Here is a 57,276-nt window from a genome sequence, read left to right on the forward strand (position 1 = left end):
GAACAAGACCCTGTATTTGTCTTTTCAAATTTCAAACAATGATTGGCAATTCAACTGTCAATCTGCACCAACTGGTGCATTCTCTATGACAATGCATCTGCCACTCTATACAATTATTTCTGATATTGGTATTCTTGTGATTGCCCTGAGTGCAAGACAAAAAGCTTTGACAAAATGTCTTTTTTTTCCAGCAATAGTCAAGTCTGTTCCACCAAACTACTTTTGTAGAATCTTTCAAGGGCAATGATTTGCAGTAAGACATTAAAAGCTAGAATCATCAAGGCTCCTTTGCAAGGCTTTACAAACTGTTATCATACAAGACCAACTTGTGTAGTTCTAACCTAGTAGATATATTGATAGTCTGACAGTTCTTTTACCTTTATTGTACCTGTGAGGACAGTTTTTTTTTAAACAAGAGATCCACTCTGCTGAAGTGATGTAAGTTAGTGTTAGCTAAAAGTGAAGGACATGGAGGAGGCATAATGTAATGGTCTTTTACCTGTAGGATGCAAAATGAGAGCAAGCTAAGAGAACCAAGGGCTAATCACTCCATGACACAACTCAGCAACTCTAACACAAGGTCTCCTTCACCCTTCACAATGTGCTGTGCGAGGATCATTCCTTTAAACCATAAGTGAGGATTCAGGATCCAGAACAGCTCCAAGCTTGTAAGTAATAGTGAATTATTGTTTAATACAAATGATTGGAATAAATTCAAAAATGAACAAGTGGAATTTATTCAGATTATTTTAATTTCTGATCCAGAAAAAACATTAAAGCAGAAATAAATAGGACTGTTTGCTAGGTATAACTCTGGCTGTTATTACAGCAAGTCTTGACTTTGGCTACTTCCTACCACCCAGGGAAATAGTTTAACCAGGTTTGATAAAATAGGAAGCTTTAAACACAAAACATCTAGGAAATACTGGTCAGGGTACTTCCTTTTTAACAAGTGTAATCAAGTGCAGAACATGGTCTACAATTGAATCATTCTTGTGCTGCTGGATAATTATATTGCAGCTAATTTTTCAATGTCAGTTATATGGATACAGGGAAAATAGAAATTACAAAATAGAGATTCCATGTAAAGTTTGTGGCTACATCAACCGTATTGTCATATTTCATGACCAATGCTGTTAATCTGAATTAAATTAGTAAAAAGTGTTTATTTTTTAATGAACTAAATACACTGAATTCTGGAGCTTGATCTAATGTAAATTGTGTCAACATAGTGAGAATGTGGAGATATTTTCAAGATTGGAACCCATCCTCCGTTTCAATCCACATTCAATCATTGACTTTTGTTAACTTCTGCCTCCTGGTCACTCTCCTTTTTCCACCTGGCTTTCTTCTCCATGTTAATGGCCGTCAATGATTCATTTCTTCTTGCAGCCTGCAGCCATACATGGAAAATAAAGATAGTCTGCTATCACTTTTAGGTACCAAATCTGTTCAGACACTGAAACATTCCAAATGTTTTATTGGATTCTAAAAGCGTTACACAGTAACTTCACTGCTGTGAGCTGCCATGTCCCGAAACACAGTGTGAATCTTCAGGCAGAAGATCTAAAGTGGAAGTGTGCATTAGCGATGTAGTGAGCATCTTTGAAAAGAGAACATTTGACTTTTCATTCCTCCAAGTTTATTAGTTGAATATTTTTTTCTGATCAAAATGTTCTATGTAATCTTTTTTTTTTAAATTCAGCCAACAACATTCTACTTGTCAGGCAAGATACATCTGTTCTAAGACATCATCCTAATCAATATTAAAAAGGTACAAACAACACACATCCACAGGCTGATATGTCAAGAAAACAAGTTGTGAGCATGTATTTTTGATAGCACTATTAAGGGCATCATCCATCGCCCTCCCAAAGAACAGAGTGGCAAAAGGCTAATAACTGACTTAATAGGTTTGTCAGGCTTTTGTGTATTTAGCATGCATCAATGTAATGTTCTATATTATAAGTATCATAAATGTATTGATTGACTTGGCTTAGGAAATAGCTAACGTTTTCAGCAAAATAGCTGGAGTCCATGGTTTTTGCCCCATCTAGTACACACTCTGCCCCTGGTTTACATCACTCGTAGACTGGTTTCCTTCTGCACTGTAACCATTCAGTCTGCTGTGTCTGTGACGCCTCTCTATACAACTGCATTTTGATTATCTCAGCTAGATGATCAAGCAGTGAGGAATGTGCTAGGCCATGAGATTATAAATTACAACTCAGCTGCTACTGGTGGCCTACACTGCCTCATATATGCCCACTTTTTGAGCTAATCGATTAATCTATCCACTTAATACAGCAGTAATATCAGAACATGCAATGGAGGGATCTTCACAATGATGGTGACCGCTGCACTAAATTTGCAAACAAACACTAACAGGCATGTGTTATGTGGTCCCACTGAATGGCAATGATTGCTTCACATTACCAAATTACTTGGTTGCTAATTTGCTTTGGGTCCTTTTGCAAGGGAATGAATAACTGCTGAGACCACTTATTCTGTCTAAGCATTGACAATATGGAAGCTATTTCCATTTTTGATCATAGAGTCATAGAGGTTTACAGCATGGAAACAGGCCCTTTGGCCCAACTTATCCATGCCTCCCTTTTTTTTTTTAAACCCCTAAGCTAATCCCAATTGCCCGCATTTGGCCCATAATCCCTCTATACCCATTTTACCCATGTAACTATCTAAATGCTTTTAAGACAAAATTGTATCCGCCTCTACTACTACCTCTGGCAGCTTGTTCCAGACACTCACCACCCTCTGAAAAAATTGCCCCTCTGGACACTTTTTTGTATCTCTCCCCTCTCACCATAAACCTATGCCCTCTGTTTTAGACTCCCCTACCTTTAGGAAAATATATTGACTAGCTGATCTGTGCCCCTCGTTATTTTATAGACCTCTATAAAATCACCCCTCAGCCTCCTACACTCCAGAGAAAAAAGTTCCAGTCTACCCAGCCTCTCCTTATAACTCAAACCAAGTTCCGGTAGCATCCTAGTAAATCTTTTCTGCAGTCTTTCTAGTTTAATAATATCCTTCCTATAATAGGGTGACCAGAACTACACACAGTATTCCAAGTGTGGCTACCAATGAAACCAAGCATGCCGAATGCCTTCTTCACCACTCTGTCCACCTGTGACTCCACTTTCAAGGAGCTATGAACCTGTACTCTGAGATCTCTTTGTTCTGTAACTCAGTGTGGCAATTGATAAAATGGACAATTAGGTGGTCCAAATTAAATAGGGAAATTACTTTAGATAAATGCTCTAGTTGAGTTCAAATGACTGCTTTGTCAGAATGGCGTATTGGAAACTGTGAATTGCTAACTCTTGCAGCTAACTACAAACCTTAAATTGACAGTGCAATTTTCCATGTAGTAACCTTACCCACCACCTTGAAGCTTTTTGCGGATATGTTTTGTGTGACAGAAATGTTGTGAATAGGGAAGGTACCATGCACAGACATTTATGCTCTTCCTGCATGGCAGGTGGTGTGAAATGCAAAACCAGTATTTGGATTATGACATGGGAAACATCTTTGAGTATAAAATTAGAATTTGTGCCTTGGCCCAGAATATACTACTACAGTTTGGTTTGCTAATTTTAATTTGCATGCTATGACCATGTTTGATTACTCTTCATTGAATAAACCTCCAACAATCACTTGTTCAGCCCAGTATTACAATTTATGACTATCTAACCCACCATTTTGTGACCCCAAACTAGCACAATTATTGGTCACATGGCTTTCAGAAGGGCTGGACCTTCAGGTAAAGAAAGTTGAAAATAATTAAGAAAGCTGAGCTTGGGTTATAATATTCAATCAATTTCTGAAGCAGCTAGTAAGATTTCCCCCTTACCTTCTTCCCTGAAATGACTGTTGCAATACAGGCTACAACTGTCATGATTACCATAATATAACTGGCTTTCACCCTCATTTTGTTCCTTGCAGCATCAATCATCTCAAACCTGAAACAAATAAAATAACAATTTATCTACATTAGAAGTGTCAGTTAATCTTTATCCATTATGGAACCTTCCAAACAGTGAGGACAGAAGCAATTTCTTTACACACAGCTGCTTTGCTACAGAATAGCTGAAGATCATTGCATCTTTTAAGAGAAGCAAATAAAATGTTAACATTGGCACACAGACGGCTACCAGTTTTGTACAGCTGCAAGAAGCTGAATAGCCCAGTTCCATTCTGTAAACCCATGATTTCACTGGAATTCCAGAAGTTGAAAATTCCATGTCAATTTTCAAAGTATCAGCTAACTTAACAGCTGCTAATGTATCCAGTCATAAACAAAAGTCTAGAAATTGCTGGAATTGTGTATCGCACTGCAAATTTTGGATTTTTAAAAAAACCACATCTCTAGTTTTGCAACGTGCTGGAAATGCAAATTGCTAAGTCTGGTGACATCAGTAGCATATCTAAGAACCCAAATGTGAAAACATTTTACATTGCGCACAACTATGTATCACTAAGCATGTACTATAGGATTAAACAACCCAAAAAGAACTTTACACTAAAGTTTTAAGCTAGTATGAAGTTCTAAAACAGAACTCAGAGAATAATGGTGTGGCAATTTACTTTTTTTAATGTATTTTTTAAAATTCCATTAACTATTCCCTGAGAGGGTAGGAGGAAGTTGAGTAACCGTGATGAATTGCTTTCAGGATCCAGTCCTTCATTCCCTTTGTCCTGCCAACTGACCAAAGATCAAAATCACTCCATGTCTAGCTACTGCACTAAAATAAATTATTTTTAAAAGGCAAGACAAGAAGTGTGGAATAAAAGGCTACTCCAAGTAATGATGATCATGAAACTACCAGATTGTCAGAGGTCAGCATCAGGTCAAAGGTGGGCAAGGAAACCTTCCACTGATTACCACCTACTACCTTTCCTCAACAATGAATCAGTACTCTTCCATGCTGAATATAACTTGGAAGAAACACCAAGGGCACTGAATATACTTGGTGTGGAATTCAATGCCCATCACCAAAAGTGGCTCAGTACCAGTATTACTGAATGAACTGGCTGAATCCTGAAGGACAAATCTGTCAGACTGGGCCCCTGGTAGGTATTAAGGGAAACGAGGAGGAAAAACCCTCATGCTCTCATCTACTTGTCACAGATACATCTGCCCATGACATCCCGCTGAAGCCAAAGCAGAGGCTGATATGAATGCTAAATGATAGAAACAGCAAGCTCCAGACAGAGCTATGTGATTCCCACAATCAGTGGATCAGGTCAAAGCTCTGCAGTCCTGCCACATCCAGTCATGAATAGTGATGGACAATTAAATAATTAACAGGAGGGAGCTTGACAAACATCCCAATCTTCAGATGATGGGGGAGCCCAGTAAATCAGTGCAAAGGTCAAGGTTGAAGCACTTACAACCATCTTCAGTCAGAAGTGCCAAGTGGATGATCCACCTCAGCTCCTGTTGAGGTTCCCAGCCGATTTGATTCACTCAGATATAAAGAAATGGCTAAATGCACTGGATACAGCAAAGTCTATGAACCCTGATAATATTCTGGATGTAGTACTGAAAGATTATGCTTCAGAACCAGCAAGCCAAATAGTTGCAGTACAGCTATAACATTGTTATCTGCTCCAACGTTGTCTGGGCATGTCCTGTGGACAAAGGGCAAGAGAAATCCAGCCCAGTCAATTACCAACCTATCAGTCTACTCTCAAGCATCAGCAATGTGATAGAAAGATGCCTGACAATGCTTTCAAGTGGCACTTGTTCTGCAACAACTTGCTCACTGATTCACATTTTGGGTTGTGCCAGGATAACTCAGCTCTAGTTCTTATTCCAGCCTTGATCTAAACAGGGACAAAAGAGCTCAATTCCAGAGGTGAGATAAGAATGACTGAAATCAAGGCATTGTTTGACTAAGCATGACATCAAGGAACCCTAGCAAAACTGAAGTCAATGGGAATCTTTCCATTAGTTGGCATCATTTCCAGCATTGGTTGGAGACCAATCATCTCAGCCCCAAAAATATTACTGAAGTAGATCCCCAGAGAAGTCCAGTCACCATCAGCCACTTCATCAATAGCCTTCCCTTTATCATGAGATCAAGTAGGGATTTCTCCAGATGATTGCACCATGTTTTCTACCACTCACAACTCTTGAAGCAGTGCGACTACATTTAAGATCTAGACAATATTGAGGCTTAGGTTGTTAAGTTGCATGTAACATTCGTGCCACACAACCGACAAGAGAGAATTTAACCATCACCGTTTGATGTTCAACAACATTACCATCACTGAATCCAACCTAGGAAAATTACCAGAGACCAGAAACTTAACTGAATCAGAAATATAAATTCTGTGGTTACAAGAGCAGGTCAGAGGCTGGGAAATCTGGGTTGAATAACGCACCTCCTGACTCACCAAATGCACTTCATCATCTGCTAGGCACAAGTCAGGAGTGTGATAAAATATTCTCCGCTAAATGAATTACAGCTCCAAAACTACTCAAATTAAGCTTGATATGATACAGGGCAAAGCCGCCCACTTGATCAGCACCCCATGTACCACCATAAACAACCACTCCCTTCAGTACTGGCAAACTGTGTACCAGCTATAAGCTGCACAACAACAATTCAGCGAGTGTCCTTTCACAGCACCTTCCAAACCTACTACCTCTATCATCTAGAACAGCAAATGCAAGGGAACATCAGCAATTGCAAGTTCACCTCCAACCCACACACCTTCCGGACTTGGAATTATATCACCACTCCTTCACTGTCACTGAGTCAAAATTCTGAGTCCCTCCTTAACAGCACCATGGTTCTACTTACACCACATGGACTGTAGATACAAGAGGTGGCTCACCTCCACCTTCTCACTGGTAAATGGGATTGGCCAATAAAGCTGGCCCTGTCAGCAGCTCTCGCATCGCATGGACAAATAGAAAAGTTACTTTGGCCAAGTTGAAAAGTAACTCTTTGCAGGGGTGCGGGTCACTTTGCAAACATCCACTGCTCCTTTGGTTAAGTGCCCAAGTTCAAGTAACTACTTTGTGGCTACTTTCTTCCTCCAACTCCTAGTGGCAGATTTATTAGAGTACACCAGTTGACAAACCAGTTGATTGCTTTTAGTTGCAAATAGCAATTCCACCTCTGTACTCAATCACTGCCCGAACTATGAGATTATGCAGAAATCTCAGTTTTATTTTCACTTTATTGTGTCACTCTATATTCATGTCATTTTATTTTCAGCTGTTTGTACTGGCTATTGCTGTTTGCAATGAAGTTAATGAAGGAATAAAAATAAAAATTGCTTATTAAGGAAGGTAGCACCAACATTCCAATTTAAAAAGCCACCAACCAGTAAAATCCCATACCCGTTTCACCACTTACGAAACCACAGCGGGTATATCCTCTTCTCGTTTGAAACGACCAGACCACACTAACATCTTTTTATCAAAACCTGAAGGCTTGGAGCCTGGTAATTTGAAAGCTGGGCGTCCTGAAAGAAATACAAAAACACAACTTATTTTCATAGTTATCCAATAACTAGCTCATGTTACACAACATTGTAAAATGTCAAAATTGCAAGTTAGTCTCGGCCCAGTGGGGACACGAACTCTGAACCAGATGAATTTAAAAGCTCCCATAACACTATTCAAAGAGCTGGAGTCTCTGGCCAATATTTATTTTTCAACCAACATCACTAAAACATTTTATTTAGTCATTATCTTAATGCTGTTTATGGGACCTTACTATGTGCAAATTGGCTGCCATGTTTCCTACATTACAACAGTAATAACAGATCAAAAGTATTTCATTGGTTGTAAAGTGAGTTGGGATATCCTGAGATCATGGAAGACATATTATAAATGTAAATCTTTCCTTCTTTCAATAGAGATGTTACAATTACAAGGTCGACATGGAGAATTCCTTTGGTTAGTGTCATGGTCTCTCCCATAAGCTTACCTACATCACTCATGATCAGGAATTTACTTTCATAACTAAACATAGTATCATTGCCTGGGGATGGGGTTTAAGAATCAGACCCTCACAATCTTTGTGTGTAACCTCATTTGTATGCATACTATCACCTGAAAGGGAGTCAGGTCAAAATTGTTGGGTAAAAATCCTGGAACTCCCTTCCTAACTGCAGTTTGTACACCTACACCACATGGACTGCAGTGGTTCAAGAAGGTGGCACACCACCACCTTCTCGAGGACAATTAGGGATGGTCAACAAATGCTGGCCGTACCAACAATACTCATATTTCATTAAATAAAATGCTTTGGTGAGATAAGGCCACGTACAAATTAGTTTTTAGTGCAATTATGATCTGTTAAATAAAAGTTTCAAGCAATTTAATCTCATTTTCACTTAAGATTCTTTATAATATGATAAAAAATATGCCAGTTTGTCCATTATTGTTTAAGTAACGCCAGTTTACTATCCTTATCAGAAGAACTCAACGTGGGCCTATTTTAAATTGTCCTACACTTTCCTGTCTCACTCAGAAAACTTTACCAACTGACCTTGAACACGTGTTTCACTCTTGTGTTGTATCTAAGTGCAGAAAGTTAGAGCTATTCTTGCCAAGGGAGAGGGGTGGAAGATGGAATGCCGGGAGGGATGAGGGGTGGAGACAGTGCGCGGAGAGAATGCGAAGGAGAAGGATTTTTTCCCCAAAATTATTTTAATGGGCTGAAAGCATTGCTGGCAAGATCAATATTTGTTGACCATCCCTAATTGCCCAGCTGCAATCCATCTGGCTTGGAGAGGAACTTGTAGGTTCTGCTGTTCCCATGCCTCTTCTGCCCTTGTCTTTCTACTAGTATAGGTCATGGGTTTAGAAAATGATGTCGGAAGGAGCTTTGGTGAGTTGCTGCATTGTACATGCTGTATGTCAGTGTGTCGGAAAGTTTATGTTTAACAATTAGTTTGTAGTTTTATATATATATTGAAGATGTAATTGAATCAACTGACCTATTATTCTACTTAATTGTAATTAATATTACTCATTCCATGTAACTATCCTCTTTCTGTAAAAGAGCACCTACATCTACACTTGACAAGAAAAATATGCTAGGTCTGTGCAAAGCAACACTTGTATAATTTCGCTGCAAGCAATTGGTGTGAAGCCCGACAAGATTGAACTTATTTATTTATTAGTCACAAGTAGGCTTACATTCACACGGAAATTATGTTACTGTGAAAATCCCCTAGTCGCCACACTCCGTTGCCTGTTCGGGTACACTGAGGGAGAATTTAGCATGGCCAATGCACCTAACCTGCACATCTTTGGGAGGAAACCGGAGCACCCGGAGGAAACCCACATAGACACAGGGAGAATGTGCAAACTCCACACAGACAGTGACCCAAGCCAGGAATCAAACCCAGGTCCCTGGTGCTGTGAGGCAGCAGTGCTAACCACTGTGCTACCCAGCCGTCCCCGAGAACGGACCCAAGTGTAGAATCATTATACTCCCTAGCAATTAACATTTATTAGTTTGTGCTCATTATCTAAGGCTTAAAGGGGAGTTAAACTCTTCTCAACTTTTTGGCTAAGGTCAAGCTTCAGATCAAGCCCAGGATCAGGTGTAATACCTTTTCTTGTCAGTTTAAATCTTGTAGATCTCTCTTGTGAAGACCATGAATTGGACTCGATTTGAATTGGTTTTTGAAGCAAGCAAGGAGATAGATTTGAGTTTGCCCAGTTTGCCTGCTCTGCGCATTGACTTGGCAATTTTAAGAACGGAGTAAAAATATTTCAAAAGCAGGCTATTGTGAGAAGAGAACTGCTATGAGGTTTCAAGCTTTCAGCCCATGTCCTAAATTTAGTCTTTTAACTTGTAATGCCTTAAAAAGCAGGCATATTATAAATTATAATATGCCTATATATTGCTTTGGCTCTGTAAATTTAATAATTCAATTCTTGTAGCTATGTAGTTCTTGTGCACTTATTACTTATGAACTTCCTGCTAAGCTTTATAAGTGTATCTTGCTAGCAGCTTTAACACACAGATTGTCTTTATGCACTGATTTTATACATGCTTTTTATAGGTTTTATGCAAGAAGAAACTTAGCATTTTCTATTTGTTTAAGGCTATGTGCCACTTCATACTCTTCCTGTTTTTAATTAACTTGTATCAACCACCAACAATCACTACAGAAATATACACCAGTGAAGCAGTATTCGCAGCCAAAACACACTGATAAGTGTCTGTCTTAATAATAATTCTATAGGATGTGCTATATTGATGCTCATACATCAATAAGGCATTTGGGAATGTGAGGCCAAATAATACTTGACACCACACACTATCCCAGTCAAGCAGATCATGAAACTATCATCTTAGTAGAAAGCTATGAAATTTAATGAAGGAACAGAAAAAAAAACTGTCCCAGGAAGCTGACACTTTTAGGAACCAGTCAGGAGATAACAAGAAGTGACATCTGTAGATGACTATCATTAAAAACCAGAGACTGATCTTACACCACCCAAACTAATCAGAATTCAGGAACACCACTGATCATGAGGATGGGTAATGTATCAGAAAGGATAAATAAGCACCAACATATGGGCATGTCAAGTAGGATGATGAAAAATCAAAGATCTTGCGGAGAAAAGACACTTCTGAAAAGCCGAAGCAGAAAGCAAGACCTGAATGAAGCCAGTAAAGTCATCACCTAAAATTCTTATACAATCAACATCCTGGGGGTTTTTGTTACTTAACAAATGTCTTCTGAATGTCACAAGACTATCTCTTATTGCCAGAATGGTCAACTCAAAGCGACAAATTAATAGTGTGACTGAAGACTAGTTTAAACATTCAAAAACTCAAAAGGTGGTAGAGGGACCAAATGCTTCACATGGTGGAAGGGGTGCTGATCATGCAGGCTGCTTTGTCCTGAATGTCAAGCTTCTTTGAGAGTAACTGGAGCTTTAATCATCCAGGCAAGTGGAGAGTAGTCCTTCATGTTCCGGACTTGTGCCAGTAAACAGGCTTTTGGGAGTCGGGAGGGGAGTTCCTCATTGCAAAATTCCCAGCCTTGACTCGCTCATGCAATCACAGTATTTATATGGCTGGCCCAGTTCAGTTTCTGATCAATGGTAACCCCCAGGATGTTGATTGTATAAGAATCAGTGATGGTAATGCCATTGAATGTCAAGGGGAGGTGATCAGATTCTATCTTGTTGGAGATGGTCATTGTCTGACATTTGCAAGGGGTAAATGTTACTTGGCACTCATCAACCCAAGTCTGAGTGTCGTTCAGGTCTTTCAGCATTGCAACCTGGACTACTTCAGTAGCTGAGGAGTCACAAGTGGCACTGGACAGCCATCAGTGAACATCCCCTTTTCTGAACTCATAAAAGGGATGAAGAAGCTGAAGATGGTTGAGCTTGGGAAACATTGAAGTTACTGTGAAAATCCCCTAGTTGCCGCACTTGGGCACCTTTCGGGTACACGGAGGGTGAATTTAGCATGGTCAATGCACCTAACCAGCACGTCTTTCAGACTTTGGATGGCAACTGGAGCACCCGGAGGAAACCCACGCAGACAGGAGGAGAACATGCAGACTCTGCACAGACAGTGACCAAAGCTGGGAATCGAGGCAGCAGTGCTAACCACTGTGCTGCCTTGAAGAACTCCGTAAGAGTTTTAACAACACCAGGTTAAAGTCCAACAGGTTTATTTGGTAGCAAATGCCATAAGCTTTCGGAGCACTGCTCCTTCGTCAGATGGAGTGGAAATGTGCTCTCAAACAGTGCACAGAGACACAAAATCAAGTTACAGAATACTGATTAGAATGCATTCTACCAAATAAACCTGTTGGACTTTAACCTGGTGTTGCTAAAACTCTTACTGTGTTCACCCCAGTCCAACACCAGCATCTCCACATCTGAAGAACTCCTACAGTGATGTCCTGCGATTGAGATGATTGACCTCCAACAAGCACCTTCCTTTGTGCTAAGTATGACTCCAACTAGTGGAGAATGCGCCCCCCACCCAATTCCCATAGACTCCAGTTTTGGCAGGGCTCCTCCATGCACCACTGGGTCAAATAGTGGCTCGAAGTCCAGTAAGAAGTCTCACAACACCAGGTTCATCTCCACATCATGACTACCATCGAAGTCCAGGGCAGTCACTCTCCCCTCAGCACTGTTGCTCCTTCTCTCCGTGTTTGAACCAAGGTTGTACTGAGGTCAGAGGAGCGGAGTGACGCTAGGTGAAAGGTGAGGGTGTTGAAGGGACTGGAGGATAGGGAGGGAGGGATTGCTGATGATGAGGACTCAGCCCACTGCCTCCTAAGGGGAACCCGAGCCTTACCTGCGGGCCCGGCCGGTGTGACGGGGCCGCTGTCCTCGGCAGGTTTGCCCTCCTTGGCTTTGCTGCCAAAGCGCTGGCTCCATGCGAGCAGCCGCTGCCGATTCGCCCTGAGCGCCAGCCTGAGGCCTGCAGCCGCGCCGGTGTAACTCCACATCGCTGAGGCCGAGGCCCGAGCCTCAGTGCAGCCCCGCTGTCAGGGGGGGGGGGAGGGGCCGGAGCTCCCTCTCCGATTAGAATCGATACTTAGGAGTCGCAGAGGCGCCGGTCCGGAATGGTGTTTGTTGGTTTTTTTTGGAGGGGGAGGAATAAAGGAGAGGTTTTAACCCCAGCGGCTGGCGCTCTCTGGAGAGTTCCTCGATGATAAAACGTCCGCTTCTTTCTCTCTCTCTCACACGTATGTCCGGCGGTGCAGGCGTTTCGCGGGGAGACAGCCCCGGCGGGTCCTGAGAGGCGGCGGCAAGATGGCGGCGCCCAGCGAGGAGCTCAACTGTCAGGACTTCTCCGAGTTCCAGGTGCGCGTGCGTGCGGGGTAATGTAGGGGAAAGGGGCTAGCAGCGGGGTCGCCGGGCCGAACCGCCGCCCAAGGGCCGCTCGCGCTGCCGGCTTCCCCTCTCAGCGAGCGGGCGCGCGCGGCTCGAGGAGGCTGCGCCCTTCATGAGCCCCTCTCTCTCCCTCCCCGGGTTAGGGGCGAGCGGAGGGACTGAGCGGCCGCGGCCCGCCGACCGGATTCAGCAGCGGCTTCGATTGGAAAGGGCCGCCGCCTGCTCGAGATTCCAGCGGGCACCCAAGGCCTTTGGACTTTACTCCCCCCGCGACGAGCTGAGTGAATGGCCGAGACTGCGCAGTTTTGGATTGTCTCATTTTTAACAAAAAACTTTTTAAACATAATATACATTTTAGAAACATTACATCGAGGTCACCTCTTGTCTGGACCTGGCAGCACTCGGATTTATTACACTTACTCCCTTTGCACCAGGCTACAAGTGGGAAGGCAGGAATATCCGATATTTCCTAACAAATTCCTAACAATCCATTTCAAATGATTGCTCAGTACTGAGTTTAAAAGTTTCCCAAATGCCCAGCAGACCTTCAGAATACCTGATACAGGATATTAAATGTGATCAGCCATTATCAAAATGATTGGAGGAGCAGGCTCCAAGGGCCAAATGGCCTACTCCTGCTTTCTATATTTCCAAACCCCAAGCAACGTGAAGCTACCTGTTAACAGTGGTCTTATGTCTCCCACCTTCTGCATACTTGAGAGTCGGTTTGCCCCTTAAAGTTTCAATTATACAACCATTTAAGTAACAGTGCATCTCAGAAACATTGATCTAAAGTATGACCTGTGAATTGCCTGTCCCACTGGCAGGACAGACCGCCTTATGGGGGGTGGGATAGTGGCATACACACCGGAGAGATTGGTTCCGGGAATCCTCAAAATTGACTCTGAACCCCATGAAGTATCATCACATCAGGTCAAATACGGGCAAGGAAATTTCCTGCTGATTACCATCTACCTCCCTCCCTCAGCTGCTCCATGTTGATCACCACTTGGAAAAAGTCTGAGAGTAGAAAAAACATGAAATGTATTCTAGGTGGGTGCTTCAATATCCATCACCAAGAGTGGCTCAGTAGAACCATGTTACTGAGCCTGCTGACTCCTGAAAGACCAATCCTGCAACAGGTGGAAAGGGAACTGTAAAGAGGAGAAGCCTGCTGGATATCATTCTCACTAATTTATCTGTCACAGATCCATCTATCCATGACAGTAGTGGCAAGAGTGACCATCGCATAGTTTCATGGAGACCAAGTTCCCTGTTCACATTGGAAATATCCTCCACCCATGTGGTGCTATCACTGTTAATTTAGAAAGTGGAAGCAGCATGCTATAGACCGTTAAGTAATCTTAGAAACAACAGATCAGATCAAAACGCTGCAGTCCTTGATTTGTGAATGGCAGTGGACAATTAAACAACTAACCAGAGGAGCAGGCTCCACAAATGTCCCCATCCTCAATAATAGTGGAGCCCAGCATATCACTGTAAATAACATGCCTGAAGCGTTTGCAAATATCCTCAGCTGGAAGTGCCGAGTGGATGATCCATCTTGGCCAGCTGTTGAGGTTTCCATCATCACTAATGGTAGCCTTCCATCAAATCAATTCACTCCGCATGATATCAAGAAACTGGATATAGCAAGGCTATGGGCCATGACAACATCTCAGCTGTAGTACTGAAGACTTGTGCTCCAGAACCAGCCACGCTCTTAGCCTAATTGCCGGCAATTAGGAACATTGCCCAGGTATGTCCTGTCCACAAATAGCAGGATAAATACAAACTAATCCAACCAATTACTGCCCCATCACTGTACTTTAAATCATCAGCAACATTATGTTAGCAGTACTATCAAGCAGCAATAATCTGTTCACTGGGTTCTCCACTCCAGACAACCATAGCCTTGGTCTAAATGTAGATAAAGGACTAAATTCCAGCGAGGAGGTTAGATTGATTGCCCTTGACATCAGACCGCATTTGACCTAGTTTGGCATCAAGGAGCTCGAACAAAATTAAAGTTAAGGGGAAAATTCTCCATTGGTTGGATCGTACCTAGAGTAAAGGAAGATGGTTGTGGTTTTTGAAGGCCAATTATCTCAACCTCAGGAGATAGCTGCAGGAGTTCCTCAGGGCAGTGTCTTCGAGCCAACCAGCTTCAGCTGCTTCATCAATGACCTTCCCTCCGATATAAGATTTGAAGTGGGAGTTTTCACTGATAATTGCACAGTGTTCATATCTGTTTATAATTCCTTAAATAACACCTAGGATGTGGGTATATGCTGGGATCCACAATTATTGAGGAAGGGAACATTTGTTCAGCCTCCTCCTCTGGTTAGTTGTTTGGGAGAGATTGGACAGGCTGGGACTTTTTTCTTTGAAGCGTAGGAGACTGAGCGGTGATCTTATAGATCATGAGAGACATGGATAGGGTGAATGCACTGTCTTTGTCCAGGTTTGGGCAATCGAGAACTAGAGGACATAGGTTTAAGTTAAGAGGGGAAAGAATTAATGGGAACCTGAGGAGCAATCTTTTTTACACAGAGGATGGTATGTATGTGGAATGAACTGATGGAGGAAGTGGTTGAGACGGGGACATTGACAACCTTTAAAAAGCATTTGGACAGATACATGGATAGGAAAGGTTTAGAGATATATGGGCTAAATGCAGGCAAATGGGGTTAGCTTAGATGGGCATTTTGGTCAGCATGGACCAGTTTGGGCCGAAGTGTTGTCTCCGTGCCATATATTCTATGATTCTATTAATATGAAGCAATCTGTGTCTGCATGCAGCAAGACCTGGACAACATGGACTGAAAAGTGACCAGCAGCATTTGTACCATGGAAGTGCCAGGAAAAGACCATTCTGGTGGCTCCATGGGGGGGTCACAATTGATCAGAAATTTAACTGGACCATGCATATAAATATGTGCTGCAATAAAAAGTCATAGGTTGATTATTTTGTGGCAAGTGACTCATCTCTTGACTCCCCAAAGCTGTTCCAAATGACTACAAAGAACAAGTCAGGAGTTTAATTGAATGCTCTTCACTGGGTGAGTGCAGCTCCAGCAACACTTAAGGCTGAACATCATTTGGGGTGAAGTAATGCGCTTGATCAGCACCCCAACCAGTAATTTAAATGTTCCATTCCCTCCCACGTGTACCACGTACGACGTGCACTGCAGCAACTCCCAAACCTGTGACCTCTACCAGCGGATGGCAGGTGCATAAAAAGACCATCACCTCCAAGTTTTCTTCTACAGGCTATCTGGACCTAAAAACACATCACTGATCCTTGGCTATAAATGTAGGCCATACCAGCAACACCCACATCCTAATGTTACAAGGGGAAGCAATGGTGTAATAGTATTGCCACTGGACTAGTAATTCAGAGACTCAGGGCAAGTTCTGGGGACCTGGGTTCAAATCTCACCACAGCAGATGGGGCAATTTGAATTCAATAACAATCTGGAATTAAAAGTCTAATTGTCAATTACTGTAAAAACCCATCTGCTTCAGTGATGTTTTTAGGAAAGGAAATCTGCCATCCTTACCTGGGCATGCGACTCCAGGTTCACAGTAATGTGGTTGACTCTCAAAGTTAAAAGTATATCCCAGAAGTGAATAAAAAAATGAATTCATAAACAAACAAGCCTGCTAAGATCATGGCTGATTCGATTGTGGCCTCAACTCTATTTTTCTGTATACCCCCATATCCTTTGGACTCCCTTGTTAATCAATAATCTGCCTTAAAAATAATCAATAAAACTGCCTGCACTGCTCTGTGGGGAAGATAATTCGGCCTGTTCCGAAAGCTAGTAGCTTTTGCTACCAAATTAACCTGGTGTTGTGAGACTTCTTACTGGGAAGATAATTCCACAGACTAACGATCCACTGAGGGAAAACAAATTCTCCTTATCTTCATCTTAAATGGGAAACTCCTCATTTTAATATGTCCCCAAGTTTCAGTCTCTCTCAGCATCCACCCTGTCAAGTCTCCTCAAGATCTGATGCATTTCAATAAGGTAATTTCTAAACTCCAATGTTACCTGTTCCAACCTTCCCTCGTAAGATAACTCATTCATCTCAGGAATCAGTAGGGTGAATCTTTTCTGAACTGCTAATGCAATTAGATTCATTCTTATGTAAGGAGACCAAAACTGTACACGGTATTATTTCACATGGCATCAAAATCCTGCAGCTCCCTCTTTAACAGCACCGTGGTGGACCTACATCAAGTGGACTGTAGCGGCTCAAGAAGGTAGTTTACCATCACCTTCTCCAGGGCAGTTAGGGAACTCTTGTCCAACCAAATAAACAAAATCAAATTAACTTAGGACCAGGGCAGTTAGGGATGTGCAATAAATGCTGGCCTAGCCAGTGACGCCCACACCCCCTGAATTAAATTTTAACGGTGTGGTCTCATAAATACCCTGTACAAATGTAGCAACCTCCCCCCTTCATTTAAGTGCATCAACTCAATTTAACCAGTATTAATGCCAAACACATTTCTTTGTGCCTATCAACAGGATGTCCTGCGGGTAATGCGGCAGATTGATGATAGGATAGTCCATGAATTAAATACCATTATCCCAACAGCATCCTTCGCTGGGAAGATTGATGCAAGTCAGACATGCAAACAGCTTTATGATTCTGTAAGTGATGGCCTGCTTCTCCAATATTTGTTTGTTGTTTTATTTTTTACTTTGCAGTTGGTGTTATCTAAGAAGCTAGAAGCAATGTTGAAATCCGACTGTAAAATCTAACTCGCATTGTACTGGGCCAATTATGTTTGACTGATAACGTGACAAATTTCTTCTGTCTGGAATCTTTTCAAAGCTGTGTAAACCACAATAGTAAATGTATAATCTTACCCTTCCACCGAGACGTGCCGAATAACTCCTGAAACATACAAAGCTCCCAGCCCACTTTACAATTGTCTGTTTCTAGATTTTGGTCACATTTTAGCCAGTTGGTAAGAAGTACACAAAAGTAGCATCTTTTGAACTTCTCTGAGTGAGTACTGCCTGCAAATATTGACACACTCCACTAGATCTCATCCTAACCTGTGCAAAGAATGTCAGCAGTCATAAAGAAAAATGGTACTCCCAATTCAATAATGGTTTTAATTTGGATCATTGGTATACAACAATAAAAAATATGTCAGTTAGTCACCAATTAGAGCAATCTGCAAATCTTGTGAATTTCTGCAACCTGGGAACTCACATTACAGCCAAGAGAGTTCCATTCCCTTTCTCAATTTCATCTCCTCTCCAGATGGGAAATCCAAATTCTGATTGTACAGCTTAAACAACCAATAGACTGCATTACCTACATTGAATTATTTAATCAGTTGGTACGAGCAATAGCCAATCAATTGTAGAGGTGCGTAAGCTGGGAAGAAAGATGTATTTTTAAACACTGAGACCTCAATTAAAACTTATGAACAGCAGCTCTGATGGTCTCCATAGAGACCAATAACCTTCCAGTGACTGGCTGAAACGAAAACAATCACACGAGACTTCAAGTTTTAAAACTTTTACTGTAATAAACAAAGTAAAAGTAACATTGACAACTTATCCTGTAAACTATACAAAGGTTTCCCCATTTAACTTTTAAAACAATCAAAAATCCCCTGCCATGGTTCTGCTTTACGCTGTCACCTAAATGGACACACTATTTTCCCAGAACCAGTCCAAAGCTATCCTTTGTTCCCAGTGGTCTGCTTCCTTTGTCCTTTCCCAACTGGGTAACTTGTCACCCTGAAACTTACTTTCACTGTAAGGGTTGAACTGGAGATTTCTGCTTTCTAGCCCAAGTGAGGTGAACCTTCCTCAGGAATTTTTTGTCTCTAATCTGAGCGCATTCTGTGTCGTGAACAATAGGATCAGCATTTTCTTTACTGAAGTATAGGACAAGTTGTCTCTATCCCCTGCCCTCTGTCACTTGGATGACTGACTTTGGTCTGTCAAGTTCAGTGATATCTTAGGAAATGCTGTGGCTTGATACTACAATGGCTTGCTATGGACTCTTTTGTTCCCAAAGCCCATCTCCATGGCAATAAGAATTGCATGGGCCTTGTATCCAAGTAGAAATGCTAATTAACTATCCTCTCGTTCCCCTCCTCCATTTCAGTTTGGAATTAAAAATACAGTTTAAAGTATTATTGTTTACAAAACCTGACATTCCTAACACCTCCCACTGAGACTTGGAGACTAACAGTCTACCTACAGTCAGCACACATGCTCTTGCCATTGTCGACAGGTGTAAACATCTTGTACCTCCTTCGCAAATCTCTTGACTTGGGGTTAATGTACCCATAGCAACCAAAACACCTCAGCCTGTTGTCAGGTAGAATTCAGAACCAGTCACACCCCCTTCATTTCTCCATTTTGCCTTAAATTATAGAGACAACCCCAAAACTTAGCAATGTTATAAACTTTGTGTTTGTAACACAGCTCTTAAATTATCCACTTTCAAATTACACCCTGGGATATCTCACTGAGCTGTGTTCAGGTGGGAGGGGGGTGTAAATATGTCCTTTGCATGTTTTTCTTTCATTAGCTGTTAATGCTGTTGGCCATGTTAGTTGATGTCTGTTAATTTCTTTAGCATACATTGGTTAATAGCTTTCTGGCTAACACGTGCTTTATAAGAATGAACTGGGCCTAAAGTAAAATCACAGTGAACATTAGCGTGTGTATTCATCTCAAAATATATGGGTTTTGCGTTGTAAGCTGAGAAATTCCACATTTCCACTCTAAAACATGGACCTCAGGTGCTGTGCTTGAATAGTCAAAGTCCAATTTGTGAGACATTTGACCTTGTTACAGTTGTAGCCATCTTCATTTCATTGGTATTTAATGAAGCTGTAAGAGAAAAGTCCTTACAGCCACAAAACCTTTATTTAAATCCTGATGAAATATAAACCAATTTGGCTTAATAGATCTGGGTGAAATGAGCTTGCTTGGATCGTTTACAATAATTTCCTGGCACAACATCATCACCGATTAAATCTGGCAGAATAACTCGGAGGCATTAACGTTTACTGCAATCAGAATGGACATGTGATATCTATGCCAGAGGATATACTCTTCTGGTGTCATACATTTTATTGGGGCACCAGGAAGAAGTTCACCCTGCCTGGACTGTACTCGGGCAGCAAACCATTTCAGCCTCGCAGTCAACATATAAGAAGACTGAAGGCATGATCCATGCCGTACCTGGTCATCCGTTTACACTCCATGGTTACAAACAATAATGTACCACTTCAGCTCACCAACAAATTCTTCTGTCACAGTAGCATCCTTTCACAGAATGAATGCAGATTGGAAGGTCCACCCCTGCTTTTGGCAAACTCAGACAGAGACTCTGAAAGGAACATGGAGAGTTTGTCTGCCAACAGACTAGTTAGGAATGACTTAGAGTGGTTGTTCACATCTGGTGTGAAAACATGAAATTGTCCCATTGTCTGAATGAGACATTACCACAATTATAGGATTCACCTAAAAATTATCGGCAACAATTTTTAAAAAAAAGTTACACCAAAGGATGTATAAAGAATGACCCCATTTCCAATTGTGGTTCCAATTTTTAAAAAAATCTATAAACTGCTTATTGTATTTTTTGATCAGAATTCTTGCCTATTTGTTTGGGTGGAAATATTTAGTCATATCTCAGTCTATTTTCTGGCACTGATGTCTTCAATGTTGAGGCAATTCTTTAATTGGGCAGAACCAGATGGAAGGATTTTAAGATATTAAAAGGCTGGTAAATTTTGTGTACCTATCGTCCTCTTTTTCTTTTCCTTTTCTCCTTTTTAGCTAAAGCAGGCACACGCTAGTAGGGAAAAAGCCATAAAGAGCTGCATAAACCAATCCTCTGGTAGGGTGAACAAACTACGAGAAGAGAGAAATAAAGACATGGACAATATAGCACTACTAAAACGACTTCGAAAAGAACAAACAAACGTAAGGCATGCATACAATGATGACACCCACTCCCAGAATTTTCTTCCTTTGAAACTCTGTTTAAAAAGATATTTTCTGTATGGATCTGGCAAACTTGCTTGTTTTTTAAAAAAATAATTAACACAAGAAGCTTAAAATCGAATTGCATACTTGAAGTTTTGCTTTGATGTGGAGGTTGCTGCTGACGTTCTTTATGCCATTAGCATTGCCCAGTTACCAGGTAATAAACTGCAGGTGATGAGTGTATTCTGTTGCTTAAGTCTTGGAAAGGACTAGATACTCTTGACCAGCTTGAACTGTTAAGAATAACATAGGTACGCAAGTTTTTAATTACTGAGAGTAATTTAGGATTTTAAGGATAATTTAGCTTTGACTTTATTTTTCTGTTAAAGGAAACTATGGTTATTTTCCCTCTAGATGAGTGGAACGAAGTTTTTGATAGCAAAGCTCACCTTGCTCAACTATTGGGGCGGCACAGTGGCACAGTGGTTAGCACTGCTGCCTCACAGCGTCAGGGACCCGGGTTCAATTCCAGCCGCGGGTCACTGTCTATGTGGAGTTTGCACATTCTCCCCTTGTCTGTGGGTTTCCCCCCAGGTGCTCCGGTTTCCTCCCACAGTCAAAAGATGCGTGTGTTAATTGATTGGCTATGCTAAATTGACCCTAATGTCAGGGGGATTAGCAGGGTAAATGAGGGTTACGGGAATAGGGCCTGGGTGGGATTGTGGTTGGTACAGACTCGATGGGCCGAATGGCCTCCTTCTGTACTGTAGGAATTCTATGACCTCTATGGAATGCAGGCCCTAGGGGGTACATTGAAGTTGGTAACTGCTCATCCTAATTTTTCCCTTCATTGTTGTGGAGATGTTCCTGGCCACTGCTCCCCTCACTTCAAGGCTCAGATCAGGTAATTCAAAGAGGGAAGGAGGTGGCAAGTACAAATCTTTGCTATGCCACTCTTCTGAAAAATGTACTGTGCCTGAATTCTAATTTCAATATTGAGTTCCACTTCACAATAGCAATTCCCAATTATAAGTTTTATTAGTCACAAGTATGTTTACATTATGTATTTGTCACTTGCAACTTCTTTAACAAATTAAGAGTGTTATTTGGCCAAAGAGTGAAAACAGGCACAAATTGGGTGTTGTGCTAATAAGACATGTTTGTTTGACAGTCTGAATTTTATCACAAAGTTTTGGGCCTAGCTGTTGGTTACCATAATTTGAACTTGCCTGAGATGCTAAAACAGAAACCTGCAAGTGAGGCAGTCAAATGTTGGATAGATGCAAGTTTTCTGGAGCAATATATATTGTCTCCTTGCCCCCACTTCTACCTAATGCATCCAGTTCTCTGTTAAAAGCGCATTACTGCGGATGCTGGAATCTGAAACTAAAACAGAAAATGCTGGAAAATCTCAGCAGGTCTGACAGCATCTGTGGAGAGAGAACATAATGGTGCACATCCCCTTAATGAGTGCAGGCAGGCATTTTAAATGGCAATTAGTCCCTAATGATCCTCATGAAACCCATCGCTAGGATACATTTCCCCTCCTTGACTACAGTGGCATCTTGTGCTCAGCAGGATGGGGAGGCGCTGGCATTGTGATATTGTCACTGGACTGGTAATCCAGAGACCCAGGGTAATGCTCTGGGGTCCTGGGTTCAAATCACCTCCATTGATTTCAATAAAAATCTGGAAAAAGTTTAATGGTGACAATGAATCCATTGCCAATTGTTTTAAAAACCCATCTGGTTTGCTAATGTCCTTTTAAGGAAGGAAATCTGTCGCCCTTACCTGGTCTGGCCTACATGTGACTCAAGATCCATAGCAATGTGGTTGACTCTTAAATGCCGTCAGTGATGGGCAATAAATGCTGGTCCAGCCAGCGACACCCACATCCCACGAAGTGTTGCAGTTCAAGACCTCATTCACGCCTGGAACAAACTGCAGAAAGTAGCTCCCTAAGAGTGCTCTGTTTTAGTTTTCTCAAACTTGATCAGCACTATTTTAAACTTGATCAGCACTTTTTAAACTCCTGAATAGTAAGATCAGGTTGTAAAATGACAAGGTTGTTAATGAAGGAAGCTGTCCTTCCATTCTGCAGCTACAGGGAGGTGTGGTATAGCAGTATTGTCACTGGACTAGTAATGCTCAAAAGCAAAATACTGCGGATGTTGGAAATCTGAAATAAATTCAACCCCACCCTCCCTTCCAAATATATAATTCACCATATTCCTATCTCTCTTCACAATGTAAATAGGGCTCAACTGTTAGCACTTCAAATTTGGAAGAGGGAGGGGACTGCGGAGGGTGGGGGGGTGTGAGGAAAATGTGCAAAATCTTAAGATTTCTATAGCACTCATTGCCTACAAGGAGTATTTCCCAAGGTGCTGATTAAGAGTGGACAAAGAATTAAAAAAAGACTTGCATTTATATTGTGCCTTTCAAGACATCAGGATTTCCTCAATTAAATGAAGTACCTTTGCAGTGTAATGGTGTAGTGGTCTGTGTAGTGATCTGAAACACATTAAAACATGTGATCAACATTTTTTAATTGTCTACAGAAATGGTAGTATCTGTGTTGCTGTAAATGGATTCACCTGAAAACTTCTAGCTATTTCTTTGTATTTAGAAGCAGTTTTAGATGGGGCAGTTTTTGTACAGTGTGTGCAGGAAGGTTTCCTGACACAATATGTGGATAGGCCGACAAGGGGTGGGGCCACATTGGATTTGGTACTGGGAAATGAACCAGGCCAAGTGTTAGACTTGGTTGTGGGTTGGTTGTGGGAGAGCACTTTGGAGATAGCGACCACAATTCGGTGTCTTTCGCTATTGCAATGGAGAGGGATAGGGCCGTACGGCAGGGCAAGGTTTATAATTGGGGGAGGGGTAATTATGATGCGATTAGGCAAGAATTAGAGAGCATAAGATGGGAACAGAAACTGTCAGGGAAAGGCACAAATGAAAAGTGGAGCTTGTTCAAGGAACAAATACTGCGTGTCATAGAATCATAGAAACCCTACGGTGCAGAAGGAGGCCATTCGGCCCATCGAGTCTGCACCGACCACAATCCCACCCAGACCCTACCCCCACATATTTACCCGCTAATCCCTCTAACCTATGCATCTCAGGACTCTAAGGGGCAATTTTTTTTTTTAACCTGGCCAATCAACCTAACCCACACATCTTTGGACTGTGGGAGGAAACCGGAGCACCCGGAGGAAACCCACGCAGACACAGGGAGAATGTGCAAACTCCACACAGGCAGTGACCCAAGCCAGGAATCGAACCCAGGACCCTGGAGCTGTGAAGCAGCAGTGCTAACCACTGTGCTACCGTGCCGTGTCCTTGATAGGTATGTCCCTGTCAGGCAAGGAGGAAATGGCCGAGTGAGGGAACCATGGTTCACAAAAGAGGTTGAATGTCTTGTCAAGAGGAAGAAGGAAGCGTATGTAAGGCTGAGTGAGTGGGCGAGGATATGGCAAATGGAGTATAACGTTGATAAATGCGAGGTTATACACTTTGGAGGAAATAATAACAAATGGGATTACTATCTCAATGGAAACAAATTAAAACATGCTACCGTGCAAAGGGACCTGGGGGTCCTTGTGCATGAGACGCAAAAGCCCAGTCTGCAGGTACAACAGGTGATCAAGAAGGCAAATGGGATGTTGGCCTATATCGCGAGGGGGATAGAATATAAAAGCAGGGATGTCTTGATGCACCTGTACAGGGCATTGGTGAGGCCGCAGCTGGAATACTGTGTGCAGTATTGGTCCCCTTATATGAGGAAGGATATATTGGCATTGGAGGGAGTGCAGAGAAGGTTCACCAGGTTGATACCGGAGATGAGGGGTTTGGATTATGAGGAGAGGCTGAGGAGATTGGGTTTGTACTCGTTGGAGTTTAGAAGGATGAGGGGGGATCTTATGGAGACTTATAAGATAATGCGGGGGCTGGATAGGGTGGAGGCGGAGAGATTCTTTCCACTTAGTAAGGAAGTTAAAACTAGAGGACACAGCCTCAAAATAAAGGGGGGTCGATTTAAGACAGAGTTGAGGAGGAACTTCTTCTCCCAGAGGGTGGTGAATCTCTGGAATTCTCTGCCCACTGAGGTGGTGGAGGCTACCTCGCTGAATATGTTTAAAGCGCGGATGGATGGATTCCTGATCGGTAAGGGAATTAAGGGTTATGGGGATCAGGCGGGTAAGTGGTACTGATCCACGTCAGATCAGCCATGATCTTATTGAATGGCGGGGCAGGCTCGAGGGGCTAGATGGCCTACTCCTGCTCCTATTTCTTATGTTCTTATGAGAAAACAGGGTTCAGTTGGGTCCATTGAGGGTTATAAGTTAGCAAGGAATGAGCTGAAAAAAGGGCTTAGGAGAGCTAGGAGGGGGCATGAGAAGTCCTTGGCGGGTCGGATCAAGGAAAACCCCAAGGCATTTTACTCTTGTGTGAGGAATAAAAGAATGGCCAGGGTGAGGTTAGGGCCGGTCAAGGACAGTAGTGGGAATTTGTGCATGGAGTCAGAAGAGATAGGAGAGGCGATGAATGAATACTTTTCTTCAGTGTTCACCAAGGAGAGGGGCCATGTTTTTGAGGATGAGAGTGTGATACAGGCTGATAGGCTGGAGGAGGCAGATGTTCTGAGGGAAGATGTATTAGCAATTTTGAAAAACCTGAAGGTCGACAAGTCCCCTGGGCCAGATGAGATATATCCTAGGATTCTTTGGGAGGCAAGGGATGAGATTGCAGAGCCTTTGGCTTTGATCTTTTGGGTCCTCACTGTCCACGGGGATAGTGCCAGAGGACTGGAGAGTGGCAAATGTTGTTCCTCTGTTCAAGAAAGGAAATAGGAATGACCCTGGTAATTATAGGCTGGTTAGTCTTACTTCGGTTGTTGGTAAGTTAATGGAAAAGGTCCTGAGGGATAGGATTTACGACCATTTAGAAAGATGCAGCTTAATCCGGGATAGTCAACACGGATTCGTGAAGGGTAAGTCTTGCCTCACAAATTTGATTGAATTATTTGAGGAGGTAACTAAGTGTGTCGATGAAGGTCGAGCAGTTGATGTCATATACATGGATTTTAGTAAGGCGTTTGATAAGGTTCCCCATGGTCGGCTCATGAAGAAAGTAAGGAGGTGTGGGATAGAGGGAAATTTGGCCGATTGGATAAGTAACTGGCTATCTCATAGAAGACAGAGGGTGGTGGTAGATGGAAAATTTTCAGTCTGGAGACCAGTTACCAGTGGTGTACCACAAGGATCAGTGCTGGGTCCTCTGCTATTTGTGATTTTTATAGATGATTTGGAGGAGGGGGCTGAAGGGTGGATCAATAAATTTGTGGATGACACCAAGATTGGTGGAGTAGTGGATGAGGTGGAGGGCTGTTGTCGGCTGCAAAGAGACATTGATAGGATGCAGAGCTGGGCCGAAAAATGGCAGATGGAGTTTAATCCTGATAAGTGCGAGGTGATTCATTTTGGTAGGACAAATTTGAATGCAGATTACAGGGTCAAAGGTAGGGTTCTGAGGAATGTGGAGGAACAGAGAGATCCTGGGGTTCATATCCACAGATCTCTGAAGGTTGCCAATCAAGTGGATAGAGCCTTGAAGAAGTGTGTTAGCGTTTATTAACAGGGGGTTTGAGTTTAAGAGCCTGGGGTTATGCTGCAACTGTACAGGACCTTGGTGAGACTACATTTGGAATATTGTGTGCAGTTCTGGTACCTCACTATAAGAAGGATGTGGAAGCACTGGAAAGAGTGCAAAGGAGATTTACCAGGATGCTGCCTGGTTTGGAGGGTAGGTCTTATGAGGAAAGGTTGAGGGAGCTAGGGCTGTTCTCTCTGGAACGGAGGAGGTTGAGAGGCGACTTAATAGAGGTTTATAAGATGATGAGGGGGATAGATAGAGTGGACGTTCAGAGACTATTTCCTTGGGTGGATGGAGCTGTTACTAGGGGGCATAACTATAAGGTTCGTGGTGGAAGATATAGGAGGGATGTACGAAGTAGGTTCTTTACTTAGAGAGTGGTTGGGCTGTGGAATGGACTGCCTGCTGTGATAGTGGAGTCAGACACTTTAGGAACATTTAAGCGGTTATTGGATAGGCACATGGAGCACACCAGGATGATAGGGAGTGGGATAGCTTGATCTTGGTTTCGAAAAGGTTCGGCACAACATTGTGGGCCAAAGGGCCTGTACTGTGCTGTACTGTTCTATGTTCTATGTTCTAATTGAGCTGATGTTCATAAAATTGTACCTTTGTGGATGACAGTTGGGGAATTGAGTACACTCATGTTTTTCAACTTCAGCCCTACCTTTGCAATTTAACTATTATACAGTCGTTTCCAGAAGGGCATCCTTGTGTATTATGCTCCTTTTTTTTGCAGAACCTTTAAAAAAAGGATTATATTACTTCAGCAACTTTGCACATTTTTTGGGAGCCTCCAGTAAGTTATGCATACGTAAACACTTGACAATATCTGTAGCGTATTTTAATTTTAAGTCAGTGTGTGTTGTAGAATATTCTGCGTTTCCATTATAAATATTCTCTCTATTTATGTTTCAGTTGAAACTGATGCAGTCCGAATTAAATGTTGAAGAAGTTGTCAATGACAGAAGTTGGAAGGTATGGACTATTCTTGTATTTCTCTTTATAGCATTTATATATTGGAAAACTGGAATTTTATGGAAACTCATCATACAAAAAATTATGCAGGCTGCTTAAAAGAGGCTCTTTGTTGCTTAGGTCAGAGGTTCTGAAACCTTTTTGGTTGATAGGTCCCTGTTCAAATGAATCTGTAAACTGTCCCCATCTCATCTAAATTGTACTATTCTTCTTGCGCATTTATATTTCTGAACGTGTCCTGTTAAAGGACTTGCATGAACTGTTACCAAGCTGTCTGATATAGTGAAGATTGATGTGGCTGGTGATGCAGAAACTTTTATCTTCACCTGAGCTGAAAGCCTGTTAACATAAAACACATCCACCAGTGTTAAAATAAAACACATCCACCAGTTCTCCCAGGTCAATTCTACTAATTACATCCTCATCCTCTTCTCTGGATGTTGCCAATGCAGCTAAGATCATTTTTATTTCCCATCCCTATCTTAACCAGATGGTGGTGGACCTTCTGCCTGACCTCCTCCAGTCCTTTAGGCGATGGTATTCCACAGTGGGGTTTCGTAGGGAGTTGAAGGAACTAGAGCCAGGAACAATAAAAGAAGAGTTGTATACATCAAAATTAGTGTGGTTTTTGGCAACAGAGGAGCCTGCAGATTATGGTGTTCCTATGTCATTACTGCTCTTGTCCTTTTTGTCGGTTATGACACCAGCGGTGCTGTTGAAGTGTCCTTGTTGCAGTGCGTTCTGTAGTTAGTGTGTACACACATTTACAGTACTCCACTGCTAGAAAGGGGCAATATTGAGTTTAGTGGCAAGGGTGCCAATCAAACAGATATCTTTACTCTAGATGGTGGGGAGCTTTTGAATATTGCTACAGCTGCATTAGTCCTGCTGAGTGGTAAGTATGCTATCAACCTCCTGACTTGATCCTTGAGGTAGCTTTATGTGATTAGAAGGTGGGCCACTTGTTGCAGAATAGCTTGCCACTGCCCTGCTTGGTGCAGGCGGTGTTGACGTGACTAGTACAATTCAGCTTCTGGTCAATGATGTTGAGGAATTCGGAGTAGGTGCAATTCGAGGTGTGGGAAGGTGATTAAGTCTTTCCTTGTTGGAAATGGTCACTTCCCAGCCTTTATGTGGCACAAATGTAAGCTCAGGCCTGGATGTTGTCTGCCTCCTGCCATGGACTGCTTCATTATCTAAAGAGTTGTGTCATTGATGGCAATTTATTGCACCACAATCATTACCTTATCTAGTTTATTAACTATCACAGAGCAGGCCAAGAATTGAACCTCAAAGCTTCACGATCTGTAGAACTCAGTTCCATGTTGAGCAATGCACTTCCTAACTGAAATATAGGCAAAGGAATTCATTACTTGTTCCCCAATCTCATAATTTGTGAAAGTAGTAAATAAGAATGGGTAGAGATTTGAAGTAATTTTTAAAAACATATGTTTTAAACTTTTTTTTTAAAAATAAAGGTCTTCAAGGATCGCTGCAGAATTCATTACAAGCCTTCTAACAGCCTGTGACGCTGAAGCACTGACAACAGACCAACCCCTGTCTACCTGTGGCTTAAGAAGAATAAATTGAATGATAGTTGTTCAGAGTAAAGTGCAGTGGACCATTGCAGGGACCGTTTATAGGTATAATAAGTACGGATTTTGGATTTAATGGACCTTTCATTATGGGGGAATCGAGCAGTTCCAGTAATCACTTAAACAGCCCATAAAAATTGATCTAATAATGATGTACGTTTGCTGTGAGCTTTTCAAAACATAATTATCCATCTTGAATATCTTAGATAAGACAGTTTCATGCATGGTTTAAACATTTTTAAAAATTGCATATTGGAACAGATCATGTCAGTTATTGCTAAGGAACGTACCTGGAAGTTTCTGTGTTTTCATTACCTCATCTACTAGACAGCCTTTTCCTTTGTTGGGTTACTAGACAATTTTGGTGATGTCACAGCAATTCTTTTTATCTCACTTAATTTTGCCCAACCTGAACTTTAATTTGCAATAAAAAGAAATATTTTGTTCAATTGTAGGTCGCAGTTTTTAAAAATTACCGCTGCCCTTCTGAGCCTGTCTCTTCCACTCATAATCCCAATGGAATTGCTACACTGTCACTCAGAACTATCTTGACAAGGTGAAGTGAAAGGAAATATTCATCTGCCAAAACCCTGCTGTTCAGTTTTAAATCTGATAATCGGGCTGATACGTAGCACAATGGTTAAACTGCTGATTTATAGCAGCCTGAGATCGTAAGAAAATCCTATTTCAAACATTAGAGTTTGACTGACCATTCTTTCGGAATCTGAACCTGTGTGACATTCAGACTAGGAATTAAACGATTAAATACTTGCAAGTTAATTGTAAATGGCATTTTAACAAAGTAATGTTGGATTAGAATATTTTGCAAATCTTTCACTCTAGTTATCTCAGTTACATTTCAAAACATTTTAAAATTATGTATATGCAGGTTAAAGTATTAGGCACATTTTTGTAAACATCTCTATTTTCCTTTTGATGCTAAATTTGATCTGGTTCAATTGGGAGAAAAAAAAATCAATCCTCACGCAAGTTACTTATCTATTCCATGCAGTAGCGGGGAGAAACGAGAAGGGGCATTCATCCTTGGACATGATAATCTATATCTACCATCAATGTAGCTTCTTTTAATGCCTGATGGGAGGTGTGTTTGTGGTGGTGGAGGGGGTCAGATTTTTTTTTTCTTAACTGATGTAAAATGCCCAGGTGGCATCAAATGTTCCCTCTGACCCTGACTGAGCACTGATTAAAGCTGAATTCTTTCTTGCAACAAAAGTATTATGACCGGTTCAAAATCTAAAGGTATCTTTCAATCATTCCTGCCAATTACCTTAACTTCTAGTGTCACATCATGGTCGATTATGGTCTGCTTAGTTTTGGTTTGGGTAGCGTTGTTGTGTTATGTTGAAGAGAAACAAGACCTCGGGGGTGAAGTAATTCTTTCACTTTTCTGCTTTCACTTGTTATGCCAAAGCCACTCAGAAGCTCTTTCCAGTAAAAATTGTCCTATGTGTCAATCTTCCTGCAAAGCGGTGATACTTTAAAAAACATCATGAATATCCACTTTGGGTAAAGGAATATTGATGCTATCTTTATCACTGCATTCATCTGAACCGGGCACTCTACTGGAACCCAAGTGTCAACAATTCCATGTTTTTATAGAACTTAAGAATCAACAGACTTTTTAAATCTAGAGAAAATGTCATTCTGTTCCTGTTTACTCGTGTATTTAATTATTGGACATGTTCAGTTATGTGCAATCTGGAGTTTTAACTTCTGAAGAAACCACATCAAAACAATGTTTTGTTTTCTTTTTGGAGAGTATGTCCCATTCATAATAAAAAATCCACTGGTGCTTTTAATCCTGTGTTTGTAAAGAACATCCTTTCCAAATAGCTGTCTCCCTCACTACACATCCAAAGAACGGTTGTCACTGGGACTCTTTGGAAAAGGTTACTCTGAAAATTCCATTTTAAAGTTGTTACATCAGCTGCTGGGAAAATTTGAACTGGGGCAAATGAACGATGAAGCAGCACAAATTTCCACAGGTTCCATCTTGGGATATACGAATGGCTGTGTTAAGGAATGATGTCGGTTGATGGATTCAGACTACCCTGAAAAGCTTTGCTAAATACTTTTCAGTAGTAACCATTTCCCATCTATTCCATGGTTCCCTCACGACAGAATTGTCACAGACATATTCAGAATATTGTATTATTGGAACTGTGCAGCTCAATTTTCTTTTGCCTCAGACGCGATTTTAGAATTCAACAAGACTTTCAAAACATACTTGGTCTATGTAGTTCGAGATTTACACCAGGCACTGTACAATTAAGCTACAGGTCTCACCATTTATAGCAGATGGTTCGTGGGACTGCAATAGAGTGGTTGGGTGCAAGCAGTAAGTTAATAAGCCATATGATATTGTACAGTAGTTAGTGACCACAGCTATTTAAGTGCAAGTAGGGAAAGGCCACAACTTGTAGTGTACTCTAATTGATAAAGTTGCCATTTCACATTTTGCAGGAATTAATATTGTTTGACAGAATTTCCAACTCAAGTCAGGCTTCCACCCTTTCAATAAACCAACAAACATGTTTCCTTTCTTGTACCTGTGAAAAGTGAATTAAAGTTTATTTATTAGTGTCACAAGTAAGCTTACATTAACACTGCAATGAAGTTACTGTGAAAGTCCCCTAGTCTCTGGCATCTGTTCAGGTACACTGAGGGAGAATTTAGCATAGCCAATGCATCTAACCAGCACATCTTTTCGACTTGTGGGAAGAAACACACACACACACACACACGGAGAGAACGTGGAGACTCCATACAGACAGTGACCCAAGTTGGGAATTGAACCCGGGTCCCTGGCATACTGAGGCAATAGTGCTAACCATCTGTCTATTTGAGGCTTTGTGCACCATGAATGGTTATTTCACTGGATAAACTTGATTGATTTTTTATCTTTACAGGTAGAATAAATTAGTGATTCCAACATTCAATGTTGAACCACAGTGAGTTGAATCCAACAATTCAATTGACTACTGCATGGTTGACAGAAGAATGGAGGCAAGAGATTTGGAATGAACAAGCAATTAACCAATTAAAGATTGCCCCATTCAACCAGGTTGAATCATCTGGCCACTTTCACCTGATTTCTCATCTATGTAAGCAACAATCAAAATCTACAAAGGAGGGGACCTGTGAAACAGGATAATTGCATTCTGAACAAGGTGCAAACAGTTATCTGATCTGCATACAATAGCCAACCCACTTAATACGGTACCTTTGTAATTAAAGCAAATCACAATTTACATGATAGGGCCTCTGTCTAGGAGAAACGAGGCTATACTACTTGAACACACATTTTTCTAGAAGTTTCACACAAATAACTAACGTAGCACTTCTTATGACCCCAGGATGCCCCAAAGCACTGTGTACAATGAAGTACTTGGTCACCTATTGTAATATAGCTTGCTATGCACAATGTGATAATTACTACATGGTCTGTTTAGTCACGTTGCTTGAGAGAGAGCGACATTGCCCAGGACACTGGGGAGATTTCCCCAGCTCCTTTCAATAGTGCCACAGGATCCATTACATGTACTAAGAGGGCAGATGACATCTCATCTGAAAGATAGCACCAACAATGCAACACTCCCTCAGTACTCGAGGCACTAACAAAGGGTTATCCAGATTTGAAACATTAACTAACTCTATCCTCTCTCCACAGACGCTGTCAGACCTGCTGGGATTTTCCAGCATTTTTCTGATTCAGATTCCAGCATCTGCAGTAAGGGGAGGCATGGTGGTATAGCGGTCAGCACTGCTGCCTCAGTGTCAGGGACCCAGGTTTAATTCCTGGCTTGGGTCACTGTGTGGAGTTTGTACATTCTCCCCGTACGTTTCCTCCAAGTGCTCCGGTTTCCTCTCAATCTGAAAGACGTGACTGGTCAGGTGCATTGAGGGGGAATTTAGCATAGCCAATGTACTCAAACAGGCGCTGGAGTGTGATGACTAGGGGATTTTCATAGCAACTTCATTGCAGTGTTAATGCAAGCCTACTTGTGACACTAAAACTTAAACTATAAAAAAAACTTCAATTTGCTCTTATGGTCTTTGAGGCATTATAACAACAAGCAATCTCATGCATAGTCATGGTGTAGTCCCCAGGTTATGTATATACAACACTTGGCTGTTTATAATTTGTATTTTCTTCCCATCGCCAGCACTTGGATTTCGAATGAACTCCAACCTTATTCCATAAGACTCTTGATCAACACCTTTGGCAACATCAAAACCACTAAACTGACATTTGGGGAGATCTTTAAGGACTTTTTTAAAAAAACAACCTACAAACGATGCTGCAAAGGAACAGCTATTCCAATCCATTAGGAAAGTTTGTTATCAAAACCTCTGTCCCCAGGCCAAAATTTCACTCCCTTAAGGCCATTGCTTTTAAAAGAAAATACATCTTTTCAGGTTGCTAAATAAAGTATGTCCCTTATATATTATGGATTCTTCGGAAGAGGATGAGGTTAGAATTTAAAATGATGCTTTCCAGTATAATGTATAGAGCAATATTTATTCAACATTCCTTACAATGCAGTTTATAATATAATTCCTTACAAATTTATATTACATTCATTATAATGCAGAATGAATTAATACATGGTAACATTTGATTTGGTTTTCTATTACATATCATCTTCAGTAAACAGAAAATATTCTGTACGAAAACAGATGCCTGCCTGTGTTTTCATTATTCAAGCAAGACAAGTAAGGAAAATTGATAAAATCATTCCATCCTAATAGAGGTTAAAACATTTTATATTATTCTTTCCCCTAAAAAGGTGAAGTCAGCCAAAATTTTCTGTTGTGCGTTTTTCTGGAACAATTAATTTGATTTCCCAAACACACTTGTAACTTTTGAAACAAGCGTGAAAAGGAATAGAAAGAAATCACAATTTATTTGGCGACTATCTCAGCTGGCAGTGGAGTAGGAAACCTTTAAATGTTTAACAGATCAAAACAGATTTTAAAACTCCATGAAGGCAAAGATTAGTGCTGTTCCCCTAAATAAAAAAAGGCACCAAAATGAGGGAGCTCTGACCACAAGCTGAGAAACCGCTTTTGCTTTTTGTGCGCTAGGCCAGGGCAAAGCTTGTTTTAAAAATAAGCTAATTCATCGTGTTGTGATTTATCGACCCTTACGCCTGCTACACTCCTTTCACTTCCGTTGCAAGGAAGGCTTTCAAATACTCTTGCATGCACGTAGTCATCGCCACCAACGTGAATCTAATACAAATTTAAAAAAAGAGAAGTTAGGCTAGTGCAGACCCAGCAAGCTTCCTCAAGCTAGTCCAACATTAAATCCCAGGTAGGGTATTCCACGTGAAATTGCTGCTACACCAATGCATTCTGTCCTAGGATCATCCCACCAACATCTGAATAGCATGTCCAGCTGCTCTCCATTATAAAATAAACATCCCAGTCACTACTATGCCGTGAATACAACTCCCCTCTCTCTTCTCTTTCCCTGCCCCCCTCTTCCTCCACCCCGCCCCCTCCCCAGAGTTTCATAAAGCCACCAAATCTGTAAATCAAGCTTTGCAGCCAATTTCCCCAACTATGAAAAAAGTCTTTTAAAGGTGAAACTTCTACACAATAATACATTTTTCATTCAGTGATCACTTACACCTATGCATGAGATGACGTTAAATAGATGTATAAAACAAACAAACATTCAGGCACGCTACTTAACTGAGAATGTAGCAACTGAGATGTCAATAGCAATTTTGCTATAAAAACAAAATGATTGAATGAGGAAAAGTAACACCATAGTCTTAAACATTACAATAATTGTCATGTTGATTGCGAGATTAACTTTGTATGGATGGGGAAGGGCTTACACCCCATCTCTCGAACATAAAGCTACTGTAAAATAAAATCCTCAAATAAATGAGAAAATATGGAAGCACTAGCCTGTGGATCACGTTTGAAGGGCTACTGAAGAATCCCGTTACCTTGCATTGAAACAAACCAATTCTGACAGTGTTAATGTTATTTGCTCATTTGCAAAATGTCTGAGCCCCCAAGAAGAATAAACTTACTTTAATAAAATAGTTGGTCCCAGATACAGGTTGAGTCTTGTAGGATTTTACAACAAACACTTCATATTTTTTCTTAGCTGCTTCTTCAATCGCAGACTTCAGCTGAAAAATATAAATCAAGGATTCTCAAAGACTCCAGAACAGCTTGATAGGTTGCCTTTAATGTATTAAAAAATATCCCATAGCCCTTGAGGGGCAATCAAGAAACGTGTACAGAGCCATATTAAGAGTAAAAGAGCCATATTAAGAGTAATATGCACTCACAGGGGACGGTTTTACCATTTTTCATCTAGGTGCTAGGCGAACTTGAAAGAGTTTCAAATCTGTCTTTTGGGCGTTTCCAGGCCCACCCATACACACACTGCCTGCAAAGGTCCGAGTGAGCCTGTTGCTCGCTGCAGAAGCCTGTGGGCGAGGCTTAATGTGCCCGAAAGTCTGCAGAGCCAGGTAGTGCACATGTGCAGCATCAATCTCCACCACCCATCGCAGCCCTGCTGCCCTCCCCACACCCGCCAGGGTGGCATTGCCCAGGTGGCAGCACCAGGGTACGCAGGTGGCACCCACCTCCTTGCCCTCAACCTCCCCAGGGGGCCTCAATGGCCTCCTTTTCCACCGGTGAGGCCAAATTGACCGCTCCACATTTATGGGCAGCGTGTCTATTCCTCGCAGGCGCGAATCTTTCCCGGCGAGGTCATAAAGGGGGCGGGCTTGAACGATTGAGCACCGGATTCGCTAAGCAGATGTTAAACAGCATTTAAATAAATTTAAACACATTATCCTGCCTCTCAGCCATTTCCGGCGAGAGGTTGACCACTGGAAATCCGGCGTTCGTAAAAAGGCGCTGGTCGCAAAACTCTGCGCCAATCACGCTAATTGCTTTATGCCCCACTTTACCACCGCGTCACACCATGCGATGATAAAATCGCCCACCCCCCCCCCCCCCCAGTCTATTTCAAGATTTCCCAAAATATTTTTATGTTCAATAAATTGAAGTGTAGTCAATTAACCAAATGGCAGGTTTTAGGAGGAATCCAAAAAAGAGGGGGAAGGAGAGGTGACTAATTTAGCTAAGGAATTCCAGAAGAAAAACATAGGAGCAGGAGTGGGTCATTCAGCCCATCGTGTCCACTACGCCATTCGATATGATCAATCTAGAACAAGAGGTCATAGTTCTAGGATAAGGGGTAGCAGATTTAAAACAGATAGGAGGAGAAATTATTTCTCTCAAAAAGGGTCGTGAATCTGTAGAATTCACCACTCCAGAGTGGAGAGAGAATAGAGCCAACGTTGAGTCTGGATGACTTTGTCAGAGCTGATGACTAAGCCTGATCAAATTGGAATTGAATAGTTGGGTGGTTTGTCTTTGGCCAGCACAGACTTGATGGGCCTTTTTCTGTGTTGTCGACATGAAATCAGGTTTCCTAACCAACTTACAGTGCAGCGACTACAAACTTATGATTCACAGGATCACTGGCCAAAATTCTTTCCATTAGCTCCCAGGACCAGTGTTAGTCATAGCTCAGTTGGTTACACTTTACCCAAGTCACAAGGTTATGAGTTTCAGCCCCACCCCATAACTCGAACAAAAAAAAAATCGAGAGAGACACTCTCCAGGGCAGTTGAGGGAGTGCTGGGACATCTTTTGAATAGAATGTTAAATGAAGGTCCCATCTGCCCTCACATGAAAGTAAAAGGTCTCGCAGCAATATTTCAAAAAAAAGAGTAGGGTGGTTCTCCCCAGTAACCTGGCAAATATTTATTACATTGCTGTTTAAGGGAACTTGCTTTGCACAAGCTATCTGCCACATTTTCTACATTACAACACAACCATACTTCTTACTATTTTAAAAAATCAGTTTGAATAGGCAAAAATTCTTATTGAATTTAACAGTCATCCCATTTAACAGGAGGGGAATATTTACATTCCCACTGGCCTATTTAAAAGTGATTTCAAAATATGCAAGAAATCAAAAATGAAAGCATGAAGTAATGGAATACACAAGTTCATAGAGAGAAAGACTCCAACTTGTGTTGCAATTGGGCCAGCACAGCAGTTAGCACAGCTACCTCAGTGTCAGGGAGCCGGGTTCGATTCCCAGCTTGGGTCACTATCTGTGTGGAGTCTGCACATTCTCCCTGTGTCTCTGTCGGTTTCCTCTGGGCGCTCTGGTTTCCTTCCACAGTCTGAAAGACGAGCTGGTTAGGCCCACTGGCTATGCCAAATTCTCCCTCAGTGTGCCCGAACAAGCGCCAGAGTGTGGCAATTTTCAGGAGTACCTTCACTGCAGTGTTAATGTCAGCCTACTTCTGACCAATAAATAAACTTTAACTTTATCCCTTAAACGTTAACGTTTCTCCTCCCCATTGGTTAATGGGTAATTCCAGCATTTCAGGAAAATCCCCAACAATTATGAGATTTATTATTGCCACACGTATTAGTATAAAAGGTGAAAAGGATTGTTTCTTGCATGCTATACTATGCAAACCTTCCCTTGTAGTTTCCGCTTTAAGGCCTAGAGGAGGGCTGAATTTTAATCATTTTGTTGGAAAAAAGGGCGAGAAAACTCATCTTAAAATACTGTCATTCGTGTGCAACTCCCACTTAAAAGCCACTACACCCACCTCACTCTACCAACGCCTAGCAATTATGCATCAGTCAGCACGATCCTATTACTTGGAAATCCATCTTTAAATTTATAAACCTCTTCACTTTGCTCTCCCTTAAACAAAAATCTCAACTTTTTCGAGTAAGAGTTTGATTTTCTTGGGCTGAGTTTACGAGTCTTAGTCGAGCAGGCAAGAACAGGGAGGGGAGGATCCTGTGAATCATAAGTTTGTAGTCCCTGCACTGTAAGTTATCCTTCTAACATCATCTCAAAGTCCAGGTAGGGTTTTTTTTGGTGTGAAATGGACCATTGTTCCTGCAAAGCTTCGTACTCACGGAGTCAGCAAGCTGCTGTAGTTCCTGGGTGGCAGGTTTCTCAGGGCCAGTACCTCCGCACATCTGTCGCTGCATTGCTGCTGTTTCAGTCTTGGTCACAATGTAACTGCGAAATGTAACAACGTAGCCGCGGATTGTAACAAAACCCCCCCGAATCTCCGCCCATTCACACGCCTTCATTCTCAAAGCACCAGTCCCCGCCTTCCGTAGGGGGTGGGTCAGATTGTTACTACCTGAACAAGCACTTCAGCTACCAAGTTCCCCCAAAAATTACAAACAAAACCAACATATTAATTTCACCCGTGTGTTCAAACGTTAAACACATCTTCAAACTGAGCAGTGGTCCAATTCTATCTGCAGCTTCGTTCCCTGTTTCCCCCTTCTTGCTTAGTTGCTGCCTGTTTTTTTTTGGTTCAGCACGGTGGCCGCACTAAGACATAATTCGAGCGTCACACTCAGGCAAATCATAGAAATCCTACAGTGCAGAAGAGGCGATCTGGCCCATCGAGTCTGCACCGACCCTATCCCCATATCCCTACACATTTACCCCAATCCCACTAACCTACGCATCTCAGGACACTAAGGGGCAATTTTAGCCAATCAACCTAACTCACACATCTTTGGACTGTGGGAGGAAACCGGAGCACCCGGAGGAAACCCACGCAGACACGAGGAGAATGTGCAAACTCCACACAGACAGTGACCCAAGCTGGGAATGGAACCCAGGTCCCTCGAGCTGTGAAGCAGCAGTGCCAACCACTGTGCTACCATGCCGCCCACGGCAATAATTCAGTTTCAGTTCTTGGTTTTTATTTTATTGAGATGAGTTTTAGCCTCAGATTCTCCAAAGGGCTCCGCAGAGTTTGAAGGAGATTGGAGTGAGCTCCCATTAAAAGCTGAAACCAAAAGAGAAAATGCTGGAAAAGCTCAGCAGACCTGAACGTCAGCTCTTTTCTCTCTTTACAGATGCTGCCAGACCTGCCGTGATTTTCCAGCATTTTCTCTTTTGGTTTCAGATTCCAGCATGGGCAGTAATTTGCTTTTATCCCATTAGAAGCTGATGTGCTTCCCCCCTCCCTTCCTTAGTAGCAGTGGTCGCACTGTCATGAGTCACCCCCCCCCCCCCTCCATTAACTAAATTGGCAAGCAACGGGGGTTTCTTTTTGGTTGCCGAGTGACAACAGCAACATCTTTCAAAACTTCTTTCTCTGAGTGTCAGGTGAAGAGGAACTGCATGATTCAGCAGAGCTCAGTAGCTACCACACCCTGAAACAAGAAGGGTTTTCAGAATCGGATAGAAATCACAGCACATGACTCATAGTCCCCCAACCTTTGTATTTGAACCATAGAATCCTTACAGTGCAGAAAGAGACCATTTGACCCATCGAGTCTGCACCGAATTCCCAAAAGAGCATCCCACCCAGGCCCTCCCCTCCGCCATGTCCACATAACCCCACACGTTTATCATGGCAAATCCACATCCGAGAGGGGACACAGATCACAGAGCTGGGAGTTTTTCGAAATGATGAAGGGTTTTGATAAAGTAAAAGTGAGAAGCATCAGTTCTTTTGTCTCCTTACAGATACTGCCAGACGTGCTGAGATTTTCCAGCATTTTCTCTTTTGGTGAGAGAATATCTCCTTTCATCTGGGTTTGAGGGGAGTGCTGGTTACCAACTATGGAATTGAGGAGAGGGGAAGACGAGTTCTTTTTATACAGAGATATGCCGGAGAATGAAACATTTTACCACCGGGGATGGAGGTTGTGGGGGATGGGGGGTTGTGGGGGATGGGGGGTGTAGTGAAGGCGAAGAGCTCTGAACTTTAAGTCATGACATTTGGAATCAGAGGATGATCAAGCAGGGAGTGAATTTTGGATTGCCTTAGTAAAGAGCCTGTAAAAACATGTTGGTTAGAACAGGCTCCTTCTGTGTTAGCTTTGATTTGATCAGGTAAGGGAGGGAATTTTCCCGCCTTGCCCGCCAGGGAAATCATAGTTGGGAGGAGGGGACCGAGGTTGACCTCGGGCAGGATTTTCCAGTTTTTGGGCGAGCAAGGCCAGAAAATCCCACCCAAGGTGTTTTATAAGTATATTAAGGGCAAGTGGGGTAACCAGGGAAAGAATTTGGTTGTATTGAAAGAGTAGGGTCCATTAGGGGCCAAAGTGGCAATGTGTGTGTGGAGCTGGAAGACATACGTGAGGTTTTAAATGATTTTGTTTTTGCATTTGTGTTCACTATAGAGAAGGGCAATGTAATTATAGAAATCAGGGAGAGGAGGCTGTGAAATAAGTGAACAAATTAGCATTGGGAGGGAGGAGGTATTAGTGGTTTTAACAGACTTAAAAGTGGATAAATCCCCATGGTCAGATGAGATGTACCCAGGGCTGCTGTGGGAGGCAAGGGAAGAGATTGTAGGGGCTCTGATGCTAATTTTTAAATCCTCTCTGGCCACAGGGGAGGTACAGTAAGAAGTTTAACAACATCAGGTTAAAGTCCAACAGGTTTATTTGGTAGCAAAAGCCACACAAGCTTTCAGAGCCTTAAGCCCCTTCTTCAGGTGAGTGGGAATTCTGTTCACTGAACCAAATAAACCTGTTGGACTTTAACCTGGTGTTGTTAAACTTCTTACTGTGTTTACCCCAGTCCAACGCCGGCATCTCCACATCACAGGAGAGGTGCCAGAGGACTGGAGGACAGCTAATTCACCCTCCTTTTCCTCTCTATGTATGGTATGTTTTGTCTGTATAGCACGCAAGAAACAATAGTTTTAAGTTTATTCATTAGTGTTACAAGTAGGTTTACATTAACACTGCAATGAAGTTAGAAATCATAGAAACCCTACAGTGCAGAAGGAGGCCATTCGGCCCATCGAGTCTGCACCGACCACAATCCCACCCAGGCCCTACCCCCACATAGTTACCCGCTAATCCCTCTAACCTACGCATCTTAGGATTCTAAGGGGCAATTTGTTTTTAACCTGGCCAATCAACCTAACCCGCACATCTTTGGACTGTGGGAGGAAACCGGAGCACCCGGCGGAAACCCACGCAGACACGAGGAGAATGTGCAAACTCCACACAGACAGTGACCCGAGCCAGGAATCGAACCCGGGACCCTGGAGCTGTGAAGCAGCAAGTTACTGTGAAAATCCCCTAGTCACCACACTCCGGCGTCTGTTCGGGTACACTGAGGGAGAATTTAGCATGGCCAATGCACCTAACCTTTCAGACTATGGGAGGAAACTGGAGCATCCGAAGGAAACCCATGCAGACACAGGGGGAACATTCAGACGCCACACAGACAGTGACCCAAGCCAGGAATTGAACCCGGGTCCCTGGCGCTGTGAGGCAGCGGTGCTAACCACTGTGTTACCATGCCGCCCCATACCTTTCACTGTATATTAATACATGTGACAATAATAAACCAAATCAAATAATTATTTAAGAAGGTAAGTAGGTATACACAAGGTAAAGTGCAAGTGTAAATAAGAATGGATTATTGGGTATTATGAAAGAAAACCCAAAATCTTTATTTAAACACATAAATACTAAAAAAAAGGGTCAAAGGAAAGGTGGGTCATATTAGGAACTTAAAAGGATGGGGTTGGTGGACAGAGGAGGTGCAAAAGGCTTGGTTGAGGTATTAAATATGTAGTTTGCAACTGTCTTCACTAAAAAATAGTACATTACTAATAACTCAGAAAAGGAGGAGGCAGTAAGGGAATTAAATAGAATAAACGGCACAATTCCCTGGGTTCCGCATGGCGTGTTTCTTGGCAGAGGGAGACATCCCACCCTTAGCTGGTCGTGGGATCTTCTGGTGTCGTCACTATCGATGGGATTTCCCATTGAATCCACACCAAGCTGCAGGGAAACCCGCGGCAGGGGTACGCCATCAGCAGGTCCAGAAGATCCCACCAGCGTGAAGAGCTGGAAGATGTTGTCCAAAAGTAGATAAAGCAGAGATACTTAAAGGGATGGCAGCACAGTAGGAAAAAAGTAGATAAGTTACCTCGCCCTGGCGAGAAATGTCTTATGTTTCTGGGGGAGGAAAGGGTGAAAATAATATAGTGGTTCAAGCTACAGTCTCCAAGTCTTCAAAGGAGAGTTTAAACTTGGCAACTACAGACCATTCAGCCCAACATTGTTGGTGAAGAAGCGTTTCAAGGCAATAATCTGAGTCAAAATTCATTGTCACTTGGAAAAATATGGGTTAATAAATGAAAGCCAACATGGATTTATTAAAAGCGAATCATATTTTACAAACTTGATTGAGTTATTTGATGAAGGAATGGGGAGTGTTGACGACGGTAGTTCAGTTAGTGACATATATATGAATTTACAAAAGAAAACACATAATAGATTGTTTGCAAAATTAAACCCTATGGGACTAGAAATGTAGAAAATAGGTGCAAAAGTAGGCCGTTCGGCCCTTCAAGCATGCATCACCATTCAATATGTTCATGGCTGATCATGCACTCTCAACATCCCACTTCTGCTTTCTCTCCATACTCCTTAATCCCTTTAGCCACAAGGGCCATGTCCAGCTCCCTCTTGAAAATATCTAATGAACTGGCCTCAACAGCTTTCTGTGGCAAAGGATTCCATAGGTTCACAACTCATTGAGTGAAGAAGTTCTTCCTCATGTCAGTCCTGAATGGCTTACCCCTTATTCTTAGACTGTAACCCCTAGTTCTGCACTTCCCCAGTATCTGGAACATTCTTCCCGCATCTAGCCTGTCCAGCCCCATCAGGATTTTATATGTTTCTATGAGATCCCCTCTCGTTCTTCTAAATTCCAGTGAGTACAAGCCCAGTCGATCCAGTCTCTTTTCATGTGTCAGTCCTGCCATTCCAGGAATCAGTCTGGTGAACATTCACTGGACTCCCTCAATAGCAAGAATGTCCTTCCTCAGACTAGGACACCAAAACTGCACATAATACTCAAGGTGTGGCCTCACCAAGGCCCTGTATAACTGCAGCAAGACATCCCTACTCCTATACTCAAATCCTCTTGTTACGAAGGCCAGCATGCCATTAGCTTTCCTCCCCGCCTGCTGTACCTGCATGCCAACCTTCAGCAACTGTTACACCATGACACCCAGGTGCCCCACAAGACTGTGTTCTCAGCCCCCTACTTTTCTCCTTATACACCTATGACTGTGCGGCCAAATTCCCCTCCAATTCAATTTTCAAGTTTGCTGAAGACACCACCATAGTGGATCGGATCGCAAACAATGATGAGACAAAGTACAGGAATGAGATAGGGAATCTGGTGAACTAGTGCGGCAACAATAATCTCTCCCTCAATGTCAACAAAACGAAGGAGATTGTCACTGACTTCAGGAAGCGTAAAGGAGAACATGTCCCTGTCTATATCAATGGGGATGACATAGAAAGAGTCGAGAGCTTCAAGTTTTTAGGTGTCTAGATCACCAACAACCTGTCCTGGTCCCCCCATGCTGACACTATAGTTAAGAAAGCCCATCAACACCTTTACTTTCTCAGAAGACTAAGGAAATTTGGCATGTCAGCTACGACTTTCACCAACTTTTACAGATGCACCATAGAAAGCATTCTTTCTGGTTGTATCACAGCTTGGTATGGCTCCTGCCCTGCCCAAGACCGTAAGAAACTACAAAAGGTCGTGAATGTAGCCCAATCCATCACGCAAACCAGCCTCACATCCATTGACTCTGTCTACACTTCCCGCTGCCTCGGCAAAGCAGCCAGCACAATTAAGGACCCCACGCACCCTGGACATTCTCTCTTCCACCTTCTTCTGTCGGGAAAAAGATAGAAAAGTCTGAGGTCACGTACCAACCGACTCAAGAACAACTTCTTCCCTGCTGCTGTCAGACTTTTGAATGGACTTACCTTGCATTAAGTTGATCTTTCACGCCACCCTAGCTATGACTGTAACACTACATTCCGCACTCTCTCATTTCCTTCTCTATGAATGGTATGCTTTGTCTGTATAGCGTTCAAGAAACAATATTTTTCACTGTATGTTAATGCATGTGACAATAATAAAGCAAATCAAAATCAACGGTCACATTGCACTTCCCCTTTTCCCAAATTTCCACCATTCAGATAATAATCTTCCTTTCTGTTTTTGCCACCAAAATGGTTAACCTCACGTTTATCACATTTTTATATTGCATTTGCCAAGTATTTGAGTTGTGGCCCCATGGACACAAGATTAGTTAAGGGGCAGAAATTACTGGTGAAAGTCTGTTTTTTGGAATGATCTTTTTGATACATAATGACCTGGATTTGGGTGTAGAGAGCTTAATTTCAAAGTGTGCAAATGACTTGAAACTCAGAAATGCATCAAATGATAAGGAGGACAGTAACAAACTTCAGGAGGACATCAGAAAACTAATGAAATGGACAGGTATAAGGCAGATGAAATTTAATGCAGTGAAGTGACACACTTAGGAAAAATGAGGTGAGGCAATATAAGCATAATTGCACAATTTTAAAGGGATATAGGAAGAGCTTGTACATACAGTTTTGAAGGTAGCAAGGTAAGTAGAGAGGGTTGTTAAAAAAAACCCATAGGTTTTGTATGTACAAATGCACGAAAATTATGCTAAAGTTTCTAAATCACTGGGAAGGCCTCAGTTAGAGTGTTGTGTCCATTTCTGGACATCACACTTTAGGAAGGGTGTCAAAGTTTAGAAGTGAACTAGAATGGTATGAGGGGTGGAAGATTTCAGTTACAAGGAGAGACTATAGAAGCTGGATTCTCCTTTGATCAGAGACGGTTAAGGGGAGATTTAATAAAGTTACTCAAAATCATGAAGGGTTTTGACAGAGTAAATAAGGAGAAACTGTTTACAACATCAGTAAGTAGAAAACACAGATTTAAGGTAACTGGTAAAAGAGCCAGATATAAAATAATGGGAACTTTATTTTACGCAGCAAGTTGTTGTGACCTGGAATATGTGAGTGACTAGTGGAAGCAGATTCAATAGTAACTTCCAGACTTAAATTGGATAAATGCTTGAACTGGAAGGATTTGCAAGCTGTGGGAAAAAGGTAGGGGAGTGGATCTAATTGGTAGCTCTTTAACTGACGTCTCTTCCTGAGTAAAATGCCTCCTCTTGTGTTCTGTCCTGTTCTCTGATTCTTTGGAATATGTTTTAAGCTGAAATTGAGACAGAAAGGAAGAAGAAGAATTGACAAAAGCAAAAAGAAAAATATGAAATAGGAGAAAACGCTGCAGAAATATTGGGAGTTGGTAACAAAAAATATAGTTCAATATAATCCAAATGGGTAAAAGTTTGAATATTCATTGGTTAGTTATTTAAAAAGTTCATTCACAAATTTTGACTAATTGCCCTTGTCTAATTTATCTGCTGTTCATTTTAGCTACACACCTGTTTTCTCTACAAAACCACTTCAAACTGTTGAGAAACTTAATTTTAGTAAAACTGCAAGCTTTGGCCGTCTTGCCAATTTTCTTCATCTGCATTATTTTTTTCTCCGTAAGGCAGAGCATGATAGCTCTTTCTGTTAGTGAAAGCTTCATTTGTTCCGCTTGTCTCTCCTGACATGTGATTCTGTAAAAGATTCAAGTGACGTAAACGCACAGCATCTGGATCATGCAGCTAGCCTCAAAGGAATGCTGCCAAAGGATGCTGAGTTGCAGACAGCTGCGCTTGCGAAATTGGAATGGTTTCAAAGTACGAAATAATTCTTCATGTATAAAAAGGCCAAAATAAAATCGAATCGCTTTGAAGATGAAGGGTGCATACCCAAAATAATGGGCAGAATCTTACCAAAAAAATGACAATGTCAGGGTCTGACTGGAAGCTGGTGGATATTACTCTCCAAATCTTATGGCACTTTGCCCAAAAAAAACAGGGGCACGTGTTTCACTCCATCATTCTGAGGCACAGGGACTAAACATGACAGCAAAGCTCGGCAGCACTGAGATCAGGACACCATTTTTAAAGGGGACCCCAATCAGAGGAAAAAATAACCTCCCCCCCCACCACCCCACCAAGGAGGTCTCAGGACCACCCCCCCTCCCAAAACAGTCATTGCCAGCATCGCCACAGCTCCCACTCCACTCAGCCCCACCCCCCACAAATAAATGATTTCCCCCCTTATGAGGCTCCCACTGGGGTCTGCCCCTGGCACTGCCCCCCTGTCACAGGTTGGCCCTGCCAAGTTGGCATGGTGCCGTGTCCCTTTCCCCTGAGAGTTATGCCCATCTTTATGCCTCGGGGGGGGTGGGAGGGGAGTGCGGGGGGGATCCCCACGACAGGTTCACATCTGGGTGAACCTGTTGTAAACCTCGCCAATGTGACGTCACAATGATGAGGTTTGAGAAGGGGGTTAGGGGTCAATATATGATGGAGGGTCCTGTTGATGATATTGAACTTTACTTAAATATATTTAAATTAAGTTTCCGTCCTTTGTGGGTGTGAACCTCGCAACATCACCAGCCATGGGCAGGGCAAATCGCAGAACACAATCTCTCTGAAGAGAATTGCATTTCCCAATTCTCTCTGGATATTCAGCCCATGTCACCGTTCTCTCTGGCATTGAACGCGGCTGAAAATCACCCCCTATTTAAGAGATTGCCTTGTTTTATAAATGTCGACTGGCCTCTGTATATTTCCAGGATTTTGTGCTCTTATTTCTAATTCTTTTATATTTGAGGATTTACAAAACTCAAGCATGTTAGTTTGTCTTCCTTTCTGCCACCTCTGTCCTTTCCCACATTAAAGAAAAACTGCTCAGGGTCCAGTAGATTTCCTAAGATTCCCAGAATAGTTATGAATGACCCAAACTCCTCAAACATTCCTGTTGGGCATGTTGATATTTACAAATCCATATTCATCCATTGGTAATACATTTCAAATATTATGAAACTATATCTCATCGTGGTATGATGGATACATAATTTTTATTAGATATTCATGCGGATTTCTATTTTGTTAAAGTGAATTGATGCCCAAAGAAACTTGATTGCCACGACATCATGCAGAATTACAAAAGGAAGTAAAGAAAGTCCGAAATCAAAATGTTAGGCATGCAACATTTCTGTGGTGAAATATAACACCAGATAATTGTCTCGTGCACAAGAGTCATGGCACTGAACAGGAACAGAAAATAGGAAGTTTGGGTGCTGTGGCAAGAACCATGCTATGTTACTGCTTTCTGCTCCTTTTCAATGTTACTGCTTTCTGCTCCTTTTCAACTCCCTCCTCATCCTCAACCTGTGCCAAAACTCAACATTCACACCCCGCTGCTGCTGCCAGCGAGAATGGAGAATTTGGTGCTCAGCCATATCTCCGTTCACAGCAGTGAGACTGGAGAATCTCAGCTGTCAGAGGTCAGAGAATTCTGGCCCTGGTATGAAATGAAACCTGCAGATGCTGTGACCATGGACCTCTTGCTTTACATCCAACCCCACTCTGCCCACTTCACTCGCCCTAACCTGGTTGAGTGCCCTGGCAGCCACAGGCAGGGGAAACATAGAAACATAGAAAAACTACAGCACAAACAGGCCCTTCGGTCCCACAAGTTGTGCCGAACATATCCCTACCTTCTAGGCCTACCTATAACCCTCCATCCTATTAAGTCCCATGTACTCATCCAGGAGTCTCTTAAAAGTCCCTATTGAGTTTGCCTCCACCACCACTGACGGCAGCCGATTCCACTCGCCCACCATCCTCTGTGAGAAACTTCCCCCTAACATTTCCCCTGTACCTACCCCCCAGCACCTTAAACCTGTGTCCTCTCGTAGCAGCCATTTCCACCCTGGGAAAAAGCCTCCGAGAGTCCATCCGATCTATGCCTCTCAACATCTTATATACCTCTATTAGGTCTCCTCTTATCCTACGTCTCTCCAAGGAGAAAAGACCGAGCTCCCTCAGCCTATCCTCATAAGGCATGCCACTCAATCCAGGCAACATCCTTGTAAATCTCCTCTGCACCCTTTCAATCATTTCCACATCCTTCCTGTAATGAGTCGACCAGAACTGAGCACAGTACTCCAAGTGGGGTCTGACGAGGGTCTTATATAGCTGCATCATTATCCCCGGACTCCTAAACTCAATCCCTCGATTGATAAAGGTCAGCACACCATACGCCTTCTTAACCACCTCCTCCACCCGCGGGACCGATTTTAGAGTCCTATGAAACCTTGGATAAGGAAACAGGCAGACATGTCAGAAGCATCATTTTCAAAGGTGTAATCATCAGAATGGGTGCGACGGAGGTGAAGAAACTGGCGGAATGGGATGGAGTCCTTACAAGAAGCAGGGTGTGAGGAACCGCAGTCGAGGTAGCTGTGGGAGTCGGTGGGTTTGTAATAAATTTCGATGGTCAGTCTATTACTGGAAATGGAGACAGATAGGTCAAGGAAGGGAATGCATCCTTATTTTGCCAATAAACCTTCAGAGCAGCATCTTATCAAATGCCTTTTGGAAATCCAGGTATATTACATCCAGTGGTTTTCCCTTATTTACTCTAATGGATACACCCTCAAAAAACTCGATTACATTTGTCAAACTGGATTTCCCTTTGGTGAAACTACATTATGGGAAATCTTACTAGAATTTGTTGAATGTCAGTTCTGGCATTAAAACCAACGTGGATCTCTCCAGCTCCACTGACCTGCTTTCTCCCGGAATATTCATATTTTAATCGCTAAAAAAAAGTGTGGCTGGGGATTGCACCATCGCTCTGGCGGCACGGGGACACAGAGCTGGCAAAGCCAGCGGCACAGAGATAGGGACACCATTTTTAAAGTGCACCCCGATCCGAACAATAAAACACATTAAAAGTGAAGAACAAAATCCCCCCTTAAAAATTGTGGACATCTGTTATCGAAATAAAGGACAAAAAGGTTCCCCCCACCACACATAAATGGTCCTCCATGAGACTCCCACTAGTGTCTGCCCTGGTAATGCCCCTGGCAGTGCCAACCTGTGCCATGGCAGTACCAGGGGTCATTGCCAGGGCACTGCCTGCTCACGTTCCCTCCTCTTTAACTTTGCTCCTCCAGAGGGATCCACTCAACAGGTTTACATTCACAGAATCAAAATCCCTACAGTGCAGAAGGAGGCCATTTGGCCCATCGAGTCTGCAGTGACCACAATCCCACCTAGGCCCTATCTCGTAACCCCACGTAATTACTGTGCTAATCCCCCTGACACTAAGGGGCAAACTTAGCATGGCCAATCCACCTAATCCGCACATTTTAGGACTGTGGGAGGAAACCAGAGCACTCGGAGGAAACCCACGCAAACAAGGAGAGAACGTGCAAACGCCACACAGACAGTGACCCGGGCCGGAATTGAACCCGGGTCCCTGGCGCTGTGAGGCAGCAGTGCCAACCACTGTGCTGCCGCGTTCTTAAAAACCTGTGGAGAACCTCGCTGACGTGTATGAATATTCAGTGAGGGGGGGATAATTTGGAAAGGGGACAAGTTAATTAGATTCAGATTTATTAAAATGTATTAAAATCAGGTTCTCACTCATTAAGGACGTGAACCTCATCAGCAAAGGTCAATGAAAATCGGAAAGTGCGGATCACTGGAGTGAACCTCACTTTTCAAAACTCTCAGGATTTTGTCCCCGCTCTGCCGATCCCGTGTGCGGAGAGTGTGTGGGGTCAAACTCCTCCCCACATTGACATGTTCTAATCATACTAGACTTTCCTTAATGCTGCCGGTAAAATTATTGGTAGACAGCAGGCACAGATCAATAACCTATTTAATATTACAGTTAAGAGGAAAGCTCAGGCCATCATCAGTGATCCTTCTTACTCTTCATATCCTCAATTTGAAAGGCTCCTTTCGGGCCAGCGTTTAGAATGCTGATTGCCAAGAAGAATCTGTTCAGGTCTTTTATGATGCGGAGATGCCGGCGTTGGACTGGGGTGAACACAGTAAGAAGTCTCACAACACCAGGTTAAAGTCCAACAGGTTTATTTGGTAGCAAAAGCCACGAGCTTTCGGAGCACTGCCCCTTCATCAGGTGAGTGGGAATTCTATTTACAATGCACTGTTTGTGAATAGAACTCCCACTCACCTGATGAAGGAGCAGCGCTCCGAAAGCTAGTGGCTTTTGCTACCAAATAAACCTGTTGGACTTTAACCTGGTGTTGTGAGACTTCTTACCAGGTCTTTTATTCCCAGTGCTATAAGCTTACTAAACAACAATGTAAACTCAGCCACTGTTTTTATTTATGTTATTTATTCAATGCAGTAAGTGCTGTAATGGCAGAGTGCCATGTTTCACCTTTGCTTGGTATGGGTGTATGTTATAGATGCACAAATGTATGAAAGTAGCTTTAGATGAAATTTTATTATTTATGTGGATATTTATGTGGATTTCTATTTTGTTAAAGTGAATTGATGCCCAAAGAAACTTGATTACCACGACATCATGCAGAATTACAATCGGAAGTAAAGAAAGCCTGAAATCAACATATTAAGCACAGAACATTTCTGTGGTGAAATATAACACCAGGTAATTGTCTCGTGCACAAGAGTCATGACACTGAACAGGAACAGAAAATAGGAAGTTTGGGTGCTGTGGCAAGAACCATGCTACGTTACTGCTTTCTGCTCCTTCTCAACTCCCTCCTCATCCTCAACCTGTGCCGAAATGCAATGGTCGTTCACACCCCGCTGCTGCTGCCAGCGAGAATGGAGAATTTGGTGCTCAGCCATATCTTCGTTCACAGCAGTGAGACTGGAGAATCTCAGCTGTCGGAGCTCGGAGATTTCTGGCATTGGGTATGAAGTGGAAGCTTCAGAAGGTGTGACCATGAACCTCCTGCTTTACACCCAACCTCACTCTGCCCTCTTCACTCACCCTAACCTGGTTGAGTGCCCTGGCAGCCACAGGCAGGGGGGATAACCTTGGTTAAGGAAACAGGCAGACATGTCAGAAGCACCATTTTCAAAGGTGCAATCATCAGAATGGATGGACAGAGGTGGAGAAACTGGCGGAATGGGATGGAGCCCTTACAGGAAGCAGGGTGTGAGGAACCGCAGTCAAGGTAGCAGGGGGAGTCGGTGGGTTTGTAATAAAAGTCGGTGGTCAGTCTATTATTGGAAATGGAGACAGATAGATCAAGGAAGGGAATGCATCCTTATCTTGCCAATGAACCTTTAGAGCAGCATCTTGTCAAATGCCTTTTGGAAATCCAGGTATACTACATCCAGTGGTTTTCCCTTATCTACCCTAATTGTTACACCCTCAAAAAACTTGATTACATTTGTCAAACTGGATTTCCCTTTGGTGAAACTATTTTGTGGGAAATCTTACCAGAATTTGTCAAAATGTCAGGGACGATTCTCCCAAAAGTGCTGAATTGGTGGGAAAACTGTTCTAGATCACGACTGTTTTTTCAATGCAGCTTCAGACCTGAATCTTCCCATTCTGTGCACTGCATAGGTCACAATCGTGAATATCATTAAAAACCCGGGGAGCCGGGGCAGGGGGAGGGGGGGGCGGGGTGGGGGGTGGGGTGGAGTGTGGTGGGACTTATTCGGGCCGGAGTCTGACAGTTCTAGAACTCTGCGCATGCGCAGTGGCCCCAATCCGTCAGTCTCCCCGTTTGCTGGCCAGCTCAATCGCTGGCCAGCCCGGGACCCCTGCAGTACCCTCCCTCCTCCTCCGCCCCCCCCCCCCCCCACGCAGCCCGATTGCAGCCCCCAAAACAATTCCTGAGCCAGCCCTGACCCCCCTGAGCTGGAGCACCCCGATATCCAGCCCACACCCCCCAGGAGTGTCGATCCCCCCACCCCCTCACCCCGACAGACCCCCCCCCCCTGGTCAGACCCCACCCCGGGAGGCAGGCCCCCCCAACAGCCCAACCCCCCAGCTCACCCCAATCACTGGCCTCACTCCAGCCCAGACCAATCCCAGTGCAGAGTGGCAGTGGGATCCCCCACCCCCACCCCTACCAATCGCCTCAGGCTGTGCCTGCAATAGGCTCCATTGTTTTTTGAAACTCTCAGGATTCTGTCCCCGCTCTGCCGATCCCGCGTGCGGAGTGTGTGGGGTCAAACTCCTCCCTCTAATCATACTAGGCTTTCGTTAACGCTGCCAGTAAAACTATTGGTAGACAGCAGACACAGATCAATAACCTATTTAATATTACAGTTAAGAGGAAAGCTCAGGCCATCAAAAGTGATCCTTCTTTATATCCTCGATTTGAAAGGTTCCTTTCAGGCCGGTGTTTAGAATTCTGATTGCCAAGAAAAATCTGTTCAGGTCTTTTATTCCCAGTGCTATCTGCGTAAAGAACCTACCTCTGATATCCTTCCTATATCTCCCACCATGAACCCTATAGTTATGCCCCCTTGTAATAGCTCCATCCACCCGAGGAAATAGTCTTTGAACGTTCACTCTATCTATCCCCTTCATCATTTTATAAACCTCTATTAAGTCTCCCCTCAGCCTCCTCTGCTCCAGAGAGAACAGCCCTAGCTCCCTCAACCTTTCCTCATAAGACCTACCCTCCAAACCAGGCAGCATCCTGGTAAATCTCCTCTGCACTCTTTCCAGCGCTTCCACATCCTTCTTATAGTGAGGTGACCAGAACTGCACACAATATTCCAAATGTGGTCTCACCAAGGTCCTGTACAGTTGCAGCATAACCCCACGGCTCTTAAACTCCAACCCCCTGTTAATAAAAGCTAACACACTATAGGCCTTCTTCACAGCTCTCTCCACTTGAGTGGCAACCTTTAGGGATCTGTGGATAAGGACCCCAAGATCTCTCTGTTCCTCCACAGTCTTCAGAACCCTACCTTTGACCCTGTAATCCACATTTAAATTAGTCCTACCAAAATGAATCACCTCACATTTATCAGGGTTAAACTCCATTTGCCATTTTTCAGCCCAGCTTTGCATCCTATCTATGTCTCTTTGTAGCCTACAACAGCCCTCCACCTCATCCACTACTCCACCAATCTTGGTGTCATCAGCAAATTTACTGATCCACCTTTCAGCCCCCTCCTCTAAGTCATTGATAAAAATCACAAAGAGCAGAGGACCAAGCACTGATCCCTGCGGCACTCCGCTAGCAACCTGCCTCCAGTCCGAAAATTTTCCATCCACCACCACCCTCTGTCTTCGATCAGACAGCCAGTTACCTATCCAATCGGCCAACTTTCCCTCTATCCCACACCTCCTCACTTTCATCATAAGCCGACCATGGGGGACCTTATCAAACGCCTTACTAAAATCCATGTATATGACATCAACTGCCCTACCTTCATCAACACACTTAGTGACCTCCTCAAAAAATTCAATCAAATTTGTGAGGCACGACTTGCCCTTCACGAATCCGTGCTGACTATCCCGGATTAATCCGCATCTTTCTAAATGGTCGTAAATCCCACCCCTAAGGACCTTTTCCATCAATTTACCAACCACCGAAGCAAGACTAACCGGTCTATAATTACCAGGGTCATTTCTATTCCCTTTCTTAAACCATCTGCAATATCCATCTTAGTAAAGTAAAACCACCTGCAATATCCATCTTATACTCGAACAGTCAGAATTAACATGAGGTAAATATGAATTAATAGGCAAACTATGGATGAAGTGGCAGAGGTGACCAAGACAGATGCCATTAATTTATCATCAACCCACCCATACGTCTGTGATCACTGTGTGTCACAAAACCCCTCCTCATGAGGAATTTCAGCTTTTCACTTTTGAAGATCTAGCCCCTGAATTCCCTCAAAAGCCTCTCCAACTCAGACTGCCTCAGTGACTGCTAGCTTACGTTCTTTTCCTGAGAATGCTCTCCATGGGACTCACAAAGTTGAACTCTCACCTCTAATCACTGGCACAATTCCAGCTCTTTTGCAAACCATTAATTTCACTAAGCTCACATTGCCCCTGGCCTACCCTGAACTCCAGTTTCCCAGCTGCACTGAGCTAGAAATAGCTCCCAAGACTTCTCTGAGCCCTGACTAAACAGCATGGAATCACTGAGCTTCTACCACTTTCTCAGTACCTCAGGGCTTCCCTGAGCCCTAACTACTTGGAGCCTGTTTGTAGCTCCCTGGGATTCTCTTTCAGCTGCAAAACATACAATTCCAACACTGCAAGCAACAAGAACAAAAACAACAGAAGTCCAAATATGTGTTGGTTAGGTGGATTAGCCATGGTAAATGCCTGGATCAAGGGGATAGGGCAGAGAGGGGGGGGGCTTGGGTAAGATGCTGTCAGTGCAGACTTGATGGGCCGAATGGCCTCCTTCTGCACTATAGGGAATCAATGGTTTTATGATTCTAACTCTGTCTCCCAGAAAATACAAAGATAAGGGAGAATGTCTTCTTAAGTTGCACCCATCCACAATTCAGGGTTCCCTCAGTGCTTTTAAACTAATTTAGCTCCAACTCTCAAAACAAAACATAATTCCAGAATACACTTCTTTGCTAGCAACATAGACAATCATGTCCTCAGTTCTCCATCTAAATAAGACCACCTGCTACTTTATGGCTCCATCTCTTCTATTCTGACTCTATTAAACAAACTAGGGTAGGCTCCTGTACTGCCATTTTCTTTTAGGTCTTCTGGCAATCTCTAAAGTTCAGTGTTTAAGTTACCTTACCTTCACAACAACAATCTTCCCGGAATAAACATTACCCCTAAAATTGTAACATGAACAATAAACTAGATATTCATCTCATTATCCTTGTAATTGCCTTTATTTAATTTTAAGACACTAGTGTTAGACCCACACTTCTCACCCTCAAACTGAATGTGAAGTTCTATCATGCTATGATCACTATTACTTAAATACCCCTTACTATGAGTTAATTATTTAATCCTATGTCATTGCATATTACAAAGTGTGGAATAGCCTGCTCCCTGGTTAGCACAGAATGTATTGCTCTGAGAAATTGTCCCTAATACATTCTATGAACTGTATCTTCTAGGCTACCTTTGTCAATCCAATTTATCTAATCTACATGAACATTAAGATCAATGATTATTGCAGTACCTCTCTTACATGCACCCATATTTCTTCCTACTTTGTTCTATAGTGTAGCTACTATTAGAGGGCGATAGACCACTCCCACAAGTGACTTCTTACCTTTTCTGTTTCTTATCTCTACCCAAACAGATTCTACATCTTGATCTTCTAAATTAAGGTCATCTCTCCCCGTACTGCACTAATACTATCCTTAATTAACAATGCTACCCCACCATCTTTTCCTAGCTTCTTGTCCTTCTGAAATATCAAATACCCTTGAATATTTAGTTCTCCGCCTTGGTCACCTTGCAACAATTAGATTTCCTAACTATAATTCAAAGTTCCTTCAAGTTGGGAATGGTTTCTTTAGATTGGAAAACTCTGGAATTTAAGAAGGGTGAAGAGAGGGAAACCAGGGGATTATAGACTAACCTAACATATTTGTCAGGAAACAATTAGAGTCTATAATTAACGATAGGATGATGGAGCATCTTGAAAATTTCAGCTGATCGGAGAGAACAATCATGGATTTGTAAAGAGTGGGCTATGCCCGATGAACACGATTGGATTTTAAAAAAGTGATGACTGAAATAATAGACAGGGGAATGTCCATGGATGTTATTTATGTTGATTTCCAGAAGGCTTTTGATAAAGTTCTGCATAAGAGACTGGAAGCTAAAGTTGAAGTTCATGGAATTCATGGCAAATAAATGAACTGGTTAGGAAATTTGCTGAACAACAGGCGACAGGGAGTAGGGTTAAGTAGACAGGCAGTCTAATTAACAGGATGTTACCAGTGGTGTCTCCAAAGGATCTGTGTTAAGGTCTCAACTATCCACCATATTTATTAACAAACTTGATGGTGGGATACAGAGTCACATGCCTAAAACTTGGCAATGACAGAAAGTAGATTGCCTTGCAAGCAATGAACAAGGAAATATAAAATTACAGAGATGCTGATAAGTGAATGGGCAAAATTGTGGGAAATGGGGTTCTATGTAGGCAATAGTGTGAGCGCTCATTTTGGACCTAAAAAGAATACAACAGACTACTTTCTAAATGGTAAAAAGTTAGAAAGAGTGGAGATCAAAGGAGATTTGGGGTTGCTGGCAATGAACCCTTTACTTTTTTTGGAGTGTGTGGATGATTGGTTTAAGTGCATGATCCTTTTAAAGTTTTTGGGTGACCGTGAATGCACGGTAACTTAAGGAAGCCGAGGTATATGAGAACATTCGGGCTGCTTGCTGGGAATATTGGGTTCAAGTACATGCCTCATTAAAATTTCAGGTATAGGTATAGAAAATAATCAAAAAGGCTATTGGAATGCTGACCTTTATATCTAAAGGAATAGAATACAAGGGGTAGAAGTCATGCCTCACTTATGCAAAACTCTGGTTGTACCACAACAGGAGTAGTGCGGGTTGTCCCGGGTGTCACATCATTGGAAGAAGCAGCAGGTTAAAGTCCAACAGGTTTATTTGGTAGCAAAAGCCACACAAGCTTTCGGAGCTCTAAGCCCCTTCTTCAGGTGAGTGGGAATTCTGTTCACAAACAGACAAACAAAAGGGGCTTAGAGCTCCGAAAGCTTGTGTGGCTTTTGCTACCAAATAAACCTGTTGGACTTTAACCTGGTTATTGTTAAACTTCTTACTGTGTTTACCCCAGTCCAACGCCGGCATCTCCACATCAGAAGCAGCAGGGCCAGGGAGAGAAATCATGGGCCCTGGTATTTCTCCTCTTTTTAGGTTCATTGTGGGATAGACATCTCTCAGTTCCCCACAATATTCATGGAATTTGGACAGTTTTTAAAGGACTTGTAGGTCACAGTACCACAGAGGAGGTGGAAGACAAATCTGCATAATATGGTTTAGTCAAGAGCCCAGACATCCTTTGACTGTTGAAGCAGCTGCGGCATGAGGAAATTGCTTGATTTTTAAAAATTCTTTCATGGGATGCGGGCGTTGCTGGCTAGGCCAAGATTTTTATTGCCCTTCCCTAATTACTCTCAAGGGGGTGTTGAGCTGCTTCCCTGAAACGTTGCAGTCCATGTGCTGTAGGTACACCCAAAGTGCTGTAAGGGAGAGAATTCTAGGATTTTGACTCAGCAATCGTGAAGGCACTATGATACTGTTCCACATCTGGATGTTATGTGGCTTGGAGGGGAATTGCAAGTGGTGGCGTTCCCATGCATCTTCTGCCCTT

General features: G+C 42.7%; 3 protein-coding genes across 5 annotated transcripts; 1 reads left to right on the forward strand and 2 right to left on the reverse strand.

Moving 5' to 3' along the window:
* Positions 1-713: 713 nt before the first annotated feature.
* LOC144506503 (protein FAM162B-like) lies at positions 714-16,557 on the reverse strand. Of its 2 annotated transcripts, none has more exons than XM_078232709.1 (4): positions 16,438-16,557; positions 7,395-7,503; positions 3,875-3,983; positions 714-1,393 (listed from the first exon to the last, which is right to left on the reverse strand). In XM_078232709.1, the coding sequence occupies exons 1-4, from the start codon at positions 16,523-16,525 to the stop codon at positions 1,292-1,294; spliced, it is 408 nt and encodes a 135-aa protein (XP_078088835.1). In that variant the 5' UTR covers positions 16,526-16,557; the 3' UTR covers positions 714-1,291. The 2 variants fall into 2 exon arrangements, with proteins under 2 accessions (XP_078088835.1, XP_078088834.1); XM_078232708.1 differs by lacking the exon at positions 16,438-16,557 and adding an exon at positions 12,333-12,486.
* On the forward strand, positions 12,753-30,907 carry mix23 (mitochondrial matrix import factor 23). Of its 2 annotated transcripts, none has more exons than XM_078232710.1 (5): positions 12,753-12,844; positions 17,413-17,538; positions 20,707-20,853; positions 27,433-27,492; positions 28,971-30,907. In XM_078232710.1, the coding sequence occupies exons 1-5, from the start codon at positions 12,794-12,796 to the stop codon at positions 29,019-29,021; spliced, it is 435 nt and encodes a 144-aa protein (XP_078088836.1). In that variant the 5' UTR covers positions 12,753-12,793; the 3' UTR covers positions 29,022-30,907. The 2 variants fall into 2 exon arrangements, with proteins under 2 accessions (XP_078088836.1, XP_078088837.1); XM_078232711.1 differs by lacking the exon at positions 12,753-12,844 and adding an exon at positions 15,464-16,908.
* A 2,698-nt stretch (positions 30,908-33,605) lies between these two features.
* Positions 33,606-38,627, reverse strand: LOC144506505 (cystatin-B-like). The gene is made up of 3 exons (XM_078232712.1): positions 38,100-38,627; positions 35,159-35,260; positions 33,606-34,343 (listed from the first exon to the last, which is right to left on the reverse strand). Exons 1-3 carry the CDS (start codon positions 38,277-38,279, stop codon positions 34,215-34,217), a joined length of 411 nt encoding a protein of 136 aa, XP_078088838.1. The 5' UTR covers positions 38,280-38,627; the 3' UTR covers positions 33,606-34,214.
* Between the last annotated feature and the right edge of the window lie 18,649 nt (positions 38,628-57,276).

This window comes from Mustelus asterias, chromosome 17 (genome assembly GCF_964213995.1).
Source record: "Mustelus asterias chromosome 17, sMusAst1.hap1.1, whole genome shotgun sequence".
In the NCBI taxonomy this organism is placed as follows: Eukaryota; Metazoa; Chordata; class Chondrichthyes; order Carcharhiniformes; family Triakidae; genus Mustelus; species Mustelus asterias.

Coding starts and splice junctions, on each gene's coding strand:
- LOC144506505 (XM_078232712.1), bottom strand. CDS start 38,279: ATGAAGGCGTGTGAATGGGCGGAGATTCGGGGGGGTTTTGTTACAATC. Junction 35,261..38,099: donor TACAGCAGCTTGCTGACTCC/GTGAGTACGAAG, acceptor TATATTTTTCAG/CTGAAGTCTGCGATTGAAGA. Junction 34,344..35,158: donor GGACCAACTATTTTATTAAA/GTAAGTTTATTC, acceptor AATTTGTATTAG/ATTCACGTTGGTGGCGATGA.
- mix23 (XM_078232710.1), top strand. CDS start 12,794: ATGGCGGCGCCCAGCGAGGAGCTCAACTGTCAGGACTTCTCCGAGTTC. Junction 12,845..17,412: donor AGGACTTCTCCGAGTTCCAG/GTGCGCGTGCGT, acceptor GCCTATCAACAG/GATGTCCTGCGGGTAATGCG. Junction 27,493..28,970: donor TCAATGACAGAAGTTGGAAG/GTATGGACTATT, acceptor TTAAAAATAAAG/GTCTTCAAGGATCGCTGCAG.
- LOC144506503 (XM_078232708.1), bottom strand. CDS start 12,486: ATGTGGAGTTACACCGGCGCGGCTGCAGGCCTCAGGCTGGCGCTCAGG. Junction 7,504..12,332: donor CACACCGGCCGGGCCCGCAG/GTAAGGCTCGGG, acceptor TATTTCTTTCAG/GACGCCCAGCTTTCAAATTA. Junction 1,394..3,874: donor CAGTCATTTCAGGGAAGAAG/GTAAGGGGGAAA, acceptor GTATGGCTGCAG/GCTGCAAGAAGAAATGAATC.